The 53,405-nt window shown below is 50.9% G+C and overlaps 2 protein-coding genes across 7 annotated transcripts; one reads left to right on the forward strand and one right to left on the reverse strand.

Annotated features, from left to right (window-relative positions):
- The first annotated feature begins 229 nt into the window (after window positions 1–229).
- Window positions 230–14,018, forward strand: SLC25A29 (solute carrier family 25 member 29). 6 transcript variants are annotated; one of them, XM_070477837.1, is made up of 5 exons: window positions 230–595; window positions 1,767–1,873; window positions 6,359–6,402; window positions 9,373–11,405; window positions 12,002–14,018. In XM_070477837.1, exons 4-5 carry the CDS (start codon window positions 11,133–11,135, stop codon window positions 12,734–12,736), a joined length of 1,008 nt encoding a protein of 335 aa, XP_070333938.1. In that variant the 5' UTR covers window positions 230–595; window positions 1,767–1,873; window positions 6,359–6,402; window positions 9,373–11,132; the 3' UTR covers window positions 12,737–14,018. The 6 variants fall into 6 exon arrangements, with proteins under 6 accessions (XP_070333938.1, XP_070333937.1, XP_070333939.1 ...); XM_070477836.1 differs by having other exon boundaries at window positions 9,377–11,405; XM_070477838.1 differs by having other exon boundaries at window positions 1,770–1,873; window positions 9,377–11,405.
- A 10,984-nt stretch (window positions 14,019–25,002) lies between these two features.
- On the reverse strand, window positions 25,003–50,330 carry YY1 (YY1 transcription factor). Its single transcript, XM_020913446.2, has 5 exons — window positions 49,554–50,330; window positions 36,089–36,251; window positions 28,802–28,862; window positions 26,968–27,126; window positions 25,003–26,180 (listed from the first exon to the last, which is right to left on the reverse strand). Exons 1-5 carry the CDS (start codon window positions 50,233–50,235, stop codon window positions 25,998–26,000), a joined length of 1,248 nt encoding a protein of 415 aa, XP_020769105.2. The 5' UTR covers window positions 50,236–50,330; the 3' UTR covers window positions 25,003–25,997.
- Between the last annotated feature and the right edge of the window lie 3,075 nt (window positions 50,331–53,405).

The raw sequence follows: 53,405 nt of genomic DNA on the forward strand, positions 1-53,405 counted from the left end.
CACCGTCCAGCCACGGCGGCGCACGCCCTGCTTCCTCTCCGCCGGGGGCGGCGCGGGCGGGCGCACGAAGCGCATTCTTTGTCTGCAGCGCCTCCGCGCCTCCCCCGCCCGCCTGTCAGCTACGTGGCCCCGCCCCGCCCGCACCCCAGGTCCGCCCAGGTCCGCCCGGCCAATGAAACGCCGCGGCGGCGCGCGGGGCCCGGGGCGTTGTCCGCGCCTCGCCCGCCCATTGGCTGAGCTCTGCTCCCCGCCCGAGCCCCGGCCGGCAGGCCCGGGGGGCGGGACGCGCGGCCCGAGGTGAGGGACCACGGGCGGCGTACAGAAGATCGCAAAGGCCGGCGAGCCGGCTACCGAGGGACAAACGCCCGGCAAGGAGTCGCGCGCTGAGCCGCCGCCACCGCTACTGCCAGACCCCAGCCTGCGCGGGGCTCCGTGCCAGAAGGCGGCGGCCAGGCCGAGTCCCAGCCCAGCAAAGCAGGGAGGGCCCCCGACGGCGACCAGTCCGGCGAGGGGTCAGCGAAGGAGGACCCGGAGGAAGGCGGCTTCACCGGGGACCCGGCAATGGCGCTCGACTTTCTGGCTGGATGCGCTGGGGGTAAGGAAGCGGGCGGGTCCTGCCCGGGCGAGCGCGGGGGCCGGGGACGCCCGGCGCCCGGGGACGAGGCGTTCGGCCTGGGAGGCCAGCTCACCTGCGACCTCTCGGCCCCGTGGCTTGCCCTATGGCTGAGATTTCTTCCTCTGTAAGATGGGTTAGCTGTGCTCCTGTTTCACGGGATTCTTGTGGGCGTGAATTGACATCAGACCCGGAGGGCCCCTAGGGCGCTGTCCACCAAGGCAACTGTCTTTTAAGTCTTTCGCAGCACGTTCGGACGAGCGATCTGGGGCTCGGGGACATTACCGTGGCTGCCAGGGGACCGCCAGAAGGATGTCCCACCACCCTCCTTGCCGAGGCCAGCGGACGGCGAGGCTCCGAGCCCATCTCCCTCACGCCGTCCCCCAGCCTGCGCCGACCCGGAGCAGGGTCCCCTCCCTGAGCCAAGAAGCTTGAAACTGCCTCCACCCCGTCTCCCGCAGCCGTGTGGGTGGGCTGGGGCCGGGGGCTACCGGACGACCCCCTAGTGAGATGGCCTAAAAGGCGTGGGCCTGACCCCAGGCGCCTAGTCACGCCTTAGCGCCCGCCCCCTTCCTGCGCGGTTTTTAGGAGCAGACTGGCGGGGGGAGGTGGGGGGAGCGTAAGTCGCTCAGTGGTGTCCGACTCTTGGCAACCCCATGGCCTATACAGTCCATGGGATTCTCCAGACCAGAACACTGGAGTGGGTAGCCATTCCCTTCTCCAGGGGATCTTCCCAACCCAGGGATCGAACCGAGGTCTCCCACATTGCAGGCAGATTGTTTACCAGCTGAGCCACCAGGGAAGCCCCTGGGAGGGGGGCAGAGTAGGCCTTGGGCTCAGGAGTTCACCCAGGGTGGGGCACCTGCCCCAAGGCCGAGCTGCCCCGCGGCGCTGAGGCCGTGTCCCCCCCGCGGACCTTGAGTCTGCGTTCCTCTGGGCTGGCTGTGGCCTGACCATGGGCGCTGGGCACTGGCACTTCCCTCTTGGGCCTTTAGTGTCTGTTTTTCTTGTAGAGTTAATTTATTCAACAGGTATTCACTGGGAGCCAGGTTTAGCTGTCAGGGACTCAGCAAGCTGACAGAAGTGCCAGAGGATAGGCTGAGTGTCCCCAAGCCCTGCCCAAGCTCTGACACTGGGCGCTTGTCTCCTCCAGCAGGTCACCTGCCCCCCGGTGACTCCAGTAACGCTCTCAGCTACCTGCCAGCCAGCGGCTCCCTGGGGGAAGAGGAGTGTGGAGAGCAGCCTTAGGCACATAAACCGGTACGGTGCTAGCTTCCTGAGAGGAGGAGGCTGATGCAGGAGGGAGTGTGCTGGGAAGTGACCCAGACGGTTACCCAATCAGGCCTCCAGGCCCCAGAGCTTTCTGGCCCGTTTCTTCCAAGCCCAGGTGCTGGAGGAGACAGGAGGGGCCGACCTCCATGGACCAAGCTGTCAGTTTCGCCCTGTCCATTCCCCTCTCTGCTGTTCCCACCCCCCCTCCCAGGGACCTCCCCTTGTGTCCTGCCACCAGGCCGGGGGCTCCTCCAGGGTAGGGGGTGGGCAAACCCTTCTCTACCCTACCCCCAGTGGGGGCTCAGTCCCAGGGCCAAGATCTCTTTGCAGCTTCTTGAGGAGCATGGGTTCTTCCCCCAGAGAAGCAGGATCCCTTCTGCATTCACACAGGTGTGCTGGGAGCTGCGGGGTTTGGGGTGGGAACACTCTAGGTAAAGTCAGACCCATCCCTTCAGACACACACGGTCAAGTCACCCTGGGCTCTTGCTCACCAGGGCCCCTGCCCATCCTCATCATGCCCACCTGGGAGAGACCCTGGCCAGGCCCTGGGTTGGCGAGTGGAAGGTACTCCATGGCCCCCAGACCTGTGGTCCTACCTGGGTCCAGGTGGATGCCTGGGGCTGGAGGTGCCTGTGCTTCCCCCGTGGTGTGAGTGGAGATGGGCGAGGGTAGAAGGGACCCTCTCTCCTGGTGTTACTTGACCCAGGAGAAACCTAGGCCCCCAAAAATGCAAGGAGGCCGCCAGGCTCGTCCCTTCCCCCAGCCTCAAGGCGCTAGGAGCCAGTAACCTGACTGTGTCCCAGGCTCAGCTTTCAGAGCAGAGGGGCCGTCCAGGAACCATGTCCGGGTGGCAGCCCTAGCCTGAGCCCCAGAGGTTGCCTGGTTTCCTTGGGTTTGAGCTCCTCACTGGCTGGAGGTTCAGGGCAGGTGCAGGCTGTGTTTCTGCCCCCAGGGGTGGCCCTTCACTCAGCCTCCCGGGAGGGTGGATCCCTTCTGATTGGCTGCGTGTGATCCACGTGTCCAAACTCGCCCTCTGGGAGGTGGTGTGGGGCCTTGATTGATAGCAGCCCTGAGGCCTTGCAGGGGGCTGGGTTAGAAGGGTCCCAGTACCCACTTCCACTTCCCCAGGAGCTAGAATTTCAAATTCAGAAAATTCAAAACATGAAATGAAAACGGGGGTGGGTCTCAAATGATCAAAACAAAGTGTGTCTTGAAGCCCAGAAACACGAAGGTGGAAGGGCTGAAGGACAAGACAGGCTTGGGGTGTCTTTTCACCCACCTGTGAGTGTTAGTGGCTCCAGAGGAGGAAAAGGTCTGGCGGTGATGAGTATGATGAATAAATAATAGTGGAGATTTTCTCTGATCAGGAGTCTGCTGACTGAAAGGGCTGAGGGCATTCCAGGCATAGTTCTTTAAAGAAAAAAAGACACACCCTTGGTATCTCCTGGTGATATTCCCAAAATCTACAGATAAAAATCTCAGCAGCTTTCTGATAGAATAGATAAGTTATTGACAAAGGTGAATAGAGAGGCTGCCCGTGGATTTCTCATCTGTGGCGCTGGAAACCAGAAGATTCGTGGCTGTGGCCAGAGTTAATGGCCTGGACTCCGTCCTCCCCAGAGCTGAGGACTGTCTTCCCTGATGGCATTAAAGAAACAGGTTTTGCAGATGAGTGGGAGTTCAGATGTGTTACCTCTGAGGGTCGTAATCAAGAGAGGCTCCAGTGATGAATAGAGACCCCAAGATGAAATAGCCCTGAGTCTCGTGAGTTTTGAAAGTGAAGGTCAGTGGAAGATGGGCAGGGTGGGAATGTGCTTGGAGACGTCTCTTGGGGGTAAAGTGGGGCAGTAGGGGGCAGAGAAAGCCTCCTACTCTCACCCCATGGTGGGGCGGTGATAGTTCTTAACCCTGTTTCTACATGCAGGTTCCCTGATAGCTCAGTTGGTAAAGAATCCACCTGCAATGCAGGAGACCCCGGTTTGATTCCTGGGTCGGGAAGATCCCCTGGAGAAGTGAAAGGCTACCCACTCCTACCCACTCCAGTATTCTGGCCTGGAGAATTCCATGGACTGTATAGTCCATGGGGTCACAAAGAGTTGGGCACGACTGAGCGACTTTCACTTCCACATGTGGATTATGAGTGTTCCAAAGCAGAGGTTAGTTAGCTTAACTAACAAATTAACAAGCAGAAAGGGAATAAATAGTAGTTTGCCTGAACTCACAAAAATGTGGAAAGCAAAGTGGTCATACCCATAAAATAAGACCGAACTGTCAGATCTCTTGTCTTGGCAAAACCTGAAACTGCTTCAGACTAGGGTAGAAACCAAAACCCAGCTGTAGTTTGTTTATGGAACATCTAAAAGTAGTAAGACAAAGTTGAAAATTAGGAACGTCACCAAACTATACCAGATACTTGTGACCAAAAGCAAAGCAGGATTGGCAAAGCTAGTATCAAATAGAGTGGACTTTAAGGTCTGAGGGCTTCCCTTGTGGCTCAGCTGGTAAAGACTCCGCCTGCAATGCGGGAGACCTGGGTTCGATCCCTGGGTTGGGAAGATCCCCTGGAGAAGGGAAAGGCTACCCACTCCAGTATTCTGGCCTGGAGAATTCCACGGACTGTATAGTCCATGGGGTCATAAAGAGTCAACAATTGAGCGACTTGCACTTTTAAAGTCTGAAGCATTAAACAAGGTGAAAAGGACATTATATAAGGATTAAAAATACAATATGTGAAGAAACATAATAACTCCTATTTACTTGTGGACATCCACTAACGTGGTAACCAGCTTTGATGGGGAGCAGGAGAGATGAATGGTTAAGAAGGAGGGCTCCAGGCCCAGAAGGTTTGGGTCCAGATCTTGGCTCCACCACTTACTGTGTGGTGTGGACATACATCACTTTCCTGTGCCTCAGTTTCCTCATCTGTAAAATGGGCTAATAGTCCTTTATATACATAAGAGGGAGCGTTGGTACACATACAGGGCTAAGAATGGTAACCAGCAGGTAGAAACGTGATTGTGACTCAGTGAATATTAGCCTGTTTAATTGCTCTATTATACATTGAAATATAGTAATAAATACCAATGCAATGGACTTGGGGAGATGGTGAGGGACAGGGAAGCCTGGCGTGTTACAGTCCATGGGGTCACAAAGAGTCGGACACGACTGGGTGACTGAACAACAACATGGGAATAAAAGCAGCGCTGTAAGACGTACACACGCGTGGAGTTCCAGGGAGGAGAGCACGGGGTCAGTGGGGCAGTCAGCACACCCGTCTGAGCCTCACTCTCCTCCGTGAAGCGAGTAACAAGACTGGTCCACGGGGATGTTCGTAACCTGCACAGCACACAGAGCTCTGACGGGCGCTTGTGAGCCGTTTGGGGTGGGGGTTGGGGGGGCTTGTCCTTCTCTGGGAGGGTGGGTCTTTACAGGCCCTAGGCTGATACATAACCAAGCACGAACACAGAGCCACGGGCGGCCACCCCGGGCACAGCGGGGCTCCCGTGCAGGGCAGGGGAGCGGTCAGCCAGCAGCTGCGATGCGTCACATCCGGGTCGGCACTCCAGGACTGGGGGCAGCCCTGGGGAAGGCTGACTCTCAATCCTGTACGAGTGCACAGGGTGAGGCTCAGACGCTGCGTCCTTTGTGAGCTCAGCCAGCTGCGCAATGACAGAGGGACAGTTCAAGCCTGGGTGAGGGGCTGGCCCCCAGCCCAGAACCCCTGGAGCCCCCGGCTGTGCCAGGCATTTGGAGCGGTGGGAACATCTGAGAAGTGGCTTCGACAACCTCCCAAGGGACACCTTCTCTCTTTTTTTAAAACTTTTCATTTTATATTGGAGCATAGCTGATTAACAGTATTGTGAGAGTATCACGTGGACAGTGAAGGGACTCAGCCATACGTATCCATGTATCCATTCTCCCCCAAACCCCCTCCCATCCAGGCTGCCACATAACATTGAGCGAAGGTCCCTGTGCGCTACAGGCGGTCCTTGTTGGTTATCCATTTTAAATACAGCAGTGTGTGTACACGTCCATCCCAAACTCCTTAACCATCCCTTCCCCTCGCCCTTCCCTCTGGCAACCCTAAGTGCGTCCTCAAAGTCTGTGAGTCTATTTTGTAAGGAAGCTTATTTGTATCACTTCCTTTTAGATTCCACATACAGGGGATGTCGTACAGTATTTCTCCTTCTGTCTGACTTACTTCACTCAGTAGGACACTCCCTGGGTCCATCCAGGTTGCTGCACCAAGGGGCGCCTTCTTCTGTCCCCTGCAACGGGCAGCCGGACGGAGGGAGAGTCACCAGCTTTGAGTCTGACAGATCCTGGCTTGGCCTTGGGACGGCCACCCTCCCCTCACCCCACCCCAAGGATCCGGGGGCTCCCGGGATGTGCCAGGCACATCCTCGCTGGACCCACGCCCCACACGGCGGTTTCTGGGGCGTCTGGGTCACGGGCTGTCCTTTCTCCCCCCAGGTGTGGCAGGCGTGCTGGTGGGACACCCGTTTGACACGGTCAAGGTGAGTCTCTCATCGCCGTTTTATCCTCAGGCCGTGGTGGAGGTGCAGACATTGGAGGGAGGCTTGCAGGGTCGGGGCGGCGGGATACCCCTTTCTGGTGACCATCTCAGGAGCCCCCCAAGGTCCTCCCACAGGTCAGAACATAGAATCAGGCTTATCCCTGATGCCCAGGCGAGCAGCGGCCTGTCCAGCAGGCCGGCCGGGCCTTTCCTCCTGGTCTGTTCCTCCATCTCCCAGCCGGGGCTGAACCTGGAGGTCCACCCTGGTGCTTGGCCACCTGGGACAGAGGGACCGCCCAGAGCCAGGGGCATGCACCCTGTCCTCACCCAGAACGCCTCCAACTGCTTCCTGCAGGCAAGGATTCAGAGAGAATTACAGAGAGATCACACATCGGCCTTTCCCGTGACCGTGACCACAACCCCCCCAGAGTGGTGGGCTTTGGGGCTGACACACTGCCTGGGCATTTCTTGGGGGCTGCAGAGTATAGCTCCGGGGAGGCGCCCCCGCGCCCCCCTCCACGAGCCCACTCCTTGGCACGGGGTTGGGGCCTGGGTTCTCCGAGGCCTCAATGGAAACCAAGAGAGTCCACGTTCTCAGCTGAAAACTCCCAAATAAGATCTGCCCTCTGTTGTTGGGGGTTTTGTCCTTAAACTAGCCAAGCCGGGCCCCTTCCTCGCGGGCTTCCTTGGGAGCCCGGCGAACTGCAAGCGGTGGGCCCTAGGCCAGACCCTGTAGCCCGCTGAACCCTGAACTTGGCTCCTCTTCCCTCAGGGGCGAGAGTGGAGCAAAGACAAGGATGTCACCCTTGTGTAGGCGGGCTTGAGAGACCCCCGCCTCCTCCTTTTTCAGGAACCCAGGTGTCCCTGGGCCGAGAACAGGTCCTGTGACTACAGTAGGGCTGCATTTCCTCCAGCACAGGCCCGAGCACGTGCTCTGACCTTAGATAGGTCTGTCCCAGTGGCCCAATGGTTAAGACTCTGTGCTTTCACCGCTGTGGGCCGGGGCCCCATCCCTGGTCGGGGAACTAAGATCCTCCAAGCCACTCCAAAAACAAACAAGACTGGTCTCTCTCTGGGCCTTGCGAAGCTAGCTCCAGGCCCCCTGGCAGCCCACCTGCGGGTCACTTTACCTCCAGGCCAACTGTTCTGACCTGCACAGTGAGGGGCTGGCGAGATTTCCCGAAGCCTCCGGGCCCGGCACAGCGGTGTGGTTTGTGCTGGACTGAATTGTTAGTTCCGAAAGGCATGGATTCCTTCCATCCCAGAAGGCAAGGCCAGGCTCTCTTGCCACGCAGCAGGCCCCCGAGTCCCTCCAGGGCTGGGGGAGCCTGTCCACGTGGGGCCACGGTCATGTGCTGTGCGTGCCTCTCAAAGCTGCATCTAGCCCAGAAGTGTCTCTGATTCACTTCCTCTGCCCAGCTCTGCAGAGGCCTCTCTCAGCTGGGACTCGGCCAGGCCTTCTTCAGGCGCCTCCTTGGGGTCCCCCCCGACCCCCCACCCCCGACCCCCCCCAGGTCAGTCCCTCCAGGCTGGGGGCCACTTTGTTCTGATGCCTCCAGCTCCCTCTGAGCTCCTGAGCCATGACCAGTGCCCCAGGGGTAGCCTGAGCTCAGGAACCCCTCCACCACTGGGTTCCTGCCCTGCCCCACTTTACCTGGCACCTGGGGGTGGTCTTTGAGGAAATCCATTTGTAACTTTTTGTTTTTGCCACTGAGGCCCACCAGCATCACCACTGCGCAAACCGATCTTTAAAAAGCCAAGCCTTTTTAAAGGGGAAGAAAACCCACCCCTAGCAAGTCACCACTGTCACTCAAGCTCTGACCCTTCTTGTCCACCCCCCACCCCCTTGTGCTCAGACACTGTGACCTTGTGCTGATTCCAGGTAGAGCCACTCAGCTCGTTTGCTTTAACTTAATGCCAATGGCTTTTTTTCTCCCCCCCACCCCCCGGCTGTTTTGCATTATAAAAGTTAAGCATTCTTGGGACTTCCCCAGTAGTCAAGTGGCTAAGCTTCTAATGCCAGGGGCCTGAGTTTGACCCCTGGTCAGGGAACTAGATTCCACTTGCCACAACTAAGGCCTGGCACAGCCAAATAAATAAATATTAAAAAAAATAATAATAAGCATTCTCAGTCAAAGAAAACAGGAAAACGCTGGGATTTTTTTTTAATGTGTTTTAATTAAAACACATACGTACACACTTTTTTTGGTTAGCTTTCTATTACAAAAGTAATGTAGGGTGTAAAAGAATGTTCACCATAACAGACACATATAAACAAAACAAAACAAAAAAACAAAAACTAGTCCCTTATGTAACCTTTCCCCCAACCCTTGTTAATGAGTTCTACCAGAAAACAGACATGCACACAGGCCCATATATATTCCTGGCTTTTGGAAAAAGTGGGATTTACCCCCCACCTCTGCAAGTGGTCATTTTCACTGAACTGTTTCACATGGAGACCCACGCCCATGTGCTCACCAGCGAACCACAAACCTGCGAGGAGAAATGAGGCAGCCCTCCCCGCAGAAACCCCCCTCCCTTCCTAACACCTCTGCCCTCCACTCTTCCAGGCGGCCAGCACCCTAACTTCTCATCCACAGTCCTGTTTTCCCTCTTTATAAACCTCACGAACTTGGACCTGGGTTTCCGAATGCATGAGGGGACACCCACGTTGCAGTTCCATCCACACCATCTCGTGACTGCGACCTTGGCAGTGTGTCCCCCCCGGGTCCTTGGAACAGAAATTTGAGTCCAAGACGTGGTTCACCTCTGTGGCACCCAGAACCACAGCCACTGTCCATGGACACCACCTTCACACGCGTTTCTGTGGACGCGTCTGGGCCCTCTCACCAGGGAGCAGCCGGCCCCGGGAGGGGGCGGGGGCGGGGAGGCCAGGGCCTGGCCTCGGGGGTCCCGGGCCTGGATGTGATGTTGAAATTTTGTGTTGCTTTAACTGCCTTTACTTTCTGAGCTAGGGGCTGTCTCCGTCCATAGCAAAATGTAACTTTGTTGTAGATGAGCGTAAGCCTCATCCCGGAGAGCGCTAGTAAGTACAGACCAGGTGAACCCAACGCTTCTCTTCTCTGCCCAAACCAGACCCCGGGCCTGGACCCCGCCCCACCACCCTGCACCCACCAGACTGCCCTCCCAGACTGGCAGGGGCAGGGAGGGTATGAGATGAGCTTGCACCCAAGCACAGGTCCCGGGGTGGGGACCCTGGGGGCTGGTTGAGAAACAGTAGCCCCGTCTCGATCGGGGGTTCTTTAGACGGGGTCTCCTAGCCCTGAGGGGGAAGCTGGGAGCCTCCTGGGGTTGATGTATAAATGACGAACTTTTCCAGGGGTGGGTCCGTCAATCCTCCAATGAGATCCTACTACCCCCAAGTGTTAAAAACCTCAACTCTGGATTCTATAAGACTCAGGCCACATTTTACCCCAGACCTGGTTCCCCCAAGCCTCCCAGATGGTGAGTGCCCATCCCAGCCCCGGGGGTCAGATGCAAAGGGGAGATCCCCTGCAGCCTCTTGTGGGACCCGAGCTGGCCCGAGCATGGGCGTGAAACCAAGTCCAGCCTGCCAGGATGGCACCGGGGTGTCCGTAAGTCTGACCCACGGAGGGCAGGGCACAGCTCCGTTTCACATCATCTCTGCTCACACTGCCTCCTTGATGCTGGTGTCAGGGGCCACAAGAGGAAAAGCCAGTCCTCCAGAGACCCCCGGACATCAAAGGGAAAGTGGGAAGCCTCCCATCACAGAAGCAACCTGAGGCAGAGCTCAGTGTTCTTGAGTGGTTGTGCTCTTCTCCTCCGAGCTGGCAGCTAGGGTGGGGAGGGGTGCTGGGGTGGTCAGCAGCCTCTCAGAGCAGTGGTCGCCAGCGTTGAGGTCCCTGTGTGCAGGCATGAGATTTCTTTTTTGCTTACAACACATTTTTTTCTGTAAGTGCATTCGCCAGCACCCTCAACCCCACTCTGGCCATGACCAACACAGCCCCTCATGTCCCTGGAGAGGACAGCCTTGACCGAGTTGCAGGATCTTTCTGAGCCTCAGCTTTCCCATCTTTGAAACAGGAGTGACCCCGACCCACTTCAGCCAGTGATCACGACGGAGCCCCTCTCCACTGCCCAGCACAGAGAGGCACTCACGCCATGGCCAGGGCTGTAGTGGGGATCGCGTCTGAGTCAGAGCTAAGCCCAGGGCCGAACCTAGCTCACCCGCCTCCCCCAGACACAGGAAGTAAAGATACTCCTGCTCTGACCCTGGGGGATAAGTGTCAAGGACTGAGATAAGCTCTCTGTGGACAAAGAGTGCTTTCACAGCGAGGCTCTGGCCTGCTGGGCTCCAAGGACCCCTGAGCCCTGGAGCTGCTGACTTGGTCCCAAGAAGGCGACCAGTGGCTCTCCGGTCACCGCTTTACTAACTCATGACCACTGCCCTCCCCAGGGGCCACCGGCAGAAACCAAGCGGAAGGCCCGCAAGGCCCAAGGCTCCTCACTGAACACCCAGTGGGCATTCCCAGCCCCGATGCAGAGAGCACGTGGTGGGGTGTTAAGACTGGACACCCCTTGGGCATCGGCCAGGACTTGCTTCTGGGACGGTGGGAGGTCTCAGGAGATGCCTTAGGCCCCACTGTCAGTACCTCGTGCAGAGATAGTGAACAGGGGTCTTGGGGACCCCCACCCCTCTGCAGCTGGCTGTCTCTGTGACTGTTTGTCCACAGACAGCCCTCCCTAAAAATGGCACAGATATCCAGCCCCCTCCCTGGGATTCCAAAAGCCATAGAAAGCTCCTTGGCTCCCTGCCTCATGGGTCCAACCTCAGGCCTCCTGGAGAGAGTCTCCCCGGGGGTCCTGCGTGCCGGCCCCAGAGAGCTGGGCACTCTGACTCCACGCGGCCACTTGACTTACACTGGGTCCTCCTTCCAGGTGCGGCTTCAGGTCCAGAGTGTGGAGAAGCCCCAATACCGAGGGACCTTGCACTGCTTCCAGGCCATCATCAAGCAGGAGAGTGTGAGTGTCTGGGGCCCGTGGGGGTCAGGTGGGGCGCCAGCCTCAGCATTGCCTCTGCGGTGCTGTGGGTCTGGACCACAGGGGCTTCCCTGACAGCTCAGCTGGTAAAGAATCCGCCTGCAAGGCTGGAGACCCCAGTTCGATCCCTGGGTCAGGAAGATCCACTGGAGAAGGGAACGGTTACCCACTCCAGTATTCTGGCTTGGAGAATTCCATGAACTGTATAGTCCGTGGGGTCAAAAAGAGTGGGACACGCCTGAGCCACTTTCCCTTTCACTTTCTTTCACTGGACCACAGGCGGTGGAGCGGGGCACCCCGCCTCTGTGATGCTGTGGCCCCTGGACCGCAGAGCCGGGAGAGGAGGTGGTGGGCAACTCAGGGGCACAGCCAGGCTTTGGAAACGGGAGGGCGGGCATGCCCGGGTCTCTCAGATTGAGAAACTGGGTTCTGATCAAATTCTGCTTGGTCCTCATGAGCAGCTGAGGTGGGTCGGGGCAGCCACCACCGGCATGGAGGGTCCCCGGGGGAGGTGGGCATGAGCAGCTCTATAGACTCCAAGCCGGAGCGCACCTGACACCTCTCCGTGCGCCCCGCAGGTGCTGGGCCTGTACCGAGGCCTGGGGTCGCCGCTCCTGGGGCTGACCTTCATCAACGCGCTGGTGTTCGGAGTGCAGGGCAACGCCCTGCGGGCGCTGGGCCGGGACTCGCCACTGAACCAGTTCCTGGCGGGCGCGGCGGCAGGGGCCATCCAGTGTGTCATCTGCTGCCCCATGGAGCTGGCCAAGACGCGGCTGCAGCTGCAGGAGGCGGGCCCGGCGCGCACCTACCGCGGGCCCCTGGACTGCCTGGCACAGATCTACCGGCAGGAGGGCCTGCGCGGCGTCAACCGGGGCATGGCATCCACACTGCTGCGCGAGACGCCCAGCTTCGGCGTCTACTTCCTCACCTACGACGTGCTGACGCGCGCGCTGGGCTGCGAGCCGGGCGACCGCCTGCTGGTGCCCAAGCTGCTGCTGGCGGGCGGCACGTCGGGCATCGCGTCCTGGCTCTCCACCTACCCCGTGGACGTGGTCAAGTCGCGGCTGCAGGCCGACGGGCTGCAGGGGGCGCCACGCTACCGGGGCATCGTCGACTGCATGCAACAGAGCTACCGCGCCGAGGGCTGGCGCGTCTTCACGCGGGGGCTGGCCTCCACGCTGCTGCGCGCCTTCCCGGTCAACGCCGCCACCTTCGCCACCGTCACCGTGGTGCTCAGCTACGCGCGCGGCGAGGAGGCCCGGCTCGAGGGCGACGCCGGCTCCGCCGCCCTGGCCCAGCCCTCCAGCCTGTGATGCCCCCCGCCCCACCGTCCCGGGGGCCGCTTTTCCAAAACACAGCCCAGACTCTTCCAAAACTGTAAATGGGTCCCCCGCCGACCGCCCTGCCCCAGACACCCGAGACTCCATGGACTGTGGGCTCCGTCAGACCTGGGTTGGATTCCACTCCTCAGCTGGGTGGGCCTTGGCTGCAGTGCTTGACCTCCTTTGGCTTTTCTTGGCTGTGAAATGGGGAGCCTGTTCCCCGTGTGGTACTGTCAGGAAGCTCAGAGATGCTGCCTGTGGAGCACCCAGCTTGGCACTGTTACTGGCTTCTGGAGTCTTCCAGAAACCCAGCCAACACTCCAACCCTTCCCTGGATCCCGGCCACACCTCCAGGGGGATTTCTGAAGACCCACCAATGGGCTTGCCAGTGGCTCATTAACTCTCAACTCCTCCACCTGCAGAGCTCCAGGAACACTTCTAGGCCGCCTGTTCAGTCTGTGTTAGGATCAGAGGAGCAGCTCAGGTGCCTTCTGGGGCTCCAGAGCCCAGCCCCCTGCCAGCACACCCCAGCTTCTCCAAGCTGCAAGGCTGGGAATACCCCTACTCCCGCCACTCCCACTGGAGGGTAACCTGGGGACCACTAAGAAGCCATGGAACTTTCTGGAAGTTCCACATTAGCTTAGGAGCTGGGGTGGGGGAGCAGAGACAGGTCAGTGGAAGGGGAGATCACCACAGTTAAACAGAGCCATGGCAAGGGGGGGTCTTACCACTCTCTGAGCCTCAGGATGCCCATCTGTAAAATGGGGACATGACTCAGCTGATGTCTGGCCCAGGCCCACTGCCGACGGCTGGGCTTCCCCGAGGTTTGCACAGGGGTCAGCAGGGAGAACCCTGTGGGACCCCTGAGCCCTGGGAAATGGTGTCTTTCCCAGGCACAGTCAGTCTCAATGCTTTGCGTTCCCGTGAGTCCCAGGCGGGGCCTGTGAGTGGGCACAGGTCTGACCAGTTTGGGCCCCTCCAGGCCGAAGGCCGTCACTAGAAGCTGGCCGGTGGTGTGAGCTCCGGCAGCCTGGGCACAGCTGGCACCTCGTGTCCGGGAGACCAGACAGGGAGGCGAATGCTTTTGCCCAAGTTGGAGGTGACTGTGGCCTCCACAGTGACTGGAGGTGACTGACCCTACTCCCGGGAGGCGGGCTGTGCTCAAGGAAGCCAGGATGACCCTCCCCCCAATCCCTCCCCACCCCCCCGCCCCCACGTGGCATCATTGTTGTACAGAAACCTCCGAGGGAATAAAGTGCTCTTTGTTTTTTAAGAGAGTGAGGTTTCATTTGTGTATCACTGAGGAAGGGGGTTCACCCCCACCCCCTCACATGAGTCGGAGGGGCCAGCTTGGTGGTTGGCCTGACCCAGGCCAGCGACAGGGCACCTCCAAACCCTGAGTTTCCCCATCTACAAAATGGGGCTAATGGAGGCGTGAGGGGCGGACTGAAGTTCCCCAACATGCTGGGTGCAGCCTCACCTAGGTAGTGAGCGCATCTCCGTCTGTTGTGACCCAGGGAGGGGAGGCCCGGTCCCTGCGCAGCGGGAGGGTGGGCAGGGCAGGCGCGTGGGCAGGGTAGGCACCTGCGCAGGGCAGGCGCTGTGTGCCGTGAGCTCCCTGGAAGGACTGAGGGGGGAGGGCTCGGGGGACCCTAGCTGAGGCCAGAATCCGGAGGAGGGAAGGGCAGAGGGGAGCTCTGCGGGGAGGCTGGACTTGTCCTGAGCTTGACTTAGACCAACCTAGGGATCCCTGAGCGCTTCCTGAAGGAGGCCTTCCGTGCCAGAGGGGTGTCTTCCTGTCCAACCCACCCCCACTTCTGCTCAGCCTCCCAGAATCAATCCGGGCCACCTTGGGTCTCCACAGCTCCGAGCCTGGAGACTCCTTTCAACCGCTGAGCCAGAAACCTCTGCCCCTCGCAGAGGAGAGAAGAGAGCTGGAGAGAGAGGCCCAGCTTCCCCCCAGAAGCGCTCTGGGGTCCTGTGCCCCTTTCAGCCCGCCGAATCCCCCGTACCAGCCTGTGACATCAGGCTTGTCTGCAGTTTCCAAGGACAGGAGGGCGGGAAGAAGCTGGCTGGTGACCCCAGGCTGGGTGTCCTCAGACAGGTTAACCCAGGAGGGCCCCCCACGCCCTGGTCCTAGGCAGCAGCTCCTTCCTCAGTGAGGTACCTCTGCCTTGCATTTCTCTTCCCTCTGAAAGAAACCAGGCAGATGCTAAAGCCCAGGGTCCCCGCTCCCAGCCTTGCTGCTAATGGTCAGACACCAAGAGAGGAGGGGTTAGGAGAGGTGTCGGGTTTACACGGGTCTTTTGACATTTTGTTTTCTCCCTGATCTGAATTTTATTTATTTCTTTATTAACATGGTAAAAAGTAAAAAATGCAAGCGGAACCCAGGCTGTGCAGTGAGAAGGAAGACCTGACTCCTGCCTCTTCCTGGCTGTGCGCCCCTCCTGGGGCGTCTTGGGCAAGTCCCAGCACGTGGGAACGTCCTCTGTCCCTGGGCAAAGCCAGGCCCAGGTCCTGACCGTTCCGTTCTTCGCTGTCTTCAATTGGCAGTTATCTTGGAGACTGAAGATTGTAGCAGTTTCCAGGGCTGCCGTAACAACGGCCCACAGACCATGTGGCTAAAACAACAGAGACTTCTTCTCTAAGCTTCTGGAAGCCAGAAGTGCGACATTCAGGCGTCAGCAGTGTTGGTTGCTTCTGGAGGGCCCGAGCAGGAATCTCTCCTGGCCTCTCCCAGCGCCTGGTGGCCGGCAGCCCTTGGCTCATAGGCAGGTTGCTGCAGTCTCTGCCTCCATCCTCAAGTCATCTTTTCCCCTGTGGGTCTGTTGCCTTTTTTGTTACTTTTTTACCCACACCAGTTGACTTGCAGCATCTTAGTTCCCTGACAGGGATTGAACCCGGGGCCCCCAGCAGTGAACGCCTGGAATCTTAGCCACTGGACTTCCAGGGTCCCTGTCCTCTTTTCAGGAGGACACCAGGTGTTGGCTTAAGGACCCGCCTACTCCAGGATGACCTAACTAATAACACCTGCAAAGACCATCGTCAAATGTCACATTCACAGGCACCGGGGCGAGGAGCTCATGGTGTCTTCTCTGGGGACTCAATTCAACCCACAACAGACATCTTTCTTTATCAGTGTGTTCCAACTGACCACGTTTTTGTGAACAGCTGCATGGCATTTCATCTGGTGACCATCCCTTACTTTATTCTTCCAGCTACAACAAAGGTCCGTCTAGTCAAACTATGGTTTTTCCAGTAGTCGTGTGTAGATGTGAGAGTTGGACCATAAAGAAAGCTGAGCCCTGAAGAACTGATGCTTTTGAACTGTGGTGTTGGAGAAGACTCTTGAGAGTCCCTTGGACTGCAAGGAGATCCAACCAGTCCATCCTAAAGGAGATCAATCCTGAATATTCATTAGAAGGACTGATGTTGAAGCTGAAACCCCCAATACTTTGGCCGCCTGATGCGAAGAACTGACTGATTGGAAAAGACCCTGATGCTGGGAAAGATTGAGGGCAGGAGGAGAAGGGGATGGCAGAGGATGAGATGGTTGGATGGCATCACCGACTCAATGGACATGAGTTTGAGCAAGCCCCGGGTGTTGGTGATGGACAGGGAAACCTGGCGTGCTGGAGTTCATGGGGCCGCAAAGAATCAGACACGACTGAGCGACTGAACGACATGGGTAAAAGCCCCTCGCCCCACACAGAGCTAGCTGGGGCCCTCACAGCCCTCGAAGGTGGTGGGTTCTTGTGACTGCAGGGACAATAGTCAGCCCTTGGCACACACAGCCCCTTTAATGCTCCCAATAGCTCTTGAAAGTCAGCACTGGCACCCTCATTTTGCAACAGAGGACACCATTTGGGGGGCCTGTCTAGGGTCACGAGACCAGGGGCTGCTGGGGCCAGAGCCCCAAGGCCCTACAGGTCTGCAGCCCTCACCGCGCCCCTGCCCCGGCCCAGGCCGGCCTCCACCCACCGGCAGAAGCTTCATAGGAGCCAGGAACAGTGGGGCTATGCCCTGGCCTCTGATGGCCCACTCCCCAGTTCCGTGACTGGAGTGGAGCTCAAGCCACGGAGGTACCCGGGACAGGGCCAGCTCCAATCAGTCAGCCTGGGCCTCAAGTTCTGTCCTACAGGGGCACCCAGGCCTTGACCTCCTGACACCCAGCAGTGTCCCCGGTCACAGCGTCCACCGTGATCAGGGCACACCCCAGAAGGCCACTGGGAGCGGAGCCTATGCAGACCCTCGCTCAGCCCCTGGAACTACCCTCTCCCCACCCCACCACCCCCACACACATGTACACACCCAGAACTTCCAGGCTGGGTTTTTCCAGATGAGGCAGGGGTGAAGGAAGGCAAGGAGGCAGAAGCGAGTGAAGCCCAGACATGGGGCTGAGAGGCCAGTGGTGATGGGTGATCTGCTGGGAGCCTGCCGGCTGAGGAAGAGTGACCATCACAGATCAGGACCCCCAGGGGCAGCCTGGAGGGGGCAGGTGTCCGTGAAGACAAAGTTTGTGGGCAGCCACGGGCAGGGGCAGCGTCATCAGGAGGAAGCAGCCAAGGCACAGGCAGGCCAGATGACGACGGACGGACGATCCCCAGGCAGACACTGAGGTCCCCGGGGCTGGTGGGAGCAGAGGACCCGGCACTCGAGTTGGGTGACTGCCACAGAGTGGGGCTTGGAGAGGGATGAGCAGCCCACCCCCTGGCCTGGGGGTTTCCTGCCCCCCTCACTGAAGCCTCCACCTCTCCCACCCTCCAGGCACTAGGTCCTGACCTCATCCAGGGTGATCAGGCTTCCTGGGGCCACTGCTCCCCCTGCCGCATTTCCCATGGGCAGGTGTCCCCCCTCCCAGATCTGGGGGCAGCCCCAGGCCTTGATCAGATCGCCCCTCCTGCATGCCTATGCTCCCCTCCAACCCAGGCCGCCCTACAAGGGGCGTCCTCCTGGGGGACAGTCCAGCAGTCCCAGCCCCGCCCCTAGCTCAGCCCCAACTCCGCCGTTGGCCCCCGGTTGGCAAGTTTCTCTTCCTCCTAAATTCTGTCTCTTCTTCCTAAATTCTCCAAGGTTGACTTCCGGCCCCCAGCTGCCCCTCCTCCTGGCAGAGAGGTCCCCCACTTTCCGCTGAGGAAAACGAGGCTCCCAGGGCCAAGGTCATGTGCCTTTCGGTTAGGCAGAAGGCCTAGGTCTGTGCAAGCAGGCTGCCCTCCCCCCGCGCCGCTCGGCCGCAGGCGGGACCACTGGAGGATGGGTGAGCACCCACACCCCTCACCCGGGGCCTCGTGGGGCCCGCAGGCTGGCCCCGGAGGGTCAACACCTGTACTGATGCTGAGGGACCCTAACTTGCCCCACCGTTTTCAGGCTCCGGAAACCACCCTGCGTCTCCACGGGGGCGGTTGGCTTTCGGGGGTCCCAGCACCCCGATACCACCATGCATCCGCGCGCACTTGGCCCCGCCCTGCCCGCTGGAGTGACGAGAGCACAGTGCCCCCCACCCACCACCGCCCTGGGACGCTCCTGAGACGCAGAACTGAGCGAAGCCTGCGTGGGGCATGGGCCCAGAGCCGAACTCTGCCAGGGCTGAGCCAGCAGGTGATGGCAGAGCAGGAGGTGATGGAAGCAGCGGGGTGGACCAGGTGGCACACCCTTCCTCGGGGGCCTGCTCTGAGGCTGCGCTCCCTCCTGGCCCCTTTCTCTTTTCTTTCACAGCACGTCCCAGATCTCTCTTCTCTTTCCTGCCCTCTCCTCTAACAGATGTAATCCAAGTCCTGTTCGTGCCCTTCCATCAGCACCTGACACATCGCCGGTGCTCAGTGAGTGAATAACCCTGACAATCCGACGGGAAGCTTTGGAAATGAAAAACTCCAAGAGGGAGGGGAGGTCGAGGCTGGGGCTTAGGATTTTATCGGATCTTGTAGGAACAGGGAGTCACAGTCGCTTCTGGTGCGGTGGCAACCCCCACGCTGGAGACTGGCATAGTTGCCAGTGGCCGGCCAGAGAGGAGTGGCCAGGGCCAGACCTAGGAGCTGAAGCCACTGGCAGTGAGAACCAGACCCAAGACCGGGAGATGCTTTAAGAGCCAGAGAGGCTGACAAGCTGGGAGCCAGGTGGGCACTGCAGACAGGGACCAGGGATTCCTCGCAAGGGGGGTGATGAACTGTGGCAAGCAGAGCGCAGTGGAAGTCAGGTAGCCTGAATCACTGACATTGCCAATGACCCTCATCCATGGCACGAGTGATCTACAGAATTCCTCCGAAGGCAGTCTAGAGGAATTAACTGAAAAGGTGTTCACAGTGCTGGGTGTGGTCCTGGGCCCAGCTCTCAGCGTTATTACAGCCGGGTGGAGGTATGGGCCGGAGCAAGGAAGGTCGCCTGTCTATTATCTGGGGGGACCACAGGAAGCAACTCCAAAGCCCCAGCAACCCCAGGTCCTTCCCACCTCAAACCGGAAGATGCACACACTCTCACCACGGCTGCTCCTTGATACAGCTGGACTGCAGACCTTCCCTCCGCAGCTCTGGGCCTCATGTGGGCCTGGACTTGCCCCCTCCAAAGAGGCAAAGTCATGTGAATTGACTAATAATAAACCCCGATCTGCAGTCCAGCAGTCACCAGGACTCTTAGCTGGATGAGGGGAGGGCTGAGTATTTTGTTGCCCTGCCCCCAAATCCTTATCTAGCTCTCAGTATGTTGACCAAGCTTTAGAGTCTATCCCAGTTAGAAATAAGTTGTTTTTTGGCAGGGAGTTTCCATAATTACCACTGAGGGTCACGGGTCTAACTGCAAGAGAATCTCATTTGGTTGTGCTTTCTAAAAAGTGGGCCATGGCCCCGAGGTCCTGCAGGGCCATGGGAGTGGCTGAAGGGTGGTCAGAGGCTGGTGGCCTGTAGATTTCTGTTTCCGCTTGGTGACGTGGTCTCTTGTCTTCCTTGGGTGTTATTCTGTTTTCAAACTGCTTCAGACGTTACCGCTCGTGCGTGAGCCTTCCTGCTTCTCTGATCAGCCGAGCAGCCAGCACCACGAGGAACCCACTAGGGAACATGAACATGGCGCTCCTACTCCGAGTGGGGCGGAGGACCTGTTCCAGGGGAGATGGGCAGCCTCCCTGGCACCTGGTGTGAGACCTTCAGTGAGTGGGTGGGTGCCCAGAGCCTGGGGGCCCTGTCCACCCTTCCCTGGCTCTCAGCAAGCCCTGCCGGGGACACAGCTTGCTTGTGGGGTGTGGTGAAGAGGCGTGAAAAGTGACTGATCTCATTCCTTTCCCAGTATTCTGAGCTGTGAACCCATGTGACACAGGACTCCTGTTCTGCTCTTTTGGTTGTGACTCCTTCTCCTGTGGAATTGGCAAAAGCTACATTTTAACTGTCCTTTCAAGCACAGTTGGCGTCATCTCTGCTGTAGGTGTGGGCAGTGTGTGTACATATGTGTATATGTTTATATCACCCAGCAGTGTGACTGCTGCCGTCCAGGGCAAAGCGACAGTACAATAAATGTTGGCTCCAAAACTGCCTCTGGTTTCTTGATCAGTGGGCAGGAGCAGGGGTCTGGGCAAGTTGGCCCGCTGTGCACAGAAGGAAACCCCAACCCTGCTGTGTCCTGGGATAGGTGTGGGTGGCAGGCCAGGTGTCGGCTTCTTGGGGTGGGGGGCAGGGCTGCCTCCTCATCCCTGGGGACTCACCTGACCCCCGAGGTGAGTGTCTCATGACACTCAGACATGGCTGGAAACCCCTCCCTCCTTTGAAACATTAAAACCCATTTTGTAGGCATCAGATACAACCAATGACAAAGTTGCATTGCAAGCGGTCTCTGTCCTGACCCCAGATCCACCCAGAGGTTCCCTGTGAGGTAGGAGGAGATAGATGGGCTCCAGCTTGCACATTTACTCTCCTACCTCACCTGGGGGAAGAGGCTGGGCCTGGGTCCTGTGCGCAGCAACTTTTGGTCGATTTTGTCTCCTTGGAGATGGGATGGTTTTTCGGGTGGGCAAGGGAAGCAGTTTACACTGAAACCTATATACATTGTGGTTAGAAGCTAAATGCAGGTGCCTGGACCACAGTCGTCCATGTGCTGGTTTGTCCTGCTGCTGGGGTCCAACCTCTGCCCTGAGCCCGTGCACACACCTGGGGCTGGGCTGGGGGGTCATGGAGGTTTCCCATGGTGATGGTCTCTATGTCTGAATGTTGACCTATAATAAAGATTACTTGTAAAAAATAAATGTTTTCACTGCAAAAAAAAAAAAAAAAAAGTGGGTGAGGGGGCTTCCCTGGTGTTCCAGTGGTTAAGATGAGAGCTTATGGCCACTTGTACTGTGTAATGTAACTCAGTAACAGGCGGCTTAGAGATCCAGAAACAAACAAGAACCACAGGCATTAAAAAGCTTAACAACATTATGCATTTATTATATTTTATAGAGCCATGTTACACATGCTTGGTGCTTCAAAGTGAGTTATCATTAAATGTTTTTCTGGATGCAAAGCCATCTGATGCTTGATGCGGATGCCTTAAATACTATAATATTTCTGCATCTATGACCTATGAGCTAAGGAAAAACCAAGGACAATTCCAGAAATGGCAAACAACATTTAAGAAAAAGATGTACATGAGACGCAATGCCAAGTCCTTGAGCCAGGGCCCACAGAAGTTACCGGAAAGTGAATAAAAACAGAATTATTTTATGAAGATAGCTTGACCCATCACCATCTGTAGATAACAGAGCCTCATACCAGTTATGGATGTTGTAGAAAAAAGCTGTTTGGTACTGATGCCCTTTCCACCTCCATACTGTATGCAGACAGTGAGCAAGCCCCCAGGTAGAGCAGCAAACGGAACATAGCACAGCAACCGGCCCCTTGCTGTGACATCCCAATGCTGCTTCTTATGGTGTCTGAAGGTCTTTAGTGAATGAAAAGCAATCAATCTGATCAAATGACATTTTGAGAAAAATCAATCATTTTGCTTTAGATGGATGTGACGCCACCACGCTCACCTCCCCTGCAGACTCCCCGAATGCGGGCTAGGGACATGAGGGCAGGGATGACCAGTCTGGGGAGTTTGATTTGCCTCCTGACCTAACGCCCATGTTCTACTTCAACATTCCCTTCCGGTTTTCTTAAGAAGGGGGGCGGATGAAGAGTGTCCTCGGTGTGCTGCCCGCCCCTCCCATCAGCTCTCCGTCCATCCCCAGCTCCAGCAAACATCCTCTCCTGACAAGGCACTCCGGGGACCACTCTGGCCTCGGCCTTCCGCAGGTCACGCCCACTCGTGAAGGGCCCGCCCCCTCCTTCCCGCTGCCTCGGCTCTTAAGGGTCCCGCACTGACTCGGCCTTCAGGCAACCCAGGAACCCAAGCACAGTGCGCATGGTCCAGGCAGTTATCAAGGCGCATCAAGGTTGGGAAGCTGGGGTGCAGACCTAGCCAGCCATGCAGTCGAATGCTTCTGCGCAGGCGCGAAGGTTCCCCAGGGCAAGTTCTGGAAAGCGGAAGAGCAAACCGTGGAGTGCACGACTACGGCCTCCAGGAAGCACAGCTCGGGGGTTGAGCCTCCTCTGTGACCTCCTGGGGTCAAAAGAGGGCACCCCCGCGGTCCTGAGCTCTGACAGGCGCTGCAGTGGCACCCAGGCCAAGGGGAACCAGGCCAAAGGGCTCTGCGGTCCGACACGCGCCGGGGAGGCTGGCCGCCCGGTGGACAGAGGCCTTGTGGGCAGCGCACAGGCCACCAGGGAACCGTTTCAGTTCTCACCACTGCTCTGACCTCTGGGGTCCTGTTTCTGCTGGTGGTCAGATGTCAAGAAGATGGACCTGAGGACTAATAGTGTGGCCTTGCTAAGCAGGTTGACCCCAAAATCAGAGGAATCAAGGTACAGGAAGCGATCCACGTTCTCTGCCTGTAGCTGTCCTGGGGTAGATTACCAGGTTTCCAACTCAAAATCGGAGCGGGCCAGGTCTTCCTGTGTCACAGACACACATCCCGAGGTGAACGTACAGTAGGTAGGTCTGGCTAAGAAGTGCAGGCGGCAGTAAACCTACTGACAGCCTCGGTCTACTGGAGGCCGCTTGCTGAATGAAGGACTCTCATCTATTACGGAGAAACCAACTAGAACTCGGCAACATCCGCAGGCCTCCAGCGGAGTATCCCAATGGTTTTCATTTTACTCAAATTTAACAAAATAATTGACATTTAAAAGGATGTACATGAAAACCAAATTGAAAAAAAAAAATTTTTTTTTTTTTGGGGTCAAATCCACAGGCCTTGAATCTAGGTACAGCACACAAACATCATATGAAACCACCAGTGAGCTCAAGGTCACCTTGGAAAATAGATGTCACTCTGAGGTGACAGTTCTTTATACAAATACTATGCTTCCCCCTAAACCCCCACCACCAAAAAAGGGGGGAAAACAATATAAGAAATCCAAAAATAGAAAACAACATCTTGTTAAATGTAAACTTACCCTCTGAAGTTTTTATATTACATATGCTAGAAACATGCATTTATTTCAGCTCAGATGTAAGAAAATATGTATCAGTATTACTTATAAATCAGATTAATCAAGACAACTGACTGTTAGAACACCATTTCAAATTTTAGTAAATTACATCTTTAGCAAAATTATAAATTCTAACCACAAGCAGAATGGGTGTTAAGTTATACCCAATGAGAACTACCTCTATAAGCTGTCGCTCACTTGTGTCCTACACTACTGTTGTAAATTGAGTGCTATGTCAAGGAGGAACTTGGGCGTTAAACTTTCTTCCAACGCCCAATGAAATTCCTTTCAGAAATTAACTGCAGCTTGAGAGAAAAACACATGAACACACGGAGAAGAGTTAAGGGGGGCAATGGCTATTCCACTCAGACAGAAAGGGACGGGAGAGATGACAGAAGGCATCCCCAAGGTGTCAAGGCACAGAGGAAGAAGAACCTCCCTCCAACTCAGGGTCATGGCATGGCTCTTGGGGCCGCTGGGAGATCTCCCCACGGCCTGAGTCTTGTCTCGCCGTGGGCCCTTGGGCAGGAGTCCTGAGGATGACGCCAGGACCAGGCTCCAGTGTGGCACAGCGCTGGGTGAGGGTGTGACCCCTAACACAGCCCCCCTCAGGGGGCTGCTGACCCGATGGTGGGGAGGGACGCACGGGCACTGACTCCGGGCAGCGGTGGAGGCCTCTGCCCCAGGTCTAGGCAAAGCAGCACAGGTTTGCGCTGGGGCGCCTCAGCTTTGCAGGGGACATCCACCGCAGGCTTACCTCTCTCCTGACTGCCAGATACAGCAAAGCCTGGCTTATCCAGAGAACAGCTGGGGTCTTCTGATTAACTCAGTTCCATCAAACTACTCAATGGATAACAGATTCTGAACAAATGAAAAAAAAAAAAAAAAAGCGTCTCAAGTTAAATTTTTCATTTATGATTCAGAAGGCACTTCAGAATTCCGGAGGGCCACAGGGTCCCTGTCATTAAATCACCAATCCTCCTGGCCAGGACCGATGGAGAAGCTGAGAGACAGGGCTGTGTTCTGGACCTGATGGTGTCCTGGACGTCTTGTACCTGAATCACTGGTATTAGCTAGTCTGTCGATTACTCTGCAGCGTCAAACATGCAGCACAAAGACATACAGTATGTTTGCATTTTGAATAAATGGGATTTTGCTGTATCATGGCAGTTTATAAAATAGTCTCACGAGTCTGATATTTGACTCTAAGTAAAACCCAAAAATTATAATCATACATTTAAGAGGTCACATGAGAGGTCAAGTACTCATTGAGTACAGTTTTCTTAATAACCGAATCACCTTGCCAATCTGCACTATCCATTTAGAAGCACGGAAGGAAGGAAGGAAGCTACTGGCGTTCAACTGCTACAATGTGCTAACATTGGCAGAGTCCACTAGATGGAGGAACCAAGGCTCTCCAACCAAATAGCCAATAACCTTAGCGTTTCCTATTAGACCAGCCAGGACCTGCAGGAGCCGCTGAAGGCGGCCTGGGCAGCGGAAATGCCTTGTCTACCCTCTGGCTCGCGCCCCCTGCCAGGTGACACCTTACCTTGAGACAACACACACAGGCCGGGGCACAATTGCTTCAGTCACGCGTTTGCTTGGGGGAGCCAAAATCAAAATCCTGTTACCAGTGGGCCCGGTGCAGGGTACTCTGAGGTAGTTCCTTAACTCGGGGTGCCTGTTACCTACTCTCAAAATTCAGTACATGTCGGAAGTATTAAAATATCCATGCATCGCTTTAATCACAAGTCACTGTAATTGAGTGCAAAATAAAGGAAACTTGAGTTGCTTTATTTAGCTTCCAATTTCTGGGAGGCTCAAGAACTGTAATTATTCTGGACAAAAGGAAATAAGACTGTGCTTACAGATCTTTTTCTGCCATATTCTTTCTGTAGGATTGCTATTTTATTGTTGCCCTTTCTGTTACATGGGATGTACACATCAGGTGTTAAAAGGTACAATACGTTCTACGACTGAGCACCACTTTCTGTAACTGAACAGGCAAAGAAATTACACTGAACATCAGCATCTGGCAGTATTTTTCAGAAAAAAAAAAGTGACTAAAATGGGTTTAAATTGATTAACACTATTAAATCACATCTAATATTTGATACTACATGATTCAATACAGCTATACGATACAATTATACAAAATGTGTTAACATCAAAGAATACAACCAAAATTAAGATAGCAAACAAAACCTATATAACTTTTTTTTTTTGTACAGGAAAAATACTTTTGAAGTATGCATGTAACTGCCCATTCTTTTAAAGAAAATCTACTGCAAGCAAAGTTATCAACCTCCAGAAAAATCACACATAGCATTACTAAGCATATCCCCAAAAAGTGTACAATATGCACACTTGGAAAATACAAAATTAAAAAAATTGTAAGCAACAGGTGAGCTTCATATTTATAAGAATGTGAAAAGAAGTCCCATTTTTAGCACTGTTGTATAAAGAATTGTCTTTTGATGTGAAGTTCATGAATCGTCCTCCTGTTGGGACCACACTTTACAAAAACACCGTGTTTTTGAAACGAGATTACAGAGCAAGATAGAGCATCTTAGCAATGTCATCTTATTAAAGTTTTTTTTTTAATTTTTACTACTTTATCAAAACATGTCCCATGGGTATGTAGGATTCATTTTTAAAATTCTTTTCTAGAAACAATATACAAAGGAGAGGCGTGTTTATTCCCAATCACACTCCTGGAAGATGCTTCCCAAGGCTGAGGAGGGTCTTCTCTCTTCTCACTGGTTGTTTTTGGCCTTAGCATGTGTTAAGATGTGAGATTTCAGGTTAGTTGACTGAGCAAACTTCTTATTACAACCGTCGAAGGGGCACACATAGGGCCTGTCTCCGGTATGGATTCGCACATGTGTGCGCAAATTGAAGTCCAGTGAAAAGCGTTTCCCGCAGCCTTCGAACGTGCACTGTCAAGGAAAAACCAGAGATTACCCGCTCAGACTCGTGGGGCCAGGAAGGGGGCAGCTCAAGGCTGCAGGGAGGAGCCTGCTACTTCTACTTCACTCCCTTCCGCCCTGCCCCGGGGGGTGGGGAGCTTTCTAGACACATTCTAGAAATAGGGCAGGGAGCTCTAAGGCTGCAGGGACAGCTCCTAGGACGACTCGTGGCTAGCCCTCATGAATTAATACAACATAAGAGAAACGTTCAGCAATATAGCAAGAAATCTTCCTAAATCTTACATGAGGGTCCTAACACTTCTGTAAATATTTCAAATCATAAGAGACAAATGGTTAGGAAGGCTTCTCATATCAAGTATTAAAACAAAAAGAACATGCTAGATTTAGTGGCATTGCTAATTCATTCACTTGTTCATGGGCTTCTAAAACGAGGCAGACTACTACTTTAGAAGTTACTCTCCTATATGAAAATTTTAGAAGCTCCCTGTCAATATTCTACAAAAAATATATTAATCACACCAAGCAAACAAACGGCTTGAATCCCAACACACAGGAAGTGCTGTTTCAGGCTCGCTCTTGAGCAATGCTGTGCTTCTCCAGACATGAAGCCCACCCCAGAAGCACTTGCTATATCCCATCTCTGGTACCACATAGATACGAGCGGTGGAGCCGAGAGCCAGGGCAGCCCCTGACTGAGTCCTGGGGACCCCACCGCGGGACCCTGCAGTGGCCTCTCTGGGCGGCCGCCTTGCTTACACCTGCGGGGAGAGCGGAGGGGAGAGGGAACTGGCTCTACCTGAAAGGGCTTCTCTCCAGTATGAACCAGTTGGTGTCGTTTTAGTTTGGAGCTCTCCACAAAAGCTTTGCCACACTCTGCACAGACGTGGACTCTGGGGCCGTGGGTGTGCAGATGCTTTCTCATGGCAGAGTTATCCCTGAACATCTTTGTGCAGCCCTTTGAACAGAGAGAGAAGCTTAGTGGTCCACACTGCGAACTTACACACGATACTTTCGCCTGACAGCCTCCACTCACACAGGACAAGCCCCTACCCTCCCCACTGAAATGTCGCTTCACATCACAGCAGAAATAACTAAACTATTTAGGACAAAAACCAAAAAACCCCAGCTCAGAAAGGCCTTATGTAATGCAAACTTCTGTTTTACATGAGGAAACTGAGGCTTAGAGACGTCTTTAAGTAGACTTGCCCAAGGTCACGCTACTAGCAGGAGCCAGGCTGGGAGCAACAGCCGACCCTGGCTCCGTGCCCCACGGCCGCCTCTCGCAGCCGCACCCCAGATGAAGAGCAGCAGCCTTGAGAGAGAGGGAGCGAGGTGCCGGCGGTCCACCGCCACCTGGGGCCCGCTCTCTGCGCTGCAACAGTGGGCTGCCACTCTCCATCGCCTGCTGCCCCCTCCTCTCTCTCTGCCTCTTTCCCCTTCTTGACAGAGAAAGAAGCCAGAGGGTCTCCCAGGAATGCCACTGCAGAAGAGATGTGTTTTGTGAGACACCGGGAAGGGCAGCAGGGAAACAGACAGCAGAGAGGGCAGGGGGTGTGCAGGCTGGGAAGGCGGCCTAACACCGCTTCTTCTGCAGCTGTCGCCCAACAATGGAGCAAGTGGGGAAATGATCAGACAGCAGGACGGAAGGACAGCATGAGTCAACACCGGACAGCTTCATAAGGCAAGGGGGGTGTGGGCGGGAGCCAGCTTCCACCGTGATCCCTAGGGTGAGTTTCCACTCAAAAACAGAATTTTAAGAAAGCTAACTGGCAAAGAAATACAGAGAAGGTAGAGAGATGATGAGCACTTAAGACAAAACTGTTTTCAAATGCGTATTGCTATCTGGCCTCAACAGAAGGCCAAATCTTTATGTTTCAAAATTTCCACAATAACAACATTTTTTTAAAAAGACAAAAATAAATTTGTGGGAGCACAGTCATCAGAGGTGAGACGGTGAAACTAAATCTATCCTTCTTCAATTGTTGTTTTTTAAAAATTTATTCCATTCAAAACCTCTCACCGTTTTTCTGTACCGCCTACACGATACTTTTATTCCGTCAGTGTTACCTCTAAGTTTAAAACAGACCCAATCCGCATTTCAAAGTACTTGTTAAGCTATCTTTAGAAACTAATAATAACAACTACATTTGAAAACAATTAAGTACCCCCTAGCAACAAACAGCTAACAGGTAAATTTAAGAAAATTGTGGCAGAAATGATGAGGTCTTAATAGGCTTACTCTAGCACTATCCAAAATCAAATTTCCATAAAGAGCCCACAGTCCTATAAAGGTCCATGGGTGAGACACAACCCAATGTCTTCAGATTAGACTTGTTTAACAACTCAAAAAGAAGAAAAAAGAAGAAATAAAATCCTAACAGAGTATATTCAGTATATAGTGACAATAAAAACACTGTTGCCCTACAGTAATCCCATTAAAGAGTATTTAAATTTAAGTGGCCTTTAAGGAACAAAACTTTCATCACAAAATATGATCTCTTGAATTTAGAACCCAGATTCTAGTTCCTCACTGAGTCTCAATTATGAAGATGGAAATAAAAGTGCGATTTCTTATAAGCTCTCTACAACTTAATTCACAGAAATGAACACTTTCCCCTAGCATTACTTACTTTATGAGGGCAAGCTATTGTTCTTGGAGCATCATCTTCTTTAATTTTTCTTGGCTTCATTCTTACCAAAGGGGGGAAAAAAGAGAGAGAGAGAAAGATTTGTAGGAATGGGTAGATTCATCTGGCATAAATCATATAGTCCCTAAAACGCTTTCCCTGTAAGTACAAAAACTAAGATTACAACACGCTGCCGTGAAGGGGAAGGGACGAGAAGACTCGCGTTCACAGAGGACCTGTGACTGAAGCACTCTCCCGCCTACAGGTAAGGATGCTTAAGCACAGGCACAAGTGAAGTGCTGCCTACGGTCTCAAGGCTAGTAAGCTGGTGCATCTTTAGGGTGGCACTGTGATCTGTGTGACTTAACTATCTGCTCCTTCTTCCCAACTCCTTAAGTAAGAGATGGGGGGCGTCTTAAAGGGGGGTGTCCATCTTTTGATGGCAGAAATTATCTTTATTATAATAGACCATTTTTAAAGGGTTACAGAAAAGTCCTTTTAAACAAAGTATTACCTATCTATCTATATATACCTTTTTTCACACAAAAGTCCTTTTAAACAAAGTATTACCTATCTATCTATATGTATACCTTTTTTCACACTGCTTAATTTTTATCATACTATTAGCTGTGGTGGTGGTGGTAGGAGGGAGATACAGTTTCAAGCACTTGGGCAGTCAGGGAGAGCCTTTTGTGGAGTGACTACCCAGAGCTTACTTGGTAACTTACCTACCTGCTATTTTCACTGAACCAACCTTTGGTCTTTTGTGCCAAAATTTTCTCTCCAAAACTCCCTACAGATCTGTGTGTGGTAGAGGGGTGAGAAAATAAGAGCTTCTAGGAAAACGATGAGGATGAACATTTAGTGGCCTAAGCTGATGCCCCGAGAGTAAGCTAGCTGACCATCACTCTTCCACGATGAAGGACCGTGAGGCGCAGAGCGGTCATCTTTCAGTCGGCCAAAGCCCTAACACCGCCACCCTTCTCCACTCTTCATCTGAGCTCAGAGACTCCTTCCTCTGTCACACCTCAACTCCAGGAATCATCTCATGAAACCTGCCACGCCCTGGAAGAGCAGAGGTGAAACAATTTTATCTGCTAGCTATAACTTATCTCTAAGGAGTTTGTTCAAGATCATACACATTTCCTACTTGGAATTCTAAGAGAATACTTTCAGTCTGGTATCCTCCCCAGGCCAATCCTGCAGTTACCTGTCCTTTCCCGTACTTGGAAGATAACCTCATCAGTCAGCAAACATTTTCTAAGTGCCCATTGTTTACAGGGCTCTGAACTAGCCTTTGTTATCTTAAATACTATTAAATCCTGGACTCTGGATCTGAGTTCACAAAACTAGGTAGGGAAAAACTGGTGCCACTGCGCCACCTGGAGGTTATAATAACAAAGTGTACATTAAGAACCAAGCTTCAACCTTCCCAACTAAGGTGTTTCCTCTTTGAGGATTCCACTCAAATGCTGTCCTGGCTGTGAAGATAAATACATGATTGTCTTTGTCCAAATTCATAGAATGGTAGTAACCTAAGAGAGGGTGAATTTTACTGTATGCAAATTATCTCAAAAATAAAACACTCTTGACTTTGTGGGTACCAACTTGGGGACAATGGTAGTGAAATGTCTATGTCAATAGGATAGTAGGTGTCGCCCAGTTACCTCAGCGGGTGCCAGACCCCACAAATTTTTTTTAATTCCTAGGAATTTTTATTCTGGAAAATTTCAAATATACCTAACAGTAGAGAACAATTCTACATGCCATTCACCCAACTCTTGATTTTTTGGAATGTTATTAAGTTGCATTTTTGAAAAAATGTCATTTTCAAAATGTATGTTAGTATTTAGCAATATAATTAAGTTTTGAATGAGAGTGTTAAATGTATCTGGGCAAACCTTAAATGTATCCAAATGTTAAATGTATCCAAGTCCACCCTTGGACTCAAGGAGGAAGTGAAGGTATTTAATTGTAGCCACTCTTAAGCTTGTTGTCACTCTTCATCACTACAGAGTGGCAAACGAGGCAGTATATTCTGGTACCTTTTACACTATATTAGAATGCAAACACTGAAAAGGTCATTTTCCAAACAAGTATGCTTAGAATGAAAGTGTTCTGTTTTTGTGAGTAAAGACTAAAATTTCTGTGGCAACAACTAGTACAAAAACCTACAAAATAAATCCTAAAAAAGATGAATTTTCTTACAAGACTACAATTATATACTTCTACTTAGAGTATCTCCTTGATCAACCCAAACGAGCCAGAAGTAACAAGACTTGAGCTTCTCGGCTGACTTGGACCTGGAGACATGACAACGGCAGAGGCGTCATGAATGAGACAGAATGGGATGTGTGACTGGTGCCGCACGACCTTGAGCAAATCACTTAACTTCTCAGCCTCAGTTTCTTATTCTGTAAAAAGGCGAAAAGCTACCTAATCAGAGCTATGAAGGTTAAAAAGAGATGCTATGTTAAGCTCTTGAGAAACAATGGCTAGTATTACTGCCAGCCTGTGCTAAATGCGCTTAGCCAAAAATGAGTTTATTCCTTAAAAAAAAAAAAAAAAATCACAGTTGTATTCAACCCGGAAGGTACCAGGGCCTCCAAACCACCATCATCAACTAAAGAACTGTGAGACTGAGAAACGATAGCAAAGGTAAAGCAGAAAGGCCCCCTCCATGCATTAGAAATTTATAGACAAGCCAGGGAGCCAACAAGTTTCCTGTTCAATTAAAACTCTAGTTTTAGTAGTTTTCTCTATGACGTCTATGGCATCACTGCTGACTTCACAGGATATCATCCTGTGTAAAGGCTGTAAAGGCTGGATACCAGGACCACAAACTGTAGGAATCTCCTGGACAACTTTCAGCAGGGTATTAGGTAAACCAAAAGTTCCAACTCAGTTAAACGTGCAAATATCCTAGAAGCTAAGATGAAAGATTTCTGAAGAAGAGATTCTTCAGACTGGAACCATCTGTGCTGACAGGACAGTGGGCCCTATGTAACAGAGCTACCATTCGCAAGCACAATTCACCTCCCTTTGTGTCAACTAAGACAAATGAACCAGTTTTTCAAGCCAATTCTCTCTTAGACAATGTACATTCATTCATGAGATATTAAAGAGTTTCAGGGCACTTTCAGCTCCACCATCACATCTTTGTATTAATCCAGTGAAAAATCCTCGGTGGGGGGGTGGGGGGAGGCAGCAAACCACAACAAAAAACCCCCACCAACTCAGATCTGACCACTGGTTATTCTGATCTTCCTGGACAGAAGGTTTCCTAAGGGCTAAGATTAGTTAATGAAAAATGCACAAATTTAACCAGGAAACAATTCTCCAGGTCCCACCCACTATCCCATTTTTGAACTATTTACTAAAAGGACATTTCAAGAAAGAAGAAAATCACCATAGTCCCACCTCCCCAGTACCGTGACTTCCAAATATCTATTTCCTATACTTGTCCACATACACTAAGTGATTTACTAGGCAGTCTAGGCTCAGTGCAGCTGGAACCTGAGCATTCTCTGTTTCGAGTTCAGTCCAGAACCCCATCACCCCAGTATATGGAGAACAGGGGAAAGCAGCTAACATGCCTCCTTAAGCCAAGAACTGACTCACACGGTGGAGGTGGATGGAAAAAGGAGGCCAGCAGAACAAGTTCTGTGCATTTTTATAAACCAAGAAGATGAGATCTGGTCCCCAACCAGTTTGAAATTTGGTGCTTCTGTGTTCCAGTCACCAATTCTTGGGCCTCTTCTCAAAATGTGAAGCCTGAACAGGAACAGGGCACCCCAGGCTCAACTCTTTCTCACCACCACTGCCCCAGTAGCCATTCAGTTTTACATCATCTGTTCAAAAGCCCTGAGATAGTATGGAAAATGGAGGTGAGGATGAGCCCGACTGCACAGTACCCCAATCCTATGCCTTTACTTTCTATATGTTGTCAACAGAAGCAAGATTTTCATTCTATTCCATACACAAAATGAAATATTTAACTGGTTGATTATAAAAGAAAAGAAACACACACCACATTCAGGTAATTACGTAACTAATGCTTACTAAAGAATTTAACTGTGTGTAAGGATCACACTTCCTGTGCTCTAAGGCCAATACAGCAGCTTCAGTACCAAAGAGTGAATTTTCTTAGTCAAGTCAAATGAGTCTTCTCTCTAAATAATGTCAAAATAATGTTCCATTTTTAGGCCATGGTTTTCTTAACCGTGCCACCCTTGTCAGGACATTTCTGATTATCTTTTCTTCTTTAGAAAACTTTCTCACACCACCATGTTCCATCCTCTTGATCATTCCAACTACTGCTGAATGAAATGGACCATTCTTAAAGAAATTCTTACAGCCCACTGACTTCCTATTCTAAACTGAACAAGTTTTCCAGTCTGCTGCATAGCTGTCTTCTTGATCTTCTTTAGGAAGTCTTCCCTCTGATACTCATCCTCATTTTACCGGAGCACACCCTTAAGTAACCTCTTCAGAAAGGGTGCATGCAACATAAAACAAATCCTTCAGGCATCTGAAATTGTCATTGTTTTGCCCTTGTGTTGGACAGATAGCTTTGCTGGATCAAGAATCCTATGTCGTAATAATTTTCCTCAGAAATTTCAGAACACCACTCCTCTGTCTTCTAATTATCTATTGCTGTTGAAGAAAATTCTCATTCGGGTTTAATTATCATTCTTTTGTAGGTGACCTATCTTTTCTCCCCGGAAGCCTTCAGGTTCATCCTCAGTGATTCAAAATGTCCCAAATAGATGGATACCTGGGTGTCCCTGGGTCCCTGACCCTGCGGGTGGCCTCTTGCTCAGGAGTAAGGTCCAAGGCGGCCTGACACAGGGCGGAAAGGCCTCCCCATTGGTGCCTCCTGAGCTCAGAGATGAAACATCCTGGAGTTTCTTTCAGAGGACTGGGGACAAGTTTTAAGATCGGCTGCCCCAGTTCTCCAGCAACAGGAACACGCAAAGGGTCCTCAACACCTAATTATTTCTACTGCTCGCTGCCCAAAAGGCCCCACACCTCTCTGAAAACCTTGCCTCAGCCCTCTGCTCCTCCACCAAAACCACTTCACAATGTGTAATTTGGAGAAACGTTCACTCTTCGTCCGCGGCCCTTCTGAAGCCCCACTGGCTCTCGCAGGGTTGTGCTCTGCTCTCGACACTGAACCAACCCTGCTGCCCGAACCGCAAAGCCCTCTCCCACTTTCCCATCACCTGAGGAGCAAAGCTTTCTAACGTGCATTAGAAAAAAATTAATGCACACCAAAATGTGCATTTTCATGCCTCTTTTGCCCTCTCCCCAAGACCATCAAGCTATTTCTCGACCTTCCATCATCTCCTGCCACCTCAGCACATTTCTTCACAGGTACAGTCTGACCTCTGGCTCAGGCCTTCGCGAGCTCTTGTTCAACTGGCTTCTCCTACTTCCTGGCTGTACCTGCACCCATCCAGTCTGGATACAGCTGAAAAGTAATTCTCTCCAATTAAATCTCTGATCACACAGCCCCCTTTCTCTGCTGCTTGAAAACCTTCACCAGATGTCTGCTACATACAAAGCAGCACATGTCTTGGCCCTGTTTTCAGCCTCTGATGATCTGGTTTACATTTACCTAAACGCAATCACTTCTCTGTTGCTGTCGTCCAGTCGCTCGGTCGTCCCGGACTCTTTGCTTCCCCACGACGGTAGCATGTCCCTGTAAGCATCCTAATTCACAGCCAAACTTGGCTTTTTTGTTTTCTGAATAGGTACTGGATACTGAATGTGTACTGTGTGCAACCTATCCCAGCATGGAGGCCCACAGACACCCATCCACCTGTCAGAACTCTTACGTTCTTCAAGGCCCAAACCAAGTGCTCCCGTCCCCAGGGCTCTCCTTGACTCTGTTCCACCTCTCTATCCCTGGGACAGCAGCCTATGCCCTCAATACATCTGAGTACCACAAGAAAGTTACAACAAACTTTCAGAACTCTGTGACAATGTTAAACACAGGTATGATATTTGGCTCAATCTGTCCAAAAACTCTTGGCCTCACTGCTGACTATGTGTCCTAAGGAGTCCATTTTTAGTTGTACTTTGGGGTGGGGTGGGGTGGGGCACAGCAGGGCACTTAGTTATCTAATTCACACACCTATGTTTAAAATATGAACAGCAATAAGAGCTGGAACACGATTAGAGCAGTTAACAAGAGGATAGGGCTTTACTTTTTCAAAGCCGTGATAAATCAGAAATAAATTAATTTTTATATTCCCTACCACTACAGTTTCACTGGAAAGGAGAAAAGGGTAGACTCTTATCAAAGCACAATAGGATTCTTATACCCACATGACATGTGGAGAAACTGAGGTTTCAAATGGCTGGACGCCACCCACCTTGTCTCTGGCAGGCAGGGAGAAACCAGGACACCCCAGGGTCTCCAGCTTTTCTCTACTCTGCTCTCCAGAAGAGGAGGGGGAGCAGGCGTGCACAGACTTCTTCTCACCCTGCAATCCTGGCCTTGCCTCGATCTCCTGGGCTGTTCCAGGCTCCATCCAGCCTCAAGTACATAAAAGGAGACCACCTGCTCCAGATCTTGTCAGTTTATTTCATTTAAAATTGTACATCTCTGTGGGTTTTCTCCTGTCCTTATAAAAACTGCCAAGCAGCACTGGAAAATAATGGGAAAGGGGACCACGGTCTCTCTAAGGACCTGGCTGGTTTCAGTCAAAACAAATGAAACAGTCACTGGGCTCAGATCTGCCTTCCTGCTGCTCACCCTGCACAGTGGAGCACAGGGTCAGAGACCTGAATATGCCATCCCCTCCTATCATGCCAGCTAAGATCAACAGAATACCTGGAGCCTAACTGATGACACGCTGAAATCGCAGCTGATGAAGTCCTTCCTAGTGGTCAGCTGCACAAACCTAGTATAGACCCAGGGCTCCAACAGCTTCAGACCAGGACAATACATGCAAATTTAAAATGAAGACAAAGAAGCCAAGAAGTAGTGTAAAGACATCCATTTCCAAACAAAATATTAAAAACGTGAAACTGTGTTTATTCACAAGCAACATCAATTACAGAATTTAAAAGTAGGTATTTGCTTCATCTCATTCAAATCTAAAACAGTGCCACTTAAAAAAGCAGTTACCACTGAAAATAAAAGCGAACCGCTTTTGTTTTCAGAAGCTTCCCGAGAGCAAGAATACAAACCACTATTGTTATTTAGGCACCAAAAATCACAGCTGGCAACACTCAAGCACTTTCTCTAACTAGAAGAAAGGGAAAGTTCTTGAAACTTACCTAGCAAATTCTGCTAGTTGTTTGGGATCTGAGAGGTCAATGCCAGGTATCCCTCCTGGAGGAAGTTTCTTTCCTGTCATATATTCTGAATAATCAGGAGGTGAGTTCTCTCCAATGATCTGTTCTTCAACCACCGTCTCATGGTCGATATCTTTTTTTTCGTCTGAAAAACATAAGATGGATCGTGTTAGCTGAGTAAAGAAGTTATGTGAGCAAACACATTTAAAAAACTATAAAAAGTGCTTTCATTAGCAGCTTTTTAAATGGGGTGATTTATAGCCACTATCTCTTAACCACTCAAGCCAGTCTTTCCCCCCTCAATCTCTTAAAATCCTTTGTCGGCCTGAAGGTCACCAAAAGTCTCAAGGCCAAAGTCAACAACTCTTCCCTGTGTTCCTTCTGAGCCTAGTGGCAAGAGTTGGCCATTGTGAGTTAAGTCCTCAGCACCCACTTCTCTCCATCCCACGCCCATGTCTCTAGCTTTCAGCTACTCTCAGCTTCCCTGCTTCCCCTCCTACCCCTCTCTCTCAGAGTTCTGCTTTCCGTCCAACCCATACTTCCTGTGAGCCACCAACTGTGCACGGCTGACTCAAGCTCGACTTTCTAGCCTTCGTCTCTTAGCAAGCCTCTTGCCTAGCTCTCCAGCTCCTCCTTCTTCACTCCAGCTATACTGGCCTTTAGTTCCTCAAATGTACCTTGGACCATCCACCCTAACCTCATCGCCTCTGCCCATGCAATTTTTATTGACTACAATGTGCAATCATAGCCGTGTGATTTTTGTTACCCACTTCTACTAGGATTGTAAACTCTGTGAGGACAGGGATATTTCTCAGTTTTGATCCCCATGTAGCCTTCACAGCCTTCTCAGAGCCTGCATATAGGTTTGCATGTGTGCTAAGTCGCTTCAGTCGTGTCTGACTCTTTGTGACCCTATGGACTGTAGCCCCCCAGGCTCCTCTGTCAGTGGGATTCTCCAGGCAAGAATACTGGAGTGGTTGCTATTCCTTTCTCCAGAGGATCTTCCCAACCCAGCGATCAAACCCAGGTCTCCCACACTGCAGGCAGATTCTTTGCTGTCTGATTCACTAGGGAATGTTGGTTTTCAAATATGTGTTCAAAGAACGTAGCACAACTCCACTCATACCTCTTAACACCACATCTAAAAACAAGTTAAAAAAAAAAAAAGGAAGACTGACTCGCACAATCAATCTCCTATATTCCAAACACCAAGCCCTATTTATTCTCCTAGGTCCTATGCTGTCTGGCCTCACTTTACCACACCTAGCCTTTTACTTCTCCGTGGCGCAAATTCTCTCAGGGCTGGTTGATTCCACCACTCCAGCCTCAAGACTCTTACCTTGAACTCCTGGATTATTTACGAACAGTAACACTGCCACACTCTAAATCATGCTGTTTTGAACTTTTGTTGGCCTTGTCTCTCAAATTAGAGTGAAGCACCTGGAGGGTAAAATCCCAGCCTCCTACCACCGTGGTGACTAAAGCAGAAAACAGAACGTGCGGAAACTCTCAATGCTAACTGAAAACCTGTGCTTCTCTACCCAATTGTTTCACAATGAAAATCCCAGAAGACAGCAGTTTTAAACTTTAAATGCTTCCCCTTTCCCCCCATTCTTTACATGAGGGGTATGTTATAAGTCACCTGGTAGTATCAAGGACAGGAAACGTAGTTACCGACACCAACCAGATCCCTTCACTTCTTTTCTCAGGCTGTGATCATGCCCACACCCTCTGACCCCCCACCCGAGGCACAGCGACTAGGTCATCCACCTTCTGCTGCCACCAGAATGACGGGGTGCAGGGAGGCTGTTCCCTGCTGTTCCCCTGCCCCCACTGAAGCCACTTTTCTTCTCATGAAGAGACACTCCTGTTTGTATCTTTCTCATACAAGAAAGAGGGCAAGGCTGAGAAGCGATTCACTGCTGCTCTAAGAAAGCCACTGATAAGAATTATGAAAGAGTGCCGGGGCAGGACGACAGCTGGATGCTTGACATAACGGAATCACGAGTTCAAGCACTCCTTGTATTAGTTCAACACATATGAACTGTCCTGGCACTGTTCTCGGCAGCAGAAACAAAATCAGGTCTCTGCCCTCATGGGACTTATGTTCTGGCGAAGAAGTTGTCTCAGTTTAGGCTGCTGTAACAAAAATAGTCTAGGGACTTCTCTGGTGGTTCAGTGGTTGAGAATCTATCTGGCAACGCAGGGGTATGAGTTCAGCTCCTGGTCGGAGAGCTAAGATCCCACTGGCCTTGGGGCAGCTAAGCCCTCGCTACAACTGCGGAAGTCCGTGCACCGTAACTAGAGAGAGGCCATGCATTACAACTAAAGACCCTATGTGCTGCAACTAAGACCCAATGCAGCCATAAACAAACAAACAAACAAATGTTTAAGGAACACTCCAGACTGGGTGGCTTAAAAAGAAATGTGTTCCTTACATTCCTGGAGATCAAAGTACCAGCTCATTCGGTCCCATCTTCGTCGTTCGCCACCAGATGTCTCCTTGTTGTATCTTCACATACACATCAGTCTCATTCTATTACGTAATTTCTGCCTCTTCTTGTAAGAGCACTAACCCATTCATGAAGGCTTCACCCCCAAACTTAGTAACTTTCTAAAGGCCTCAACTCCTGATAACACTGTATCAGGGATTTGGGCTTCAATACATGAATTCTGGGGTGACAGTAAAATCCAATGAGGAAATGTTTTATACTTCTTGAAGATCAGTTATTGGTTCCAACAGTCAACATAGGGTACCCGGAGAACAGTCAGATAATTAAGAATTAGATCACAAAATATGCATAAAATAAACCTAAAGTAGAGGCTGACAAGATTTTTTTTTTTTGGCTGACAAGATTTTTATGTCTATTTTGGTAAAACGGACATTACTTATCATTTTGAATCATCTGTAACTTCACAACTGAGCAGCATCAAGTATACTCATAATGTTGTATGACTACTGAGCTTGAGCTTTAGCCCCTCAGTCATGTCTGACTCTTTGTGACCCCATGGACTGCAGCCCACCAGGCTCCTCTGTCCATGGCAGTCTCCAGGTAAGAATACTGGAGTGGGTTGCACTGTATCTCTGGGGTATCTTCCCAACCCGAGGATCAAACCTGGGTCTCCTGCATTGCAGGCAGTTTCTTTACCATCTGAGCCACCACCAAGTCCATGTATAACTATTACCACCATCTATTTCCAAAACTTCATCATCCCCAGCAGACACTGCTACTCATTAAACAACAACCCCTCTTCCCCTCAGTCAGTGGTAACCTCTAGTCTACTTTCTGATTTCATGAATTTGCCTACTCCAGATAACTTTTCTAAGTGGAATCATATATTCTTTGTCTGTCTGTGCCTGGTTTGCCTCACTAAGCATGTTTTCAAGGTCCATTGTGTTGTAGCAAGTATCAAAATTTCTATTCCTTTTCACAGGTGAGCAATATTCCAATGACACAAGATAACATTTTGTCTATCCATTCATCTACTGATTGACACTTGTGTTGTTTCCATTTTTTGGCTACTGTGAACAACGCTGCTATGAATGATAGTGTGCACATAAGCCATCTAATTTTAGAAATACAGTTTTACTGTAAACAGAGCTATGCTCATTTGTGAATATACTGTCTATGGCTGCTTTCCTGATTACATGAAGACATGTAGTTGCTCAGTTGCATCTGGACCTACAAAACCTAAAATACTACTTATCTTCTACCCCTTTACAGAAAAAGTCTGCTGATCTCTGGTCTCTATGATGGGATTTCACTCAGAGAAAATGGGATTAAACTACAGTAGAATTTTTCTCTTTGAAACAAGGAATGATTTGAGATTACCCAATGATGGGATTTACTACCAAAAGGACATTTATCATAGGTCTTTAAAAACTCCACAAAAACTAACTTCTGTTGGTCTAAGTTCTAAATAATTGCTATGGTTACTGTACGATTTCATAAAATATATTTAAAAATTTGTATGTCTTACTTATTCCCTAACAAACAGTGTCTTTCATAGAAGTTAATTTAGAGAACTCCTTGAAGGCCAATGCACAGAAACCATAAAAAAGACAACTGTTAACTATTTAACAACTTTTAAGAACATCAACTATTTACACAGGAAGAAAACTACATTTCAAAGAAGACTGCTAGAGAAACAACAGAAGATGCTAGATCTACTGCCAGAAGGAATCAAAGACGGTGTATGCCTCATTTACAGCAAGAACTGGACATATATTACAGCAACAGATCGCATGATGTCAGTGTTTGCTATGATTTGGCCATTTTATCAGATTTTTGAAAGAAAGTCTTCAGAAGCTTTTGCCAAAAGGAAATTTATGATGCTCTAAAAAGAGAAAAGCTACATTTACAGACCACATGTACATAAGCTTCCCTCTTCAAAAAGTGTAAGTAAAGGGGAACAAAAAAGAACAATAACCCCCAAATGCAAGTATTAACTCAGTCTTTTTTTGGGTACGATTTTATTTAAACACGTTTTACTGTTATGTATTCAAACAATTTCACTGTTTGCAGTGGCCATTATTATACTCCTTCCATTTCATAATTACTGCTGAAATAGATTCACTGTATAGAGGAGGAAGAAGATGTTAACTCATCAGCTCCGATTACCAAACATGTTATATATGTTACTGAGTTCTAGTGAATGGCAACAGGGGAATTATCAAACGCATACCTAAGCAAAACCTGTTCATGAAGTGAAGTATCTAAATCTGCTTGAAAAATTGTATATATTTATTCTTCTCTGGGGGTTTCCCTGGTGGCTCAGACGGTAAAGCATTTGTCTGCAATGCAGGAGACCTGGGTTCAATCCCTGAGTTGGGAAGATCCCCTGGAGAAGGAAATGGCAGCCCATTCCAGTATTCTTGCCTGGAAAATCCCATGGATGGCGGAGCCTAGGCTACCTTCCACGGGTCGCAAAGAGTCGGACACAGACTGAGCGAGACCTCCTCCAGTATTCTCTGGAGTCTTCCTTGAAGGCAGCACTCAGTTAATTATCTCATTGTTTCAGGGGACAGGATTAATCCACACTAGAAGTGTCATCAAAATCAGTTTCTATACACCTGAATCTAACACAACACTGTAAATTAAAATGAAAACCAAGTCTCAGTATTCTTGTTTGGAAAAAAGCTGAGAAAACAAGTCACAGATTCAAAGAAGTAAGGTGGTAGGGGGAAATGTTGTATTGGGAACTTCCAGACAAAATTGTGCATTAGATGACTCTTGTTCTAATACTCCAGCCAGAGGCAAATGATCTACAACAGCAAGATCAAAGCTAAATGGCATAAGATGGAAGGTGTGCAAAAGCAAACTCTAGCCAATACCATCCATGAATGGGGCGGCACACTTTTGAGTTATTTCAGCAGAAACATCTATTCTTTCACATTTTAAAGACACTTTTCAGTTTCTAACTTACCAAAGCGATAGCCACTCCCAGCCTAATTTGAGAGACAGACTCAAAACATTCAGTCAAAGACTAAGGAACTAACTATGCCACAGGCCCAGAAAACACAATCAGAGGCGGAGCTTCACGTGCCTCCCTATGCTTCAGCCAAGCCGGTTTGCTTGCGATGTTATTCCGTGTCTGATAACACAACTTTCCTCTCCTCTCTTGCCCACCTCTCATCCCCGATCTGGGCTTTCCAAAGCCCAAGTTAACATCTCTTTCCTCCAAGAGGCCTCTCATTCCTATCACTGACCTGTATTTGGCTTCCTTAATTTGTTAAAAGATAGACCATCTAACGTATGTTGTTGTTCGGTCGCCAAGTCAAGTCTGACGGACTGCAGCACTCCAGGCTTCGGCTAAAACAAGGTAACACGCTGAAAGGCAACCAGTGTCTGGAAAAGAGGCGAGCACGTCGTTCCAAAACAAACCTTTACTCCCCTCGCCCTCCCTCACGGGCCTAAGGGGAAGAGTAGGTCTTATGCTTAGCAGTTTCTAAAGAATGCTGAATAAGCAAGTAAAGAATCACCTTCAACTGCATTGCTTAAATTTAAGTCTTCTGGCCGGTCAAAGACATTGTAAGAACTCTGCCACTATACTAGTTGGAATCTGTGCACTGCTATCACTCATGGCTCTCTTCATATAGAAAAGAGTTTATTTTAGAACTCAGTCTTGACTAAGAAAAGCTTGATTCCCTGGAAGTCTATCCTGTCTTAGGATCAGCTGTCACCAGTATGGTTTCCTTTTTTATCTTGATTGCCAGGAAGCTCATTAAGATGGACACTACCATTTCCTTTTTTCTGTGATCCTGATTTTCTGTTCGCACCCATTTCATATTTATTTACCTATTCTCTACTTATTTGCGGGTCAGCTGAGCTAGATTTTGTTTCTATACACCTTCCATCTTAGGCCGTTAACTTTGGTTTGACCGTTCTAGGTAACTTTTGGCCATTATTTACTCATCACTGCCACCAACCCAAACTTCACCAAAATGCATGTGTGTGTCATGCTAAGGCGCTTCAGTCATGTCTGACTCGTTATGACCCTATATCAACTGTAGCCTGCCAGGCACCTCCAACCATGAGAATTCTCCAGGCAAGAATACTGGAGTGGGTTGCCACGCCCTCTTCCAGAGGATCTTCCAGACCCAGGGATCGAACCTACATCTCTTATGTCTCCTGCACTGGCAGGCGTGTTCTTTACTACTACCACCACCTGGGGAGCTCCAAAATGAAGCGTAGCCAAACAACTAAGATTCATTGCTAAGCATCAAGCAAAGATCAGACACAGGCTGTTTTCCACATTTCTCCACTAACAGAGGCCTTAAATAGGGACACTTATCATTTACTGAGTACCTATTTCATGTCAGTAATTGTCACATTAATTCAAACAAAGCCTTTATATTAACCTCTTGTTTTTGGTCAAAGAAATCAAGCCTCAGAAATGCCAAGTGGTAAAAAAAAAAAAAAGAAAAGAAAAGAAATGCCAAGTGGTGGGACTTCCCTGGTGGTCCACTGGTTAAGACTCTGGCCCTTCCACTACCTGGAGGGTGGAAGGTTCAACCCCCTACCAGGTTCAATTCCTGGTGGGGAAAAAAGACCCCTCATGCGGCAGTACTGCCTGGCCAAAAAAAAAAAAAAGTAACTGCAAAGGAATATAGTCCAAGAAGCACAGTAAGTGACAGATCCAGGATGTCAACCTAGAATTGATTAACATCCATGCCTTTTCTGACTCTTTGCAACCCCATGCACTGTAGCCCACCAGGTTTCTCCATCCATGGGATTTTCCAGGCAAGAATACTGGAGTGGGTGGGTTGCCATTTCCTTCTCCAGGGACTTAAATAAATGTTTCTTTACTCTCTCCTCACCCTTAACTACTCCTTTTCTCAAAGCAGTAATGAGATGAGAGTGGCACTGTGGACTCCAGGCCAGGATTCGGCCTGATAGCACAACTTGCAAGCACTCATTCACTCAGTTCTTTACTGAGACTCCTCTATGTGCCCTGGACCATCTGCAGGGTTTCAGCCCAAGACTTAACACTCTAGAGAAAGTAGATAGACAAGCAGCAAGTTAAAAGATAAAAGCAAGGCAATTTCAAAACAGGGTTAGGAGCTAAGAGTGATGGGGTAAGGATGCTAATCGGAAAGGATGAAAGGGCAGGCCTCTTAGAGCTGAGATTATGAACATCTGGGATCAGGGCACTGGACACAGAAGTGCTGCTTCCAGAGAACAAGTGCGAAGCAATAAGTGCAAGAAACTAAAACGCTGGGAAGCGGGGAGCAGGGTCCGGATCATGCGTGGCCTGGCAGGTTATGAGAAGTCTGGATTTTACTGAATGCAATAGTGTGTCTCTGGGATGTGTGTGTAGATACAAAATGTTAAGTTTACCAATCTAACAATCATTTCTAAATTTATAATTCAGAGGCATTAAGTATATCCACACCTGTTGTGTAGAATTTTTAGGCAAGGGAGTGAATTCATATAATCTAAATCTTAGAAATCAAATTCAGAAAAGAATAATGTGTGACCCAATCAGACCCCCAGAAGTGAAATCCATAGGTCTGTATTTGGTCCTTGTCAAGAGTCTATAAAAACATATTCAGTCTAAGAATCACATGTAATAATACAAAAAATACAAGTAAGATACCGAAAAAATGCAAAATTCAAAACCAACTGTCAATTCGGAGTTGTGGCAGCAGCGTCTCTCCTTCAATGTTTTGGTGATGTGCTCGCTTTGGCAGCACACATACTAAAATGTTTTGGTGATGCTTAGAAGCAAGAAACAAGCGGAGAGAAGAGGGCAGATCGGAGAACCGCAGCCCTGTGGAGTGTGACGCTGTGAGACACTAGAAATTCTACCTGGAGCTTGTGGCTCTCCCGGAAGAAGACAGGTCCACCACAGAACAGCTTTCACAAAACACTGCCTCTCTCCTTCCCTGCCCCTCAGCTCTTACACTCAAAGGGAATAACTTACACAATACAGAGGAGTCCATCACAACCATTTACATTAGCTTAATGTGTAATCCTATCTGAACTGCAGTGTAACACTAAAGTAACTGAAGAGTTAACAAGAATTCTGCTCTAGAGAGTTCCTATTATTTCACCATGTCATGTTAAAATTGGGTCGTTTTGCTTTAAGAAATTAAGTATATTGCTTCCTTTTCTCACAAAGGAATTAATCAAGTAGAATTTCTTTGCTGTAAAGGAAATGAAAAATGCCTTCAGGGGTCCTCCTACCCCAACAGGGCGTTTTACAAAGACCCCAAGGGCAGAAGCTGAGACACGCCAAGGTCAGATCTCTGGCCACTGCCTTCCAAAGGGAAATTTGATGCTCTTACTAACAAGATCCTAAAAAACCACTGGGCTTGCTGTTATTGATAATTAATAACTACGTTACACGTAACGGGACCTACCAACACAAGACCCTTAAGACTAAAAAATAGCTCCTCTCCCCACCTGTAAAGTTCACCATAAACAGGAAGGCACAAGTTTACACAATACAGTCAACTAGCTTCCAAGACCTCCCTGCATCTTCCTAACAGTCTACAAACAGTAAAGAAATACATGTTTTCTTCAACATCCAAGTGGTGTGTTGGATGCCAAATTTTGAAAATATTGAGTACAGTGAGTGCTTAATACTGTAGAATACAACTCACTGGTAAATGTTCAGATTTAAAAATTATAAAGTTTTCACTTTTACTTTCTTCCTATGGAAGTAGTAAGGGCAGTTTATAAACTGGTCACCAAATGTAGATCTTGGGAAATGTTCAAGATAATTGCCTTTGCTAATAACCTGTTATGAGCCCTGTTTCCCAGACTTAAACTGATCTTACTAAAGAAGACTTCAAAACAAACAGAAAGCCTTTTTGTAAATATTCACCCAGGAGTATAGCATATTTTTTAAAAATTAATCTTTATTCTCTCCCAAAAGCCTGAAATGTTAGTTTTAGGTAGGTCAGGAGTCCTGCCCTTTTCTGATACGGATTTTTCTTTTCCTACTGGAGCAGACAGCTGTTGACTAGGGGTGGGAGGGAGGTTAATAACCAGGAGACAAGAGTCTGACAGCACAGAGGCCTGTAAGTAAGCCAGGCTTCCAGAGCCACCAGGTCAGGAAGCAGGATCTATGACTTAGGCTGTCCTATGTAGGTCATGGGGGTGACACGATTACTTTGGAGGGTTCTTTGGGCTTGGCTCAATGGGAGTTTACATTTATAGCATCTTTCCATAGTGATAAACAACATGTTAAAAAAGGAAAAATAGTCAATTGTCAGGACTAGTCATTTTTGGCAAACTTGAACTTTCTGAACATATAAAAGTGAGAAAAAATGTAATACTTTTTGATTTTCTTTCAATTTGCTGCTTTTAATATCAATGGTTTCTGGTCTTAGATGTTTTACTCAAACTAGCACAAAGCACTTCTATATTCTAACAGAAGATAATTAAAATACCGACAGCCTTGAGTGAAGGTCACACATTCTAACTACCTGAAACCTCAAGATTCAAAAGCCTTTTTGATTTCTCTCTAAACTAAATATTTTAAATACACAGCTTTTACTATTAGCTTTCCTACTCAACCCAGTGATTCTGTTAAGTGGTTTAGTTTTTAATAAATCCTACAAAATAGGATGTCCCTCCTAAACTATCATGAAGAACTGGGGGGGGGGCGGAATACATAATACTGTGCCTTAAATTTAGCAATAATGAAATGTTCATTAATTATATGCTAGGAAAGATGCAAGAACAAATACGGGCCTTAAGCAAAGGATCCTTTTCTTGTGAAGTCGCTCAGTGTCCGACTCTCTGTAACCCCATGGACTGTAGCCTACCACGCTCCTCTGTCCATGGGTTTTCCAGGCAAGAGTGCTGACTGCAGTGGGTTGCCATTTCCTTCTCTTCAAAACACAGTTAAACTGTGATTAAATGTTAAAACACGTTCAGTCTTAACTAAACCTTAATTTTCTCATCTGCAAAAATAAGCAGCTTCTGTGGCATAGTATTCAGCTGTAAAAAGTAATGAAGTACATTCTACAACTTGGAAGAACCTTGAAAACAGACTAAGCCAGACACAAAAGGCAATATATAGTGTATGATTTCACGTAAATGAAATGTCCAGAATAGGCAAATCCAGGGAAAAAGCAGATTAATGGCTGGGAGGGGTGGGTGGGGGAGAGGGAAATAATAGCCAGTTTTTCTGGGGTGATAAAAATGTTCTAGAATTAGACAGTGGTGATGATTCCACAAGCTGGTGAACAAAGTAAAAGGTCACTAAACCACGCACATGTGATGTCAATAATTAAAAAAGAAAAAAAAGCAGATCTCTAGGGACCCTACTCTACTATAGGAATACTCGACTCCCCTCTGCCATCCCATTCAAAAGATGCCAACCACGGAGCTCAGCTGCCCTGTGGAAATTAAATGAAGACAGCACACAAGCAGCAGCAGCCCACACAACCCAGGGCTTTTTCTCTCACTGCTTTTCTCTCACTTTTTTAGCCAAGAGGTGCTACCAACTAACTAGAGCCCTGACAATACCCTATGTGTATTGCTATTGTTTAAAGAACTTCAGGTTAACTAAACTTGAGCTCAGACCAAGGGGCTGTTTAAAACTTCTCTTGCCTAGGATCAGATGTAATCAAGTACATGAAAGCAGTGTGTGTAATGCCTACCAGTCACGCACACATAAGTTAAGCCTAACAATTAACCTGATTTCTTCATCTGTTATCAATTACCTTATTTCATTTCTGAAGATGAAACTAAATGCCAAATTTGAACTTAGGACATGTAGAGTTAATCACAAACTATTTCACTTCTCTTCAACATGCCAAACAACTAACTCTTTAAAGGAGACTTTAAAATATCCCTAAAACTGCACAAGCCTGGAGCAATCACTTGCAGAGGAGGTAATGACTTTTCAGCTAACTTGATACATACCACTTCAGGTAAAGTCTACATTATCAAGCGTTCTGGGTATGGAGAAGTGGGTTTCAGCTAACTTGATACATACCACTTCAGGTAAAGTCTACATTATCAAGCGTTCTGGGTATGGAGAAGTGGGTTAGCAATTTGCTAAGATTAAATGCAGAATACGTAAAATATCCTGGTTTGCTAAATTACTTAAAGCCAACATGACCATACTGTGAGAAAAAGTAAATATAGCTTCATGTGGTTAATGTATCTTTACCTAAATACCTAATGATATCCTGAATTCAGCAAGGGGTGGTTTAAAACATTACTAAATCATGTCCAACTCTTTGCGACCCCATGAACTGTAGCCTGCCAGGCTCTTCTGTCCTTGGGGTTTCCCCGAAGAATACTGGAGTGGATTGCCATTTCCTTCTCCAGGGGATCTTCCCCACCCAGGGATCGAGCCTGGGTCTCCTGCATTGCGAATGCAGGCGGATTCCTTACCAGCTGAGCCACCGGGGGAAGCTCTGAATTCAGCAAATTCATCAGTAACCAGCACAGCGTCCCATAACCCATTACTATTAATAATGGGAAAGCATGGCTTCTAGTTCCTACATGACCACTGTGCAATCATTCTGCACTACCAGAATGTATACAGAAGGGATCTTTGGATAGCCTCTTAAATACTAAGACATGTCTCATTTAAATATACAGCTCCTGCGAAACTACTGAGAGTTCCACAAGGCCCTCAGAAACCCAAACAGCAGGGCTGTGAGCAAGTGCTGTTACACGTTGAGGGCACCTCCGCTCCACAGCCAGTCCCGAGTCACAGACCCACAGAAATCTGCAGCTTTGCACAGCAGATACAACCAGACCTGCTTCAATCCAGTCTTTTGCCCGATTCATTCGTTCTCGTGAATTTTAACAACCCTAAACCCTAAACAGATTTCAAGGTTTCATCCAATTCTGAGAATTTATATTAAACAGAGTGGGAGCAAGTGTGGTGAAAAGGATTCTACCACTTTAATCACCCAAGTACTAGGTTAACTCGTTATGGCAGCATTACTCTCAACCTAATTACTACTACAACCGAAATTTAACAAGAAAGCCTGCGGACAGATAAGAAGATAAAGACAGGAAAACACTAGTTACCAAGTAAAATCAAAACAGATTTACATATGCAGATAATTCTTTTCTGCCCTAGATATTTTTCCTGGCCCTCGTTCAGAAAGCAGTGTTAAAAGAGTTAAAAGACCCTTTTCTAGAACCCCTTCTTTTCACTGGAAGTTTTCTATCAACAAACGTGGAAACAAAAAATACTCGATTTTATCAATTTAATGGCAGACATGCAAATGCAGAGTCAAATAACTAAACTCCCTCGAGTGCGAAGGATTTCAGTCCTCTGCAAAAACCCGCGACCCCTCACTAGGCGCCGCATGGGGAGCAGAGGCGAAGGCCCCGCCGCAGCGCGCTGACAGAGGTCCCGCCGACGCCGAGCCCGCACACGCGAGCCCGACGTGCCGCCCAAGTCCCGCCCCGCGAAGCGAGCCGAGGGAGCGCCGCGCGGCCGGGAGGACGAGCGCACGGCCGCGGAAGGCGCCTCCCGGGATCTGCGGCGGCTCCTGGGCAGGGGCGGGGGGCGGAGTCGGGCCCGCGACGCCCCCCAGGGGAAGGCCAGGGAAACGCGGCGAAGGCGGCCCGGGCCGGGCGCGAGAGCCAGGCCGCGCCGCCCCGCCAACGCCCTCCCGCCGCCCCCGGGGCGCCTCGCGGGCGGGTGGGTGCCACGGACAACGGGCGCCGAGCCGGCCGTTGGCCGAGCGCGCCCCGCCCCGCGCGCTCTGCCCCGCCCCACCCCGCGCCGCGCCGAGCCGTGCAGCCGCCCCGCCCGGGGAAACTACGCCATTGCGGCCTAGCGGGCGGCGCCGCGCCTCCGCCGCCATCTTCGCCGCGCCGCCGCCCGCCGCCCCCGCCATCTTTTGGGGCCGCCATACTTGCCCCGCGAAGAAGATGGCGGCGCCCATCACACACATAAAACATGGCTTCCCTTCAAAACAAAAACATCCCCGGGGCCGGCACGCGCCGGCGCTCACCTGAGGACCACATGGTGACCGAGAATTCGCCCTCCAGGGTCTTGATCTGCACCTGCTTCTGCTCCCACTTCTTGTTGCCCGCGTCCGCGCCGCCCGCCGCCCCGGCCCCGCCGCCGAGGTAGCCCTTCTTGCCGCTCTTCTTGCCGCCGCCCTTCTTGACGCGGCCGCCGCCCGACGACGACGAGCCGCCGCCGCCGCCGCCGCTCTTGCCGGCCGCCGCCACGGTGACCAGCGTCTGCTCGATGTAGTCGTCGTCGCCGCCGGCCGGCGCGGGCACCGGGATGAGGATCTGGTCCTCGAAGCCGTCCTCGGCGCGCAGCCCGTCCGAGTCGTCGCCGCCCACCACCTCCTCGCGCGTCTGCACCAGGATCACCTCCTGGTGGTGGTGCACCTGGGTCGGGTCGTCGGTGACGAGCGGCTGCAGCGCGATCATAGGCGGGTGGTGGTGGTGGTGGTGGTGGTGGTGGTGATGGTGGCCCGCGTGCCCGTGGCCGCCCCCGCCGCCGTGGTCGCCGCCGCCGCCGTCCTCGTCGTCGTCGTCGTCCTCCTCCTCCTCGCCCACCACCGTGGTCTCGATGGTCTCCACGGGGATGGTCTCCACCTCGATCTCGTGCAGCTCCACGATCTCGGCCGGCATCTCCGAGCCGTCCGTGGCGATGTAGAGGGTGTCGCCCGAGGCCATGACTGAGGGCTCGGCGGCCACGGCCGCGGCGGCCTCAGCTCCGGGGCTGCGAGGAGGCGGCCGGCCGTGGGGAAGGAAGGCTGAGGGAGGAAGGCGGCGGGCGGGCGGGGGGGAGAGGGGGCGGGCGGCGGGGGGAAGGGGCGGGCGCGGCGGCGGCGGCGGCGGGCTTCCCCGCCTCCTCGCCTCGGTGCGCCCCGCGCTCGCTCGGCCGCTGCTCGCCCCGGCGCCCCGCCGCGCCGCGCCTCGGCCTCCCGCTCTGGCCGCGCCTCCTCCCGCCCTCCGGGGCCGGCGCTCTCCGCTTCCCCCTTTTCCTCCTGCGCCTCCGCCTCCTTCCACACAAATACCAACTCCTCACCCCGAGCCCAGATCTCGCCGCCGCCGCCGCCGCCACACTCCGCTCAGCCTCGGCCTCGCGAGACTTCCGTGCTGCCTCGGCCCGCCCCGCCGCCTCGTCCCTACTCGCCTGCTTGCCTGCTCGCTCCTCCTCCTGGGCCAATCGAGCGGCCCGTGCGCCGCGGCGGCCCCGCCCACTCAGCCCGAGTTCCTCCCGGATTGGGGGCCGCCTGGACGGCTCCCCCCTCCCCTCCCCCAACGCGCGCGCGCTGGCGGGCCGCTGCGCGTGACGTCAGCGCGCCGCCGCCGCCTTCGCCGCTAGTCGCGCGGCTCCCGCCCTCCGCGGTGCAACGGCAGCGAAGCCCGTCGCCCCGGGGGGCTCCGGGCCGCCCTCTGGAGCAGGGCGTCGACGCTGCAGCCGCCGCCGCCGCCTCGGGAGCCGGTGAGCCGTCCGCGCGGCCCCCCCGGCGCCGCGGGGGAGGGGGCCTGCGGGGCAGAGCTGGCCGAGCCGAGCGGGGCGTCCCGGCCGGCGGGCCGCGCGGGGGGGAGCTGGAGGCGCGCTCGGGGCGGCCCCGGCGGCCCCCAATAAAGTCTGGTTTGACGAGAAGCTCATGTGCCTCGTTTTTCGCGTCAGGCGGCGTTTGTTCTTGGCACCCGGCTCCGGGCGGGCGACGGCGGCCGAATGAGGGGGGAGCAGGGCCAGGCGAACAAAGGCGGGCGACGAAGGGGAACGGCGGCCGCGGTCCCGCATCTCACCGCGAGCTCCGCAGCCGCGCGCCCCGCCGGGTCCCGGGCGGCTCGGGCGGGCGGAAGCGGCGCGACGCGTCCCCGGGCCCGCCGTTGGGAAGATGTCCGTTATCCTTTCGTGACCCGCGGAAACCTGCGACTTAGCCGTTGGGTGCCTGCTTCCCCGTAGATCTTAGAACTGGCTGCAGGGTCCAGGTAGCTTGGCTTGTTGTGGCTTCCGAGCATTTCCTGCTCAGCTTCCCTTTCTTCGCTCTCCAGCCAGTAGTCGTTTCCCCTCCACCACCGTCTTCACCTCTTTGTCACCCGTGTAGACGCTCCTCCTCACGGCTTTGCATTTGTCTCCTTGTTGAAAATGCCACAAATTTTCCCGCCCAGTTCTCCTTTATACCTGCAGCAGAGGTCCCCCCTCCTCTTTTTTTTTTCTTCTGGCGCGAGTTCTAGGCAAGTTAAACCTTCCTAAATAGTTGTCTATGTTGCAGCGATGTGGTCTTGCCCTTCGTTGTTTTGGTCGACCTGACTTTGGGTTTGAAGGAATAGAAATAAAAACTAGTTTTTAAGAAAGAAAATCACGAGAAACTGAGAGTGTGTGTCTTTTTTGTACTCCTTTCGCTGTGTGAATTTTTCAAATGTGTATTCACTTTTACCCTGTCTTTCGGAGCAGTATTCTCGAAGTTGAACACCATGGTTATTCTGAACTGTAATACATCAACTTTAGATCCAACTTGTTAAAACAAGCAGGTGTATTTTAAGAACCTTTAGAGGAAAGTTTGTGTATTCTGATTAAAAAGTGGTTTTGTCCCTTATTTTGAAATGACATGGACTTGAAAATGTTAGTGTAGGGAGTGAAAAATTAGATCATTCTGTCTTTGCATCTGAGTTTTAAATCCTGAGTTATTTCCATTAGAGTGTTGCACCCACAGTTTGAGAAAGTCACGTCTGCTGAAATAAGTCATTTCTGGCTTCATAGCATATACATTCTGCATAAATGGTTCATAAGTGAAAAACCAGTTGTGGGAGAATTTGTATGTGGCTTAATTAATTTCACTTTCCCCACTCTCTAGTAATTGATGGGAGGGTGTCTTTGCGAGTAGTTGGTACTTCCCCATAGATACCAGAAATGGGGGAAGTACCCAGTTAGGTCACTTAGCTTCTGAGTCATGGGTTGGCAGAGTTCATAGTCAAGTGGAGGAGGCTGGGTTTAACTGTCAGGAATGGTGGTAGGTGGGAGACAACACCGAGATGGCCCAGCTGTTGGTTACCCTGCTGCATGAATGACTTTTAAAAATTGCCCTAGAGTAGGTGACGTGTTGGATTAAGCCTTGAGTTTTCCTTGATGGGAGAGACTCTTGGTTTCTGCTCTTTAGCTATAGAGTAGCTTACGAATAGGCGTGCAGAGAGACAGCGCTGTATTTGCTCTCGCCTGCTCTCATTGGCTACTGAAGGTGAAAATCCATTTTAAAGGACAGGTTAAAGTGCAGTTCCAGAGCCACGGGCCTCTGGTAGGGCTAATTTTATTGCTTTTATTTTGTTCTGTTTGGTCAGAGTAAACTGAACCAGTAAACCTTCTCTCTGAACTTCTGTGTGCTTAATTGCTGTCTTGTCCAACTCTCTGCGACCCTATGAACTGGAGCCCACCAGGCCCCTCTGTCCATGGGGACTCTCCCGGCAAGAATCCTGGAGTGGGTTGCCGTGCCCTTCTCCAGGGGATCTTCCCGACCCAGGGATGGAACCCAGGTGCATTGTAGGTGGATTGCTTACCGTGTGAGCCAGAGTCCTGTTCTTCTGGCAGCAAGAAAGCTAGCTAATGCCACTTAATTAAACTGGGTGTTTTACAGCCATGTTTGCCTGTTTTTATTCCAGTCGTGAGAACAGAGACCGTGGCTGAGTCTGTCGACAGCTTAATGCCTTGTGCGTGTGGAATGATTGTTTGCTTTTTGGTTCATCAAAAAACAAGGCACCGTGACAGAGAGGACTTGGGTGTAAAAATGCTCGACTATTTTACATGTCTTAAGAACTCCAGCGAAACGTGGAAATGAATGTCTGCAACTACATAAGAAGGTAGAAGACTGGAAGACTCACAAAAGACGTGT

This window comes from Odocoileus virginianus, chromosome 16 (genome assembly GCF_023699985.2).
Source record: "Odocoileus virginianus isolate 20LAN1187 ecotype Illinois chromosome 16, Ovbor_1.2, whole genome shotgun sequence".
Classification (NCBI taxonomy): domain Eukaryota; kingdom Metazoa; phylum Chordata; class Mammalia; order Artiodactyla; family Cervidae; genus Odocoileus; species Odocoileus virginianus.

Excerpts from the sequence above, each read along its gene's own strand:
- SLC25A29 (XM_070477837.1), top strand. The coding sequence starts at position 11,133 with ATGGCACAGATATCCAGCCCCCTCCCTGGGATTCCAAAAGCCATAGAA. Across the intron at positions 11,406-12,001 it reads CCATCATCAAGCAGGAGAGT|GTGCTGGGCCTGTACCGAGG; the intron begins GTGAGTGTCTGG and ends TGCGCCCCGCAG.
- YY1 (XM_020913446.2), bottom strand. The coding sequence starts at position 50,235 with ATGGCCTCGGGCGACACCCTCTACATCGCCACGGACGGCTCGGAGATG. Across the intron at positions 36,252-49,553 it reads GGTCACCATGTGGTCCTCAG|ACGAAAAAAAAGATATCGAC; the intron begins GTGAGCGCCGGC and ends TATGTTTTTCAG. Across the intron at positions 26,181-26,967 it reads CTGGAGAGAAGCCCTTTCAG|TGCACGTTCGAAGGCTGCGG; the intron begins GTAGAGCCAGTT and ends TTTCCTTGACAG.